Source organism: Pelophylax lessonae, assembly GCF_965119305.1.
Source record: "Pelophylax lessonae genome assembly, chromosome: 1".
Classification (NCBI taxonomy): Eukaryota; Metazoa; Chordata; class Amphibia; order Anura; family Ranidae; genus Pelophylax; species Pelophylax lessonae.
The window spans coordinates 178,936,179-179,008,267 of NC_138768.1; positions in this window are offsets into that span (position 1 = coordinate 178,936,179).

Here is a 72,089-nt window from a genome sequence, read left to right on the forward strand (position 1 = left end):
AATACACTGTGAGGTATGTTTAAGATATGCGGGGGTTTCTTGTACCAATGGCTGCAAAAAGTAATCTACATACCTTCCGATTCTCAAAGTAACCGAGTCGATCCCGCTTACAATGGGTCTTCCTGGTGGTCTAACTAGACTTTTGTGAATTTTCGGAAGGTAGTAGATGGTTGGGATTCTAGGACATAAAGGAATCAAAAATTATTTTTCTTTCTTGTCCAGAATACCCATAGTGTGACCTTTTTGGACTAATTTTTCTAATTTCCTTTTAAACTGTGAGGTGGGATCTTTTTTCAATATCTCATACGTTTTGCTGTCCGATAAAAGATTCTCCATTTCTTGTAGATAATCATTTTTGTGGAGCAACACTATCCCTCCCCCTTTATCAGCTGGTCTCACTATAAGGTTTTTGTTCTCGCACAACGATTTTATACCCTTTTTCAAATCTGTCTGTGGTTTGTGCTCCACATGTTTAAATGTTTATTTAAACACCAGTGAAGAGGTTTTCCTCTCCACAATTTGGACTGTTGGATCCTTATTCCATTTCACTTCACTATTTGTATGAATATTTATATTTCACTCATTGTTGTTTTTGTTAATGGGTCTTTGAATTTGAAGTTATAGCTACATTTTTTTGTGATCAATATTTATTTAATCCTTTGATTGGTTAACCTATATTATCACTCAATAAGCTACTTCACTAATTTATTGAAAAGCGCACTATTGTAAGATTCTGGTACCTCCGGTACCCTTAATCACCACTTTCTCTGTAATGCGTCCCACCTTTCTCTTCAGGTGGTACGCATATACCTTTAAGAACGATGATGTCACTGCTGAGCGCCGCAGGGCGGCTATTTCAACTGCCGGCGGTCTCACTCACATTGTTCGTTCAACCTGCCTTGTGTATCCACATGCTTTCAAGCTTGACTCACGATCGGAACCTCCAGCTACTCCCTTTACCTGGAGCAGACCGGAACCTCGCTACTGATCCCTGTATCTCGCTACCGGATCATTCCTCCTCTACTGGACCTCTCTAACTACTAACATTACTTGTGATAAGTACCCCGCAGGGGAACCCTCCATAACCTTACTTGCACTATCTACCTATGCACATTAAGGACTGTTACTACCTATCCATACTATCCTATCATCTGCACTGTTACATAGATTACTAGCTCTTGAGCCTACTGCCATCTATCATCTGCACTGCTGCTTAGATTGCTAGCTCTCCTGTCTACTACTATCTATCTAGCACTGGGTTAGTCTATCCTGTATTTGTCATCTGCTGTCCTCACCACCTGTTAGCATACTCGATACTAACCTATCTGCATTCCTAATACCATCTTGAACTCTCCTGTACAATCCTATCAAGTGTTTACCATCCTTGTCACTGTTCACACCTGTCCCTTCAGCACATCACCTTCATACTATCATATACATCCTATCACTCCAGGAACATCTCATTGAGTGTGTATATATCTGTATGTTGAAGCTGACAGGCCCACGGTGATGAGTCCTGGAGAGTTGGATCTGGTATTCAACACATCTCTGCATGACTACTGAGTGGAGATTTTGCAGCTGCAAATCCAGCCTATAATAAAAACGCAGGAGCGTTACAGATTGAACGAACCTTAAAAATGGATTCAGCAGAATTACCCACTCAAGTGACACAATTAACACAACAAGTAAAAGCGTTAATACTTGCTCTGACTGACATACAAGAAAAGAATCAGACTCTGACACAGCAGGTAACCCAGCTCTCACGGCTCACTGCTGTTCAGCCTCCTGAACCTAAAATAAACCCTCCTCTAGTGTTTACCGGTGACCGGAAAAAATTTTGGGAATTCAAAAACGCATGTCAATTGCTTTTTTTGTTAAAACCTCGTACATACCCCACTGATCAAATAAAAGTCTGTACCGTTATTTCATACTTGACGGGTGATCCACGGGCCTGGGCAGACTCTCTCTTTGAGAAAAATGATCAGATTCTCAACACCTATTCCTTATTCCTAGCGGAACTCACTAGTTTATACGATGACCCCAATAGGCAGAGTACTGCTGATATGCAGTTGAGGGCCTTAAAACAAGGAAGGAGACCTGTAGAAGACTTTGTATCTGAGTTCAAAAGATGGACCCTTGACTCAGGGTGGAATGACACATCTTTGCGAACTCAATTCAGACTCGGGTTATCGGAAGCTGTTAAAGACGAGCTCGCCCGAGCGGATTTACCTGGCACCTTGGAGGCCTTGATACAACTTAGTATCAACATCGACAGACGACTGCGAGAAAGAAGGGCTGAAAAGATGGGAATGCCATTGTCTAGTCCTTCTCGGATTCCGGCCGTTGACCCTACTCCCATGGATGTAGGAACCATACGCCCACCTTTAACGACTACTGAACGAGCTAGAAGAACATCCAGAAATCTCTGCATGTATTGCGCATCCCCGGATCATTTGATAAGCACCTGTCCCCTTGTCCGCAAAAAAGAGGGTGAGTGTTCACATGTCTTGCTGGGAGGATTAACGACTTCCTTTTCTAACCCCTATCTTTTTGTTCATTTAATATTACAGTGGGACCAAACTAGGATCACCACCAATGCTATGGTCGACACTGGATCTTGTGGAAACTATATTGATACACGCTTTGTTACCTTAAATAAAACACCTATTATTTCAAAATCTAAGCCTGTTTCTGTTAGTTTCATTAACGGTATTCCACTGTCTTCTGGTCCAATCACCAACCAGACACAGGCACTCCTTGCCACTACCAACGAGTCACATGTGGAGACCATCACCTTTGATATACTATCCTCACCCCATTTTCCTATTATTTTGGGACTTCCCTGGTTACACACACACCAACCAATCATAGATTGGAAAAAACGGACTTTGGTTTTCCCTTCTCACTATTGTGAGAATACGTGTAACCCCCCATCTTATGGGAAGATTCTGTCTGTGGTGTCAGATGAAATTGCACCACTATGCTATCAGGATCTGTCCGAAGTGTTCCTTGAGAAAAATGCTCAAGTGTTGCCTCCCCATAGGGATTACGATTGCACTATCGATCTACTCCCTAACAGCAAATTGCCTTTCGGTCATGTTTATCCCCTTTCACAGGATGAACTTTCTCATCTCAAGGAATACTTGGATGAGAATTTGACAAAAGGGTTCATTAGACCCTCTACCTCTTCCACTGCTGCAGGACTTTTCTTTGTCCGCAATAAGGATTCCAGTCTCAGGCCTATTATCGATTATAGGCAATTAAACACGATTACGATAAAGGATCGCTATCCTTTGCCGCTTATCCCTGAACTTATTGAACAAGTGCGTGGGGCTACTTATTTCACCAAATTAGACCTGAAAGGGGCATACAACCTAATTCGAATCCGTGACGGGGATGAGTGGAAAACAGCATTCAGAACCAGATACGGACTATTCGAATACCTTGTGATGCCATTCGGGCTATGTAATGCTCCCGCAGCTTTCCAAAGATTCATAAACGACATCTTTAGAGACTTACTTGATGTCTGTGTTGTAGTATACCTAGACGATATACTTATTTATTCTCGTTCTATGCCTGAACACATAAAACATGTAAGACTTGTGTTGTCCAGACTGCTCTCACACAGTCTATACGTGAAATTAAAAAAATGGCTATTTCATAAAGAAGAAATATTATTTCTAGGATACTTCATATCCAAAACTGGAATTAAGATGGATATGAGTAAGATATCCTGTATTCTGGACTGGCCTATACCAACAACTCGTAAGGCCCTACAGCGATTCCTTGGATTCTCGAACTTCTATAGAAAGTTCATCAAGAACTTTTCCGCTATTGTGAGACCTCTCACACAACTGACAAGTATAAAAAAAAACATTCAAATGGTCAGAAGAAGCAAATCAAGCTTTCTGCTTGTTAAAATCAAGCTTTACTTCTGCTCCCATACTACGCCATCCAGACCCATCCCTCCAATATATTCTAGAGGTAGATGCGTCAAATATGGCAGTAGGAGCAGTTCTCTCCCAATGACCAACAAACACTTCATCACTCCACCCAGTTGCTTTCTTTTCAAAATCACTAAGCAACCCAGAGGTGAATTACCCAGTGGGTGAAAAGGAGTTGCTTGCCATAAAACTGGCACTGGAGAATTGGCGACATCTGCTCGAAGGTATCCAGTTACCAATACTCATATATACAGATCATAAAAACCTTCAATACCTCCAGACTAACAAGACTCTCTCCCACCGGCAGGTACGATGGTCATTATTCTTTTTAAGATTTAATTTCCTAGTGACCTACACGCCTGCAGACAAAAATAAAAAAGCGGATGCGCTATCACGACTAACCGAAGATAACTGCGCCGAAATCCCTTCCATTCCCATAATACCCTATGAACGCATTATTGGTGTTGTCCGTTCCTTGAAGGAAGAGATTTTGCACAGTATAGGAATGGATTTACCTCCACCACAGCTAAGTACTGATGCAGAAGGCTTCCTCTATTACAAAGACAAACTCTACATACCCCCTACTATGCGCACCAAGATCTTATTGATGATGTGCTCATGGCAGGACATATGGGCATGACGAAAACCTTTAATTTGCTCACCAGGCAGTTTTGGTGGCCTGATATGAAGACGTCTGTACAAAAATTTGTTTCTTCATGTGACATCTGTGCAAGGTCCAAAATTGACACTACAAAACCATCTGGACTACTTTGTAGTCTACCAATACCCCAGGTTCCATGGGAAGTTGTGTCCTTAGATTTCATAGTAGAACTACCACCTTCCAAAGGACTTAATACCATCCTAGTGTCAGTGGATCACTTGACAAAAATGGCACATTTCATTGCTATCCGTAGACTACCTTCATCTAAACAAACAGCGGAACTACTGATGAAACATGTGTTCAAGTTGCATGGAATTCCAAAGACTCTATTGTCCGACCGTGGTTCACAATTCATCTCTAAATTTTGGCAAGCACTTTGTCAAATTTTACGCATTGAGCGAAAGTTCACTTCTCCCTACCATCCTCAGACCAACGGACAGACTGAAAGAGTCAACCAGTGCATTGAGCAATATCTACGTTGCTACACATCATACCTACAGGATGATTGGGTGGATCTCCTTCCTCTAGCAGAATTTGCTTACAACAACGCAACCCACAGTACTACGAAGCAAAGTCCGTTCTACTTGAACTATGGGTTTCATCCCACTCTTCTTCCACCACGCATCCTGCCATCGAGTAACCCAGTAGCCTCGGATTACCTTACCCAAATAAAAGACTCTTTGGGTTTACTCAATACCACTATATCACACGCTCACAGTCAACAAAAAAAGTACTACGACCTTCGTAGAAGACCTTCTCCTCAGTATGCTATTGGGGACCTTGTTTGGCTATCGACAAAGAACTTAAGATTAAAAATCCCTAGCAAGAAGCTTGGACCTTTATTTTTGGGACCCTTCCCAATTAAAAAACTTATCGGGAAAGCTGCAGTACAGCTCACCCTACCAGCAGATCTCAAGATCCATCCCATCTTCCATGTGTCGCTACTGAAGCCCCATGTTCCTAACCAAGGAATAAGGCCTACCATCTTGCCTCCACCTCCAATACAAGTTGAAGGCGGAGAAGAGTATGAGATCAAGGAAATTTTGGATTCTCGCATCCATAGAGGAAGACTCCAGTATCTCATGAGATGGAAGAACTATGGACCCCAAGACGACACCTGGCTAGATACCTCTGATATTCATGCACCTAGACTTATACGGAACTTTCACTCGAAACACCCAGAGAAACCTGTCCTATAGGCCTTCCGGAGCCGGCCTTAAGGGGGGGGGGTACTGTAAGATTCTGGTACCTCCGGTACCCTTAATCACCACTTTCTCTGTAATGCGTCCCACCTTTCTCTTCAGGTGGTACGCATATACCTTTAAGAACGATGATGTCACTGCTGAGCGCCGCAGGGCGGCTATTTCAACCGCCGGCGGTCTCACTCACATTGTTCGTTCAACCTGCCTTGTGTATCCACATGCTTTCAAGCTTGACTCACGATCGGAACCTCCAGCTACTCCCTTTACCTGGAGCAGACCGGAACCTCGCTACTGATCCCTGTATCTCGCTACCGGATCATTCCTCCTCTACTGGACCTCTCTAACTACTAACATTACTTGTGATAAGTACCCCGCAGGGGAACCCTCCATAACCTTACTTGCACTATCTACCTATGCACATTAAGGACTGTTACTACCTATCCATACTATCCTATCATCTGCACTGTTACATAGATTGCTAGCTCTTGAGCCTACTACCATCTATCATCTGCACTGCTGCTTAGATTGCTAGCTCTCCTGTCTACTACTATCTATCTAGCACTGGGTTAGTCTATCCTGTATTTGTCATCTGCTGTCCTCACCACCTGTTAGCATACTCGATACTAACCTATCTGCATTCCTAATACCATCTTGAACTCTCCTGTACAACCCTATCAAGTGTTTACCATCCTTGTCACTGTTCACACCTGTCCCTTCAGCACATCACCTTCATACTATCATATACATCCTATCACTCCAGGAACATCTCATTGAGTGTGTATATATCTGTATGTTGAAGCTGACAGGCCCACGGTGATGAGTCCTGGAGAGTTGGATCTGGTATTCAACACATCTCTGCATGACTACTGAGTGGAGATTTTGCAGCTGCAAATCCAGCCTATAATAAAAACGCAGGAGCGTTACAACTATTTATATTTACACATTATTTTCACACATTCTGGGAGAAGCTTTTCACATATCAGCGCACCCTTCTTTCTTATCAAATCCTCCACATGTATTGAGTAACCAGAAGAAGATGGCCGAATATCCAGTAGGGTAGTACTAAGGACTAGAGACAAAAATTTGAACAACCAGTTGGTGAGCATCCATCACTTCCGGGATACCTCCTCTCTTCCGGTCACCGGCGATGAGTTCCAATGAACGTCATTTCCGGCGGCGGTGAGGTGACACGCTTCCGGCCCGCCACTGATCACCATTCAACACCTGCGCCGATTAGCGGCCTGTGTGTTTGGGGCTATTTAGGGCACTATACCACTACCGATCGCAACGGAACGGCTACATTTGACGGCACATCACACCGGAGTAAGTTTTTACCTCTTGGAACTACTTCCTAGAACTTTTCTATTGAATCAAATACACTTATGCCCCATTCCTACATCCTGAAACTTGGTCCTAAATATTTTTGTCTCTAGTGCTTAGTACTACCCTACTGGATATTCGGCCATCTTCTTCTGGTTACTCAATACATGTGAAGGATTGCCTCCCTTTTGGTGGAACTGTCTGACTAGTCCTCCAGTAGTTAACACTCGCTGGGCCCTATCTGTGGTCACTATCTACCCTATATGACCTGTAAGTACTCATAAATATAACAATATGTCTATAAATTAAAGAATTCCTAGATATATCTTTCTAGGGTTGATCTTTTTATAGGTTTGATGCCTGGTGTGGTGGGTATTCCCATCCTAAGAGACTAAAACTAGCTTGTGCCTAGAGATTATGGAGGTTTAGACAGCTTTCCTGGCCTATCTTTACCCATACAGTTCACCACGTAACTACAAGATATACAATAAACTACAAGGATATATTCCTTTCTCAATGTTTCCCTTTTTCTCCTTTTTTTCTCCTAATTATTCAAACCTTCAGGTGTCTTTCTCCTCTTTTCTATTTTTTCAGGTTATGTTTATCTTTTCTTTTCTTACCCAGGCTCTAACACTTCTGAAGGCTTTAACTAATTGTATCTCTTACTGTGGTTACACATATTCTTTTTAGTTTTTGGAATGTATATCCTGGTGTGCCTTTCCATCTGCCGTCCAGCCGTCTCCTTTCAGACCAATATATACTCATAGGTAATCATGATACAACATATTACCTTTAATACCATTTGAGGTTAAAGCACCCTTAGACGATGTGTTCCTGCAGCATACGGCGGCCGGATCTTCCGCCCGATGCTGTGAGCCCCGGCTTCCGTCTCCTTCGACGTAACGCTCGCAGGGGGGTGGAACCGGAGACAAATTCAAATAGTTAAACACACAAACACACTGATACATTACAAAATAAAATAAATTCACATTAGTTTGCCCCAGGGTGCCCTTTCCTGCAGTTTTACTGTACTTATATATATATATATATATATATATATATATATATATGTATATGTATATATATATATGTATATATACATATATTTTTTATATATATATATATATATATATATATATATATACACGTCAGCCAGCATTTCCCCTTTCAATACAGAGATGCCAGCGTTCCCCCTTTCAATACAGAGATCATCGTGCCCCTTTCAATACAGAGATGCCAGCGTTCCTCCTTTCAATACAGAGATGCCAGCGTTCCCTCTTTCAATACAGAGATGCCAGCATTCCCCCTTTCAATACAGAGATGCCAGCATTCCCCCTTTCAATGCAGAGATGCCAGCGTGGACTCTAGAGCCACCTTTACCATTAAAGTAACTCCTTACTTCATGTGGGCATTACACTTTGTGGACTCCCTCTTCACCTGTGCCCTACACACTCACCCACAAAATGGCTGCATCCCACTTCTTCAGCTGTTGGCTGGATCTTTTCCTATCTGCCCTGACACACAGACTCCATAGCATTTTGAGTAGTTAAAAGAGAAGTATTGCCAAAGTGTTTCCATCCATATTTCTCTCCCATGACCCAGTGCTCTCTCATGACCCAGAATCAGTCAACAGTGGGCTGAAGTCCGCTGTCAACTGACGTCACAGAGCTGCTCCAGGGTCTGGAAGGATCCCAACCATTTTGTAAGGATTCATGCAGATGCCTGATTGATAGCTGGCTCCGGCTATCAGTGTGTGGCTGAGAGCCAAGGCCAGCTGCTCCTGCCTTCTCCCCAGTATGGTGCTCCAGTGTGTGGCGGAGGGGGATGGGGGGGAGGCAGAGACGAGAGCCGGTGACTGACAGTCACTGCTTCTTGCTGGAAACTCACTGAGAACTGAATGATTTGTGGTCATGTGATCACTCGGGCTTAGAGCCAGCGGCGGATAGCTGAAGCATTGGACCGATGTTGCAGCATGGGTTGAGTATGCATGTTTGTTCTTTTGTGAGCCCCAAACTTCTCCTTTAATGCTGAGCATGTATTATACTTTGTGACTTGACACATTACCCCCTAAGCACACAGGGAAGCCACCGTATTTCTTATTAGCAAGACCTAGCATAACGTGACCCCAGGCCGGGTTCCTAAGCAAACCCTGTACTATAGCAGGCTGTATGATGCAAGAACCGCTAGGTAGGGGACATGAAATACACACTGTGATTCCCTTCACCCACCACTGTCACCCACTTCCTCTGGGCACTTACCTCACAGCAGCTTATCTTCAGTCCCCGCGTCTCCGACCTCGAGTCCTCAGTCCTCCCGCGGCGCCTCCTCCTCGGCCAATGGCGTGGGGTTTGCCTTTCAGCCAATCAGGAAGTGGGAGGACCCGCTCCCTGATTGGCCAGGAGGAGGATCAGTGTAACAATAGCGAATTTTCATTTGCTATTGTCACACAATGGGCGGGCTCAGGAGGGAGCAATGCTCTGCGCCTCGGCCGCCACAGTGAAATTATTTAAAGTTCCTCGGGCGGCCCGGTACCGTTTGATCCACGGACCGGTACCGGTCCGCGGCCCGGGGGTTGGGGAACACTGCCCTAGAGGACTGCTGAGAATTACGCTTTCCTGGATTCCCCTGGGTTACCCTTAGCAACTGACAGTAGATAAACAGCAAAGAAAGTTCTTGGCTCAGTCAATAATCAATCCAGGGGATGTTGGTTTTGTGGTTTTATTGAGAACTGGGATAGGAGAAGGGATGAGTGGGATATTTCAACTGACAACTATTCACAATGGTGAGGACAACTGTCTTTAGAATGCAGCAAGGCCGCTGCTTCACCCTGCCACTGAAGTGAAGATAGATAAAGTGTTCCTGCTTGAATTACTCTTCAGGGTCCTAACTTGGCACTCCCTTTCTCACTTGCTGTGTGTGCTAACACCCATCCACTGACTCTCCACTGGAGTGGTCCCCTTCCTGGGCAGACCCCCGGCAAGCTTCCCGGTACTCACGGACACTGTTTTTCCGAAGTTTGCTCTGCCTCCACCAGTCAGCTTTCATGGACCTCCTGGCTCAGCTTCACACTCCTGGTTCACTAGGCCGACCGCCTGTGACCACCATCCGTAGCAGGAGGAGAGACAGCCATACCCTCCTTCTGGGACTTGGCTTCCTGCCCAAAGACCCCCTGCCACATGTCCCCTTGGCTTTTATAGTCTATCTTAGGATGCACAATTCTCTGTGCCAACCCTCTGGGATAGCTATAAAAGCCTGTGTGTCACTGGCTGAGTTTTCTCCACTGTCCAACATGCCTCCCTATTGGACACAGTGGGGACACTCCCTCAGACCAGATGAATCACACATGGACACATGCAGGAGGCATAACTAACAATCAGGCTCCCCTGATAAGCAGACAAAGCAAACTATATTTCACCTGCCTATCACCTATCTAGGAGGATGCTACACTTGCAAATAGCAAATACCTTGGGGTGTCTACTTGGGAGGGGGGGGGGGGGGTTGTGCTATCTTGGCATTTCATGGCCTCCGAAACGGTGATAGGTAGTGAGGAGTGAAATCAACAATTTATGCCCTCAGAAAGCCTCAAGGCAGTGATTGGGTTTCGGGGGTTCTTTACCTGGCTAGACTGCCAAAAAGTCTCACACTAGTGGTATCTCCTTACCCAGGAGAAGCAGCAGAATGTAGTTTGGGGTGTCATTTCACATATAGCCATGACATGTGTGAGGAAAAATATAATTTAAGTGACAGCTTTGTTTAAAAAAAAAAAAAATCATTTTTGGCATTTTTCAGATACTTGTGGCAAAATATAAAATATTCCATGGACTCAAAATGCCTCTCAGCAAATAGGTTGGAGTGTCTACTTTCCAAAATGGGGTTATTTGGGGGGGGGGGTGTTTTGCTGTCTTGACATTTCAGGACCTTTGAAACTGTGATAGGCAGTGAGGAAGTAAAATAAGCAATTTATGCCCTTAGAAAACCTGAAGGCAGTGATTGGATTTTGGGGTCCTGTACACAGCTAGGCTCCCAAAAAGTCTCACACACGTGGAGAAGCAGCAGAATGTATTTTGCAGCATGATGTATTCCACATATATCCATGGCATGTGTGAGCAATATATCATTTAGTGACAACTTTGTGTAAAAAAAAAATGATATTCCTGAAACTTGAGGCAAAATATAAAATATTCCATGGACTCAACATGCCTCTCAGCAAATAGCTTGGGGTGTGTACTTTCTAAAAAGGGGTCATTTGGGGAGGGGGGGGGTTTAAACTGTCCTGGCATTTTATGCCCAATATTAGAAGCTTATGCCACATATCACTCACTCTTCTAACCACTTGAAGACCAAGCCTTTTCTGACACTTTTTGTTTACATTAAAAAAAACATTTTTTACTAGAAAATTACTTCAAGCCCCAAAACATTATATATTTTTTTAAAGAAGAGGCCCTACAGAACAAAATGGTGGGTGTTGCAATTTTTTTTTGTCACACGATTTTTGCGCAGAGATTTTCTAAATGCAATTTTTTGGGGAAAATATATTTTTTTTTTATTTCATGCACAAATACTCTATATATTGACCAATTGTTTGTACAATATAAAAGATGATCTTATGCCGAGTATAAAGATACCAGACATGACATGCTTTAATAATCTTTATTTCAAGTTTTAGCAGGTTAAAAAGGATACAAAATATGAAGAAAAAGCCAAGGCAGAGTACAATGATTTGGGCGAAATGCCCAACTATGGTAACATGTTATCATCACGGATAAAGATCTCTAGATGTGATCAATTGCATGTATCTTGTGGTTACCCCGATTAGTAACTTTGAGATTTCTGAGAGCTACAATTACTGAATGTCATATCATTCCTACCTGTAGTTCAAGACATAGAGATGGGAGAATGCGTGGAATGGGGAGGGAAAAGAGTAGGAATATGAAGGGTGAAAAAAGGAGAAAAAAAACCAGGAACAAAAACCATAACAGTCAGCACTATATCCTAGATCAAAATTACTGGTGGCGGAAGAAAATTCTGAGGGTTCAAAACACTCCAAAACTTAATTTGTGACAACGCCGAACCACACTGACACTATGTAGACCGAAAACAAAAACAAATCAATATCCCTCATTCTGGATCCCTCAATAATCAATCCCAGGACACCTATGCATTCCACTGTATATACAAAATATATACAAAATATTACTGACCCGGTTAACAGATCAAATTATTTTGACAATGTATTAATAGGTTTTATCCACCCACCCCACACCTTTTCAAACTTGGTAGGCATTCCTCTATTAGTATACATAGCTTTGTAACAGGGAAGGGCTTCATTAATAAGCACTTTCAGGGCAGGAACGACAGGAGGAGGGGGTTTTTTCCATGAGAGGACAATCAGTTTACTAGCATAATAGAACAACAAGAGGGTGTAAACCAATTTCTTAGGAGCCCGGGGATTCCACCAGCCCCAAGAGACACACAAGAGTTACACACAACGTTGTAACATTTTCTGTACATGTAGTAATTTCTAACCAAAACCGTTGTATGGATGTACACTCCCAGAAAATGTGCATAAAATCTGCTCTGGATGAATTGCACCAGCAGCAGCAGGATGACTGAGTGGGAAAGATTCTAGCCAATCTAGCTGGAGTAAGATATATGTGGTGTAGAAATTTGTAATGACTGAGATGGTCTCTAGCCGACACCAATCTGGAAAAGGTAATCTCCCAAAGATCATCCCAGTCGTCCCCATCCAACTAAGGACAAAATGCCACCCAGGCATCTTTGCAAGGTGCAAGAACCTTACAGTTATCTGTATGCAATTGTTTAGATACTTAGACAGGGCCTTAGCCAAAGACTCATCCCTAAGTAAAGACTCTAAGTCCCCTTCCTGGATAGTGATTCCAGCAGAACCAAACTGGGCAGTGTAAGCATGGCGTAATTGTAAGTAGTGAAACAAATGGGCTATTAGGTAACTGATATTTAATTTTCAGCTCATTAAATTGAAGTGTGCCACTCTATGAAATGTCCCCAACCTTTTTTACCCCAAATTTGATCCATGTAACAGGATCTGGGTATGTGTAAAAATAAGATAACTGGGGATTTTTCCATAATGGTATAAAGGGAGAGATTTCCTGTCTCATCCCGGCTTCCGCCCTATGAGCTACCCCCCATGCTTTGATAGTGAAGCGCATAGAAGGGGTGATAGTGTATGGCGCTCTACTGCCCCGAGGCAACAGATGTGTGATTGCCTCATAGGAACCAACTATGGGTGCCTCTAATATAACTCACGTCATTCTCCAGAAAAGTCAACCATCTATGGCCGAAGACCAATTAACCTGCTAGTGAGAATTGTAAAGAGTTAGATACCGCCAGCCACCCTTGCTTCCCTGGTTGCTGGAGCACCTGGAGTTTAAGGCTGGGAACATACCCTTTCCACAGAAACGTTGAGACTAAGCGAATAATACTTTCAAAACTATATTTCAGTATCCAATGTGAATACTTAAGTATTTAACCCTACCCACCTGCTGCAATAGGCAATTCACTTGGACCCCATAAGTGGGAGGGGGTACTTTTAGTGGCAGAATTTGGGACTCACCCCAGTTACCCTTCAAAAGGGAGAATGAGACGGGACCAGCTTGTCCACGTATAACGCTGTCTTTTCTGTTAGCTATCCCCTCAACTCTGTAGAAGCTCTGAGAGCCACAGCCAGAGGTTCGATTAACAGAACCAAAAGTTCCTGATGGGTACCCCTGTTCACCGGAAAGAACCCCAGAGAGGGATCCATTTAGTTTATTGGCTGCTACTGGGTTATGGTAGAGGATGTGATTCCACTTCCTAAAATTAGGGCCAAAATCAAATACTTTCAACACTGTTGTCATATACCTTCAATCTACCGAGTCAAAAGCTTTCTCTAGATCTAGATCTATAAAACCAGTATACCCCCACTAGAGACTTGTGGGGGTATACTGCCCAGTTTGGTTCTGCTGGAATCACCATCCAGGAAGGGGACTTAGAGTCTTTACTTAGGGATGAGTCTTTGGCTAAGGCCCTGTCTAAGTATCTAAACAATTGCATACAGATAACTGTAAGGTTCTTGCACCTTGCAAAGATGCCTGGGTGGCATTTTGTCCTTAGTTGGATGGGGACGACTGGGATGATCTTTGGGAGATTACCTTTTCCAGATTGGTGTCGGCTAGAGACCATCTCAGTCATTACAAATTTCTACACCACATATATCTTACTCCAGCTAGATTGGCTAGAATCTTTCCCACTCAGTCATCCTGCTGCTGCTGGTGCAATTCATCCAGAGCAGATTTTATGCACATTTTCTGGGAGTGTACATCCATACAACGGTTTTTGTGAAATAAAAATGGCAATGTATTATGTTAGAGAAGTGAGCCAAAAAATTTTTTACATACAGGTTTCACTTATGTAAGACTTTTTATTAGGCAACAATGTAAGATGGAGAGACAAGGCAAGTTTTGTTATGAAAACGGAAAATTGATATCAAATACTTACCGTAATTTTCCTTTCCTGATGGACTCCATGGCAGCATACGTTCGGGTAGGCCCCGCCTCCTCTCCTACCCTATAGGACCCCACTCCCATAAATCTTTGCTCCTTTTCAGCATCCATGTTCTATAACTAGCCTACTCAGGAACTGGGAGGGAACTCCTGCTGCCATGGAGTCCATCAGGAAAGGAAAATTACAGGAAGTATTTGGTATCAATTTTCTGTTTTCCTGACAGACTCCATGGCAGCATACGTTCGGGAAATAACTCGCAATACACTCCCGGGTGGGAAGATGCTGAACAAAATTAAACTTTAATTGGTACCATCAACCGATAGTACTTGAATACCAAACTTTACAGAAGATAAGGCAGCTGGTTCAATACAATAGTGAGACATAAACGTATTGATTGAAGACCAGGACGCTGCCCTGCAGACTACTTCGGGGGCGACATGCCTGGAAGCTGCCCAAGATGTTGAGACACTACGGGTTGAGTGTGCGGTCACCACTTCTGGAGGATCCAAGCCCCTGGATTTGTATGCCCATTGTATGGCTTGAACGATCCATGCAGCAATAGCTCTCGAAGAGGCCCGCATTCCTTTCTTTTTTCCGTGAAGAAGAACAAAAAGAAAGTCTGTTTGACGGAAGCCAGCTGTGGCTGTTAGGTATTGTTGTAAGGAATTACCCACATCAAGCGGATGATGTTGAGAACCTTCATCTGTTCTAAAGACGGGAAGAACAATCTCCTGATTCTCGTGGAATACTGAGGTTACTTTTGGGGTTGAACCCAACATAGGTATAAGAACTACTCGGTCAGGGAAAAAGGTTAGGAATGGTTCTTTTACCCCCAGACTTTGTAGCTCAGAGACTCGTTTTGCTGACGTAATTGCCACCAGGAACACAGTTTTAAGTGTAAGCTCTCTGACTGACAGAGGTCTACCAAGAGATGATTCTAATGAGGAGAAGAACTCCAAAACGAACGAAAGATCCCATTTTGGGAATCTCGGCTTCCTCTGGGGTTTTAACTTCATAGCACCTCTGAAAAATTGACGAATCAATGTATGTCTTGCCCAAGAAACTCCTGTGAAGGCAGAGATTGCTGAGACCTGAACCCGTAATGAACTGACAGATAAGGATAGGTCTAGGCCTGATTGTAGGAACCCCAGAACGTCTTGTATGGTAGGAATCACATCAGGATCACTTCTAGGAGACAAAAAACTGGAGAACTTCGCCCAGATTCTTTCGTACACCCTATTGGTGCTGCTTTGTCTAGCACTCAAAAGGGTAGGAATGGCTTCTGCTGGACATCCTAATGCCTCCAATCTCCCCCTTTCAAGAACCACACCTTGAGGTGTAGTCGAGCTGGGCACGGATGAAAGGTAGGACCTTGTGACAGAAGGTCCGACCTGAGAGGTAGAGTTACAGGTGTAACTGAGCAGAGTTAATAGGGGAAACCATGGCCTGTTGGGCCAATATGGGATCACAGCTAAGATCTCCACTGCCTCCGTCTTGAGTCTCCGTAAGAACTGAAGAATAATTGGAGTCGGAGGGAAGGCGTAGGCTCTGCGAAACTTCCAACGGTCCGTGAGAGCGTCGACCCCAATGGCTCGGGGGTCTCGGAACCTTGTGTAATATTTTGCAAGTTTCTTGTTGTCTGGAGCAGCAAATAGGTCGACCTCCGGAAGAAAATCTAGAGACTGAATCCAGTTGAAAACTTCCATGTTGAGGGACCACTCGTTGTTGTCGAGTGTCACTCGGGAAAGAAAATCTGCCTGTAGGTTCTGAATGCCCGGACATACACAGCTGACAGATTGGCTAGGTACCTGTGAGCCCAGAGCATTATTGGCTTCACTTCCTGCAGTAGAGACCAACTGCGTGTTCCGCCCTGCCTCTTTATGTAGGCCACTGCTGTAGTGTTGTCTAATCTGAGGATTACAGATGCACCTTGAATCAGATGTTGAAAGGCCTGGAGTGCCTTGAAGGCTGCTCTGAGTTCCAGAATGTTGGAGACCATCCCGAGGGTAGAGAAGTCCCACTTGCCCTGTGCTGTTTCGGATAGGCAGTGGGCTCCCCAACCCGTGGAGCTGGCATCCGACGTCACCGTGATCCAGGATATGGGGGCTATGGAGTGACAGTTGAGAAGGTTTTTTCTTATCAACCACCATGGAAGACACCTCTTCATAACTGCCGTCAATGCAATGCGTTGGGATAGATCGTCTGACTGCCATTGCTGGAGAAAGCCTCTCTGGAATGGTCTCAGCTTCCAGAGAGCCCACTTTACCATGGGATCTGTCGCTACTAGAGTCCCGATCACTTTCAGACATTGACGAGCCATGAGATGAGAGGAGGAGAGGGCTAGAGAGATCCTCTCCCTGATCACTGGAATTTTCTCCACTGGAAGAGAAATAGTATTCTTCTCTGTGTTGAACAAAGCTCCCTAAAAGATGAGAGATTGGGTGGGAACCAGATGGTTTTTTTCGAGGTTCAGTATCCAACCGAACTCTTGAAGGACCTCGATGACACGGTCTCTGTGTCTGAGAAGCTGAGACTTGTCCTGAGATAAGAGGAGCAGATCGTCCAGGTAATGATACAATCTGATGCCTTCCACTCTGATCAACGCCACCACTGCCAGCAAGACTTTTGAGAATGTGCGAGGCGACGTGGAGAGTCCAAAGGGAAGACAAACAAACTGGAAGTGACTCTCTCCTATGGCGAAGCGAATAAATCGCTGAAGGTTTCTTGCGATGGGGGGAAAGTACGCGTCTTTCAGGTCGATAGATATCAGCCAGTCTTTCGGTTGTACCGAGAGTTGAATTGTTTGGAGAGACTCCATCTTGAACCTTTCTCTGAGAATATAGCGATTTAGATGTGTTAAGTCTATGACGGGTCTCCAAGAGCCGTTCTTCTTCCGTACCATAAACAGAGGGGAGTAGATTCCTTGACCCCTTTCGATGTCTGGAACGGGAACCGCTGCACCCTGGAGTAGCAGAGACTCTACGTAAGAGAACAGAATCTGTTTCTTTTCTTCTGAGGCAGGGATGGAGGTTGGAACAAACCTGAGCCTCGGGGAGCGACTGAAAATCCAAGAGTGACCGACCGAAACTGTGTCGACCACCCAAGCGTCCCGAACTGAGGCCGCCCAGACATGCCGAAAGTGAAACAGACGGGCCCCTACCTGGCATGCCTGAGTGGGCCCACCCTCAAAATGACTTGGTGGCCTCCCGATCGCCAAACGAATCACTCTTGGATGGCTTCTGAAAGGAGGACTGTCTAGACTTCCAGCCTCTATTATAGCTTTTGCCTGGCTTGTAGCTGTGTGCGTCTCTGGAACGGCCAGCGCTTTGCTTCCTAGGAGGCGCTCTCTTGAAGTTACTTTGGCGCCTGTCCTGAGGGAGGAACCCCGACCTACCGCCAGTGGCCTTAGAGATGGCACTCTCCAATTTGTTGCCAAACAGGGAAGAGCCCTCAAATGGTATCCGACACCATATTTGTTTTGAAGCGGCGTCAGCTACCCAAGGCCGAAGCCAAAGTGCCCGTTTGGCAGTGACAGAAGATAGCATCACACGGGCCAGAAGACGGATCATGTCAATAGAGGCCTCCCCCAGGAAGGCGGATGCCATCTTCAACTCTTGGATAGGAGAGCTCTTGGCGACATCTTCAGAGACACTTTTGAGAGTCTCCTCAATATCTTCAGACCAGATCTCCATAGCTTTGGAAGTAGCAGCTAGGGCTAGGGCTGGCTTGCAGGCCATGCCTGCTGTGAGATAGACTCGTTTCAGGTCAGAGTCAATTCTCCTCTCCAATGGATCCTTAAAGGAGGCTGTATCCTCCAGAGGGAGAGTTACATGCTTTACGAGTCTCATCACTGCAGCATCAACGAGTGGAGGAGATTCAAGATGTTTAACCTCTTCTGGTTTGAAGGGATATAGTTTTGCCATCTTGGAAAACATGGAATTTTTTCTCTCCACTTTGGCCCACTCCTCAGTGATTATTTCCCCTAGTTCTCCTAGGAATGGAAAATTGAGACGTTCTTTATTCAGTTGTTTAAAAAACTTTTTCTGTTTTGGAGGGGGAATTGTTGACTCCTCCCACTCAAGGGCTTCCCTTACCGCCTTCACCAAAGCGGAAACAAGCCCAAAGTTAAAGCCTGTACAGGGATCATCCGAATCAGAGCCACTATCCGATAGAAGGAGGGAAGGGCGACTTGGTTGGGAAGAATCCAGAACATCCTGGCCTTGCGATTCCAAATCTGGAGAACGGGGCTGAGCACAAGTTATATTTTGGTGAGAGACTCCCAAATCTTTTAAAGAGTCCTTCAAAACTCGTTTTACCACTGACTCCAGATGCTGATCTGAGTTTTGTCTTTCCCCTGCGGCTTGAGTATAGCAACGGTCGCAGAGAGACTTTCCGTCTGGGACCCGCTGACCACACCCCCAGCATTTATGTTTACGGGTTGACCCGAGCGACCGTGGCCTTTGGAAGGGGATGACCTTTGTTCACCACGGTGCCTAGAGCTGGAGGGGGATTTGCGCCTCGATCTGGACGAGGAATGCCGGTGCTGCGACTCGGAATGATGATCTTCCTTGCGGGCATTATGCTGCGGATCGCATCTGGAAGAACTAAAAAACACAATTATAAGAAGATAGCACGGGAAACATAAGATCCGTGATACCTCCCACCAAAAGTTACCCCACTAAATACCTGCCATGAGCGGGCTGATCACTTAGGGGCGGTGATGACTCCATACTGGCTGAAGCGATTCGCTGGAGACAGAAGGAGACAGACATAGGTATTTGTGCTTAAGCTGCCAAGGAGGGGGGGGGGGGATAAAAACCAAACACTAACCTGTTAGTATAGGAATCCGGACGCCGGGAAAGCCTGTTGCCAACAGAAATGACATTCCCAGTTTGCAGAGGCAATTTCCCGTTTAAACTTAGCGCCAAAATGACGTCATCGCCAGACGCGGCAACTGCGCATGCGCAAAATGGCCGCTGAGTACGGAACTGCGCATGCGCTAACCAAGCCTCGCTTTCGGACCCGGCCGCGCATGCGCAGAAGAACACAATGCTGGCGATCGTGACACAGGAAGCGCCGAAAGCCGGACAGGAAAGACACCCAACCCCCTCTGCAGCAAAAATGAGGCACAAAATACAGAAAAAACACACTAGCACCAGGGAAAAACAATTCACTAAAAGGTAAAGAGTACTTGCGGTTTTAGTTCAGACACGGTCAGGCGCAGTACACCGGGCTTCGGGCAACACAGGACCACCCACAGCAGCATGGGCTTTTGGTCACCAGATAAATCTTCGGTTGCCCCCTCCATACCCGGCTAATAGCAAGGGCTTATCGGAGGCAGGACCATGTTGAACCAAATCCACAATCCAAAAAACGTCCAACGAAGGATAGGAAACACACAGGTATGTGCAACCTGAGGAGGACAAAAGAGGAACATGGATGCTGAAAAGGAGCAAAGATTTATGGGAGTGGGGTCCTATAGGGTAGGAGAGGAGGCGGGGCCTACCCGAACGTATGCTGCCATGGAGTCTGTCAGGAAATATATTTTAGACTGTAATATTTCTAAGACAGAGGCCAGAAATATTGGACAGACTTCATAATCAACAGTGAAGTAGTTGGAGTAGGATGCATTTTTTAAGAAGCATGCAGATTTTTGTCCACAAACTCCACATCTAAGTGCATATGTCACAGAAAAGAGGGTTCAACACAAAATCTAGCTGTTTGCACTTCTGCAAATGGGTGAGCTAAATTACCTGTTTGGTATGTAGAATGTTTTGGGGTTCTAAGATTTTTTCTAGCAAAAAATACTGATTGTTTCATGTGAACAAAAAGAGCCAGAAAAAGCCTGGAGCTAAAGTGGTAAGAGGAAGAGGCTCAATTTGTATAAACTTGTATCCTCAACTTATTCAAAGGCAACAACCTCCCACAAAGAAGTATCCATGGGGTTATTTGGGGGGGGGGGGGTGTTTTGCTGTCTTGACATTTCAGGACCTTCGAAACTGTGATAGGCAGTGAGGAAGTAAAATAAGCAATTTATGCCCTTAGAAAACCTGAAGGCAGTGATTGGATTTTGGGGTCCTGTACACAGCTAGTGTTCTGTTCTCACTACACGTATGCCCCAGGCAGGGGAGGACTGGGAAGGGGGGCAGGGTGGCAATCGCCCCCCGGGCCACTCTGATGCCGGGTAAAAAGGCTGCACTCAGGGCTGGATTAATGTAGGGGCCAGACACTGTATAGAGCAGCCGGTCGCTGCTACACAATGTTATATTTGCAGAGCTGCAGCGGAGCAGTATGAGTGTGCAGAGTACGCTCCTGCACCCGGCTGGCAGAAAACAAACACAGTCACTTCCCTGTCAGGCAGAGTGATGTCCACCCAACAGGAGCTTCCTAGGCCCCGCCTGGCGTTATGTCATGTATTTTTGTTAAACCTCCTTTGTTGCTATTAACAATAAATTATGTTACCACATTGCATCATGTTTGTCTTGCTTCATTACATCGATATCTGTTATAAAACCAGGTGGGCATGGATGGTGAGCTGATTCGATGGTTCAATGGGCCATGTGACTGGACTTGCCCCCCAGGCCTAAAGTTGCCAGCCCTCCCCTGGCCCCAGGCGTGTGCAGCTCAACATACAGCTAAACCTTTAATCCTGCAATAACCAGTCCTTTTGTAACTTAAGGCTTTATTCCAGAGATAGAATAGTGGTCACATGACAGGTTACAAGTCAGAATGGATATGCGAATAGGATTGTGAATATGAGTCAGTCAGGTGAAACAGCGATGCTTCAAAGGGGGGTTCAGGAATCTTCCCACAGCAACCTCAGATGCTGTCTGCTCCTTCCTGAGGTAAATCTTAAAATGGAGATTCTCTCAGAGAGGGGTGGAACTAATATCCAGCAATAGATAACAGGAAGTACCATAAAGTACTGTACAACAGTCTATGTCACAGTGGCATCTTGTGGAAGAGATTGGTATTACAACTTTAATTATTTCCTTATGCTGGAGGCACGACAGCTAGGCTCCCAAAAAGTGTCACACACGTGGTATTCCTGTACTCAGGAGAAGCAGCAGAATGTATTTTGCAGCATGATGTATTCCACATATATCCATGGCATGTGTGAGCAATATATCATTTAGTGACAACTTTGTGTAAAAAAAAAAATGATATTCCTGAAACTTGAGGCAAAATATAAAATATTCCATGGACTCAACATGCCTCTCAGCAAATAGCTTGGGGTGTGTACTTTCTAAAAAGGGGTCATTTGGGGAGGGGGGGGGGGGTTTGAACTGTCCTGGCATTTTATGCCCAATATTAGAAGCTTATGCCACATATCACTCTCTTCTAACCACTTGAAGACCAAGCCTTTTCTGACACTTTTTGTTTACATTAAAAAAACATTTTTTACTAGAAAATTACTTCAAGCCCCAAAACATTATATATTTTTTAAAGCAGAGGCCCTACAGAACAAAATGGTGGGTGTTGCAATTTTTTTTTTTTTTGTCACACGATATTTGCGCAGAGATTTTCTAAATGCAATTTTTTGGGGAAAAAAAACTTTTTTTTTTTATTTCATGCACAAATACTCTATATATTGACCAATTGTTTGTACAATATAAAAGATGATCTTATGTCGAGTATAAAGATACCAGACATGACATGCTTTAATAATCTTTATTTCAAGTTTTAGCTGGTTAAAAAGGATACAAAATATGAAGAAAAAGCCAAGGCAGAGTACAATGATTTGGGCAAAATGCCCAACTATGGTAACATGTTATCATCACTGATAAAGATCTCTAGATGTGATCAATTGCATGTATCTCATGGTTACCCCAATTAGTAACTTTGAGATTTCTGTGAGCTACAATTACTGAATGTCATATCATTCCTGCCTGTAGTTCAAGACATAGAGATGGGAGAATGCGTGGAATGGGGAGAGAAAAGAGTAGGAATATGAAGGGTGAAAAACGGAGAAAAAAAAACAGGAACAAAAACCATAACAGTCAGCACTATATCCTAGATCAAAATTGCTGGTGGCGGAAGAAAATTCTGAGGGTTCAAAACACTCCAAAACTTCATCCGTGACAACGCCGAACCACACTGACACTACGTAGACCGAAAACAAAAACAAATCAAAATCCCTCATTCTGGATCCCTCAATAATCAATCCCAGGACACCTATGCATTCCACTGTATATACAAAATATATTACTGACCCCGTTAACAGTAAAATAGATCAAATTATTTTGACAATGTATTAATATGTTTTATCCACTCACCCCACACCTTTTCAAACTTGGTAGGTATTCCTCTATTAGTATACATAGCTTTGTAACAGGGAAGGGCTTCATTAATAAGCACTTTCAGGGCAGGAACGACAGGAGGAGGGGTTTTTTTCCATGAGAGGACAATCAGTTTACTAGCATAATAGAACAACAAGAGGGTGTAAACCAATTTCTTAGGAGCCCGGGGATTCCACCAGCCCCAAGAGACACACAAGAGTTACACACAACGTTGTAACATTTTCTGTACATGTAGTAATTTCTAACCAAAACCGTTGTATGGATGTACACTCCCAGAAAATGTGCATAAAATCTGCTCTGGATGAATTGCACCAGCAGCAGCAGGATGACTGAGTGGGAAAGATTCTAGCCAATCTAGCTGGAGTAAGATATATATATATGTGGTGTAGAAATTTGTAATGACTGAGATGGTCTCTAGCCGACACCAATCTGGAAAAGGTAATCTCCCAAAGATCATCCCAGTCGTCCCCATCCAACTAAGGACAAAATGCCACCCAGGCATCTTTGCAAGGTGCAAGAACCTTACAGTTATCTGTATGCAATTGTTTAGATACTTAGACAGGGCCTTAGCCAAAGACTCATCCCTAAGTAAAGACTCTAAGTCCCCTTCCTGGATAGTGATTCCAGCAGAACCAAACTGGGCAGTGTAAGCATGGCGTAATTGTAAGTAGTGAAACAAATGGGCTATTAGGTAACTGATATTTAATTTTCAGCTCATTAAATTGAAGTGTGCCACTCTATGAAATGTCCCCAACCTTTTTTACCCCAAATTTGATCCATGTAACAGGATCTGGGTATGTGTAAAAATAAGATAACTGGGGATTTTTCCATAATGGTGTAAAGGGAGAGATTTCCTGTCTCATCCCGGCTTCCACCCTATGAGCTGTCCCCCATGCTTTGATAGTGAAGCGCATAGAAGGGGTGATAGTGTATGGCGCTCTACTGCCCCGAGGCAACAGATGTGTGATTGCCTCATAGGAACCAACTATGGCTGCCTCTAATATAACTCACGTCATTCTCCAGAAAAGTCAAACATCTATGGCCGAAGACCAATTAACCTGCTAGTGAGAATCGTAAAGAGTTAGATACCGCCAGCCACCCTTGCTTCCCTGGTTGCTGGAGCACCTGGAATTTAAGGCTGGGAACATACCCTTTCCACAGAAACATTGAGACTAAGCGAATAATACTTTCAAAACTATATTTCAGTATCCAATGTGAATACTTAAGTATTTAACCCTATCCACCTATGGCAGAATTTGGGACTCACCCCAGTTAACCTTCAAAAGGGAGAATGAGACGGGACCAGGTTGTCCACGTATAACGCTGTCTTTTCTGTTAGCTATCCCCTCAACTCTGTAGAAGCTCTGAGAGCCACAGCCAGAGGTTCGATTAACAGAACAAAAGGTTCCTGATGGGTACCCCTGTTCACCGGAAAGAACCCCAGAGAGGGATCCATTTAGTTTATTGGCTGCTACTGGGTTATGGTAGAGGATGTGATTCCACTTCCTAAAATTAGGGCCAAAATCCAATACTTTCAACACTGTTGTCATATACCTTCAATCTACTGAGTCAAAAGCTTTCTCTAGATCTAGATCTATAAAACCAGTATACCCCCACTAGAGACTTCTGGACCTAGCTGGGTATGAGTAAAAACCCTTTCGCAAATTAATATCAGTAGTCTTCTTAGGCTTCAAAATAATTTAATCTTTGATCAAGTATTTTTTAGGTAATTTTTGCTGCAACGCCTGATCTTTTTATCTAACAGTAATAGGACAGAAATGAGCGATAGAAGTAGAAAGCACAAGAGAACTAAAAGCTATTGAAAGGCTAAAGCCCTCAACTTCATAACAATTCACAAACAGTGATCAAATATGTTTCATAGCATAGCTAGTGATTGTCTTTTAGTGCAGTACCACATTGTAATATCTAAAAAGTTTAAAAAAATGTCAACACATAGTGTAAAATAACTTCAAAATCACAACCCCACATTCCAGAGATGCAGCTGTTATGCTAAAATCAAAATCACAGTGCCAAATTACAAAAACAGTACACAGACATATAGCTCAATGGTAGGAGAGTATGTAAGCAGCTTGATTAAGCAGCAATGTAGGAGGGGAAGACTAGGCAGTTTTTATAAACAAATTAAAATTAGAGTGTATTATGTCAAAGATAACAGCCAGAAATAGACCACAGACATGCTGCACATCAAAAAAGCATTTTACTAGACTGCAACGTGGAAAGAAGAGACAAAGCAGGTTTTATTGTAGAATAAAAATGAAAATGTATTAGGACAGAGAAAACATCCAGAAATATAGCACAGACAGTCTGCGCATAATTCAAGCATTTTTAAAAGGCCACATTTCTAGAGGGAGAGATAAGGCACTTTTTTGTGAAATAAAAATGGCAATGTATTATGTTGGAGAAGTGAGCCAAAAAAAACTTTTACATACAGGTTTCACTTATGTAAGACTTTTTACTAGGCAACAATGTAAGATGGAGAGACAAGGCAAGTTTTGTTATGAAATATATTTTAGACTGTAATATTTCTAAGACAGAGGCCAGAAATATTGGACAGACTTCATAATCAACAGTGAAGTAGTTGGAGTAGGATGCATTTTTTAAGAAGCATGCAGATTTTTGTCCACAAACTCCCCATCTAAGTGCATATGTCACAGAAAATAGGGTTCAACACAAAATCTAGCTGTTTGCACTTCTGCAAATGGGTGAGCTAAATTACCTGTTTGCCCACTCGCCACAGCGAACGTCCAGCTGTGCAGGAAGTAATCCTTTAATAGCTGTATGCAGCATTGCTGAGGACAACAGTGTCCTCAATGATTTCATATGACCCACATTTAACGTTCAATGTGTGGGTGGGGTGAAACATACTCCTGGAAGCCTGCACCATTTTTCATCACCGGCACCCCAATGCTTTTTTTTTTCTATGTGTTCCTCCTGTGTATGGTGCTGCTTTGCAGGAACTGAGTCAGTGACTTCAGTCATGAAGCGATAAAGTAGGCCCTGAGACACCAGAACAGCCAGGACACCAGACACCTCCTTGTCTGGTGTGCCTGGTCTATTACCCCACAAAGTGGCTGCTCAACAAGGAACCCCAAAGAGATCCGCTGATCTCCATCCTATTACAGCTCTGGTTTCTTCTTCAAATTGTTACAAGAGGGTACTTGCATGGTAAATGAGCTGACAGTGAATTGGTGAAAACAGCCTAGATTCCCAAAGCTTGTCCTTGTCCCATGCTTGAATCATACTCATTGATGGCCCTTTGATATAAATTTAGCTCATGCAGCATTGCCAGTGTCAATGCTCCATACCTTGGTTGGAGGCCAAAGTGGCGAGAGGTCCCCCCTTGCGACTATCATCGGAGCACCCCTGACTGTAGAGACAGGGGTACAAGCAGAAGTGGTGTCCAGACTGTAGCCAGCAGTGGTAGAGACACACCAGGAGGAACTGTAGTAAGTAGTTTGTAGGCCTGCAGTAACGCAGGGTGACACCAATGAGATGGACCTTGGATGCAGTGGTATGGAGACTATACAGGAGTCCTGTCACTGGCAAGATCATCTAGCAATTGTCAGGGATTAGTCCTTTCTTTAAATAGGGTGTTTGGTGTAAGTCCTAATATTGGGAATGCGCCAGCCTACATCCCTGGGTCCACACACAACACTGGTTCCATGTCTGCATGCACACGCACTACTTTTTTTATCCTGACAGTCAGATTCCAGAGAATGGGTCTATAACTTATGAGGCAGTTGTCAGGCAGGATATTTTACCACTGAATTTCAGCAAGTGGAACAATGGAGACGAACAATGGTTGGGTATAACCCCCTAAAGTGGCCACACACTCTTCTGGCCTGCCACAGAAGATCACAGGGATAATGGAAGCCAGGATACCTAGAAACTACTGCACCGTTAGGTTGAGAACGTGTGCCAGGCTAGGCATGTTTGTGAACTTTCCCTTGCTTAAGCATGGACCGCTGGTTGGTGTGAAACATGACCTTTCCTGGCACAAGATGGCATGAGATCAGAGAGTTTTCCATCCATCCTGTAAAGGGATGAAAGAATCTCTGCCCAAGTGTGGCTCATGTCCCCCAGACATACCAGATGCAAGATACCAGATCTGGTTTTTGACTAGGCCATTTGCTTTCTGGTGGTTATGACAATTCCCCAGATGAGGCCAATAAATAGGAGGGGGTAGAGATGCTGTCAACACCACCAAGCTGTAGGACATGGGATGATACCACCAGCTCTAGCAGTAGGCACGGTCCTGCATCCTCCCCAGCAAATGTATCCAGTGCACAGTAAAAAAGAGATGTATTGCTCTTGTCCAGGCTTGCTGGACCACATGTCTTTCACTGACCGTGCAGTTCAGCGACACAGAGACATTACCTTTCACATGTTGTCCCTTCCCTCTATGCTTCTATCATTTTTTTCCAAGACATCTGAAAAAATTAATTCCTGGATATCCTACTGTAAGACACCTCCTAACCCTTGTGCAGAAAATTGAAATTGCAGGAAGTTAAACTGCATTGTTGGAGTAAGTCAAGTTCTATTGACCGAAAGTAGACTATTAGTCCCAGTTCGGGGTTCTTATACTAAAAAGGTGAGCCTTCTCTTGGTAAAAAAGGTTATCATGTCGACATGAGATCAGTCCATATAAAATCTTTTAGCCTGTGTGTTGCTTCCTATGTTGTTCTACACATTTATTTTTCTTTCCTCCTTAATGATCATCCTACTTTATTAAGCTTACTGTTTCAATGATGATTGTTCTCTTTAATGTATTAGAATTTTATGAGTTATTCAACTGATAACTTACATTATGTTTCCATTCTCAATTCAGATAAGGGAACTAGAATTTCATCAGTTGTGGATTTACATTATGCATATGTGTTCTTTAACTCCTTTCTAATGATATATACTCCATGAGTTTAAAGTATAGAGAACTCTATAAGATAGTTAGTGACCAATACAACAAGCAGTTACATAGTTACATAGTTTGTGAGGTTGAAAAAAGACATCAGTCGATCCAGTTCAACCTATGATGTGTGTGTGTGTGTGTGTGTTTGCTGTTAACTGTACATTGTATACCCCTGTATGTTGTGGTCTTTAAGGTGCCCATCTAATAGTTTTTTGAAACTATCGATGCTCCCTTCTCATACTACTGCTTGTGGAAGAGAATTCCACATCCTAACTGCTCTGACAGTAAAGAACCCCTTATGTATTTTAAGGTTAAACCGTTTTTCCTCTAGTTTTAGTGAGTGGCCACGTGTCTTATTGTATTCCCTTTCTCTGAAAAGTTTGTTCCTTATGCTAGGGTCATCACCAGAACAGTATTTGTACATTGATATCATATCCCCCCTCAAGCGTCTCTTCTCCAGAGAGAATAAGTTCAGTGCTTGTAGTCTTTCCTCATAGCTGATGTCCTCTATTCCCCTAAGTATTTTTGTTGCCCTTCTCTGGACTCTCTCCAGTTCCAGCACATTCTTCCTGAGGACCGGTGCCCAGAACTGGACAGCATACTCCAGATGTGGCCGGACCAGAGTCTTGTAGAGTGGGAGAATAAAATCTCTTTATTTCTGGAGTGAATCCCCTTTTTTATACATGCCAGTATTTTGTTGGCTTTGCTTGCAGCGGCTTGGCATTGCATGCCACTGCCAAGCCTGTTGTCCACTAGTACCCCCAGGTCCTTTTCCATCTTAAATTCACCCAGAGGTTAATTGCTGACATGTACAGTTTCATATAACTTTGAATGTATTATAGATTTCAAGGGTTAACATGGATACTTCTTTGTGGGAGGTTGTTGCCTTTGAATAAGTTGAGGATACAAGTTGATACAAATTGAGCCTCTTCCTCTTACCACTTTAGCTCCAGGCCTTTTCTGGCTCTTTTTGTTCACATGAAACAATCAGTATTTTTTGCTAGAAAAAATCTTAGAACCCCAAAACATTCTATATTTTTAAATTAGAGGCCCTAGAGAATAAATTGGTGGGTGTTGCTTTTTTTTTATGTCACCCAGTATTTGCGCAGCATTTTTTCAAACACAATTTGTTTAGGAAAAATAAACTTTTTTGAATTTTAATGCCAAAAAACACAATACATAACCCAATTTTCAGTAAAATACAAGAGATGATGTTATGTCAAGTAAATAAATATCATACATGTCATGCTTTAAATTTGCGCACATCTGTGCAATGGTGACAAACTATGTAAATTTTCATATCCATAGGCAACGCTTTAAAAGCCTTCACAGGTTACCACTTTAGATTTACACAGGAGATCTGGTGCTAGAATTACTGCCCATGATCTTAAGTTCACCGTAAATTCCCACGCATGTGGGACGATCAATTGGCATGCGACAGGTACTTCTTATGGAGAGATCTGTCTATAAGACCCCAGATTTCTCCTCCGCCCTTAAAAGCATTCGATCACACCAAAATCGGTAGGCTCAAATGCTTTTATTTTTAAAAATGGCAGCGTTTACATCTGGGTAAATCGGAAGGGATTTAAAGAAGTTGTAAAGTCTCAAGGTTTTTTTACCTTAATGCATTAAGATGAAAAACCTTTGGTGCTGCAGCTGTCCCCCAGACACCCCCCCCCCCTTATTCTTACCTGAACATGATCGTTCGAGCGACAAGCACAAGCCCAGCAACTCCAGCCACTGTCTTGGCTCCCACTGCTGTTAATCACATCCAGTGACACCTGAGCGGAGGACTGTGTCAATGGATGCAGCAGCGGAACTCGTGAGTGTGCCCGCACAGGTGCCGCCATGGAAAGGGGCTTTCCGTGGGGGCACCCGATGAAGAGGAAGAGCCAGGAGCACCAATAGGGCCTCCCAGAAGAGGAGAATCAGGGCTGCTCTGTGCAAAACCCTTGCACAGAGCAGGTAAGTATAACATGTTTTTTATTTTGCAAAAAACAAACAAAAAAAAAACCTTTACAATCACTTTAAGATCATCACTTCCAGTTCCCTATATTATAGAAACTAACAGAGTGCTTTTGGTCTTCGTTCATCCCTATGATCAGCCGGTGGAAGCGCCGGATGATCGATTGGTTGTTTCTGATGAAACCGCTGAAAGGCGCTTGGGGGGGGGGGGGAGTCCCCTTCTGCTGCTTGTGAAAGCAATCCAGGGGCTAGTTAGCTGCTAGTATTGCTTTTATAAGAGAGTGGCCATTGGCTCTAAAAAACAGTACTGGGATGATGCCTGCAGCTGCAGTCATCATTCCGGTATAACCACTTAAAGTCCAGAGACATAACGTATGTCACTGGTTGACAAGTGGTTGATCAGCAATTCTATGTGCTTTGGCTAACTTTGCCTTACAGAACGATGTAGTGTAAGGATCTGTTACAGTACCTCTGGGATCCACATATATGTATTGCAAGGAGCATGGCCTGTTCTGTCCATCTGCAGTGGGTGCAGTTTGGTTATGGCTGGTAATGCATGAAAGCATAAACATGTGGTGCACATGTGTTAGGGTGCATTTGCACACATCCTTGACATTGGATGTGCTCACAGGACTAGATGGTAATAAAGCACCTTCCTCTCTGGTGGCAGGTGCTGTGTATTCTTGTCAGCTTGCTGTTGTGCCTGTTGCTGACCAAGACTGCCTCACCCTGCTCATGCCTCCTGGCCTGTGGTCAACTCTGTTCCTGATACTGGAGAAGGTGGATGAGGTGGAGAAGTGCGCATGACATCATGGTCTCCACCTCATCCAATCAGAGAACACTTTGCATTCATTTACAAAATGCAAAGCACTCTCTGAATGGTCACTACCGGTGGTGCTTTCTCACCAAGAACCCCCGACAGACGGCGGACTCAAAATGAAGCCCTGACATGAGCCTTTGAGCTTTTGCAGGGGATTCTCAGCAGACAACATAGCGGGCACTCTCCAAAGGGATTACAACACATGATGCCGCAGTTTAGGAGAACTCATCTTCATTAAGGAACAAGCCAGGGGACTACCATTACAAAGCGACTGCAAGGTAATGAAAATGGAGGGCGGGTCATAAAATGTACCCGCCCTCCATGTATGGGGCCGTGGCAAGACAACGGTTAAAGATGTTAAAATGGGAAAAAAAAATGTCGTTAGTAAAGTACTTACCTTGATTGGTCCATTCCGAAGTAAACCGTCCAGTTGGCACAAGTAGCTGCCTATATAAAGAAGAAAAAAACGTTATACACAGTCAGTCAACGGGGAGCAGAAGAAGAAGTCACATCTTTACTTACCTTATTAAGGAGTCCTTGCTGCGGAGGTTGATGGAGCGGGCCGGCGGTGACGATGGAGAAGCTCTTGGATGCTAAAGTGCCTCTCTCTTCCACCCAAGATTCCGGTACCGGCGATTCAGCCTCCATCTTCTTGTCTTCATGGGTCAGATGATGTAATTCCTCTTCCGGGTGATTCTTCCGCTGACGACACTTCCTCTTTGCAAGGTCAACGAATGTCTGCTGCTGTTTCACTTGACCCCGGTGACGACATCCGGTGTCGTCATATCCGACCAGCTTTTGATGCCGGAAACATGACCGGAGGAAGACAACGGAGGGTCTGCAAGAGGCCCCGAAGATTTGAGTCAGTACCCCCCTTGGCAACGAGCGTCACTGCAAAAAAGAGAGGTACACATCGTAATCTTGTAGCTGTTGCCAATGTCAATAATGCTATGACTTTTACACAGGGGGACATTTGCATGACTGACATACCGTCTTCTGTGATACCGGTTGTTTCAAGGCTCCTGCTTTTCCTATGTCTGCACCAACTACTCAGCTAGTACCTACAACAGTTCCTTCATCATCTCATCAGGCCTCAACTGCCACTTCTGTTCCCTCTCATGACGCAGTTGTTCGAGGTCGAAATAAGGTTGTCTGGATCGTTGTGTTTTGGGCTCGAAGAAGAGCGAAAAGAGAACTTACGGCCTAAATTTAGGATTTCCACCTTCGTTTATCAGAATATTTTGGTATGGTTTTCGAGGTATGACATGGGGTGATTTTTCAAGTGTTTTTTATATTTTGAGTGACACATGGCCAACTTCTGATATTGTTATTTTCCACCTAGGTGGTAACGATGTTGGCCATCGTAAAACTTTGTATATTATTTTGCATATGAAATCCAATTTTAAAAAGTTTAGTTCGATTCTACCACATTGCGTATTTATTTTTTCAGAAATCGTACCGCTTTTACTTTGGTTTTCGGATGATATTAAGCATCTTGAAAAAAATTGTAAATGTATTAACAGGACGATTTAAAAATGTATGCCTTCTTTGAATGGCTTGTCTTTTAGACATAGTGATTTGGAAAGCAGATTATAGGTCTGATCTTATCTACTTGTCTGATATAGCTAACAACATTTTTAACTTGGATTTGCAGACCTGTATAGAATTGGCAGTGGGCTCGGTGGTGGCGCCATATGAGCATGGCTTGTGGGTTTTTTGTATATTGGTCGTAGTTTGAGCTTTATGACTGAACTACAGATGCATTTTAATATTTCATCGTTTTGATTATGGTATTTTACATATTTTATGTTAATTTTAATAAAAGGCAATGGCCTATTATACCCACAGGTCTCTAGTCCAAGCTTCTTTATTGTAATTAAATTTAACTGTTTAATGTTTATAAGGAATTTGTTCTGCCTACGGTACGATGAAAATGGAGGGCGGGTCATGAAATGTACCCGCCCTCCATGTATGGGGTCGTGGCAAGACAACGGTTAAAGCTGTTAAAATGGGGAAAAAAATGTTGTTAATAAAGTACTTACCTTGATTGGTCCAATCCGAAGTAAACCGTCCAATTGGCACAGGTAGCTGCCTATATAAAGAAGAAAAGGCTGTTATACACAGTCAGTTAGCAGAGAGCAGAGGAAAAAGTCAAATCCCACCCTCCGCCCCTTTTTGTTGCGGCTTTTGTTTTTTACATTTGTCCTTCTCTTGGTAGAAGGGGTTTGTTGTATATTGGTCGTAGTTTGAGCTTTATATGCTGAACTACAGGTGTATTTTAATATTTCATTGTTTTGGTTATGGTATATTCCATATTTTATGTTCATTTTAATAAAAGGCCGCAGCCTATTATACCCACAGGTCTCTAGTCCAAGCTTCTTTATTTTAATTACATTTACTTGTTTAATGTTTATTCAGAATTTGTTCTGCCTACGGTACCATAGAGCTCCGTGCAACAAGATTAACTAATTGTTTCAATCTCTGGTCACTGCTACATAGGACTTTAGCACAATCAAGCTCTGTTTAAATTACCACCAGCCTCTATATGTTTCCCCTGTTTACACAGAAAAAGCAACAACTCCTGCATGAATATATCTGCAGCAGACACGGTAACCCTTATTATTATACATAGTTACAAAGAGATTAGTTTGCAAGATACATATGTATCCAACCCCTCATACAGTGTGTAGCCTGCTTTTCTTTGACCGCTATGAAGATCACTGAATACTTGGCCACCATTTATCCCATGCATCTCGTTTAAAGCGGAGTTCCACCCTGAAAAATTTTTTTTCACCGTCCGCTTGCTCTAAATTACCTGAAAAACAATTGGATAATTTAATTTTTTTTTTATTCCCTTACCTTGTTTTTAAAGAAAATATACTTATCTTACTTCCTCTTCCTCCCTCTGCAGCCATGGCCCATGCCATCACTTCCTGCTTGCGTTGACTCCTGGGAGCTGAACATCATCACTCCCAGGAGTCAATGCGCCTGCACTGGCCCCGCTCGTCAGTTCCGGTGCAAGCGCGTCATTCCCTGCTAAACAGCTTCTGGGCATGCCCAGAAGCTGTGCAGGGATGACGTGCCTGCGCCAGAACTGACGAGCGGGGCCGGTGCAGGGCATTCTGGGACCGAAGAGGACACAGAAGAGGACGCCGAAGAGGACGCCCTGGCTTCAGCTGCCCACACCTGAGATGGCAGCGCTGGACAAGAAATTTTCAAGGTAAGTATTTTTTCTAAAAGGTAAGTGCAACCTGGGATAGTTCAGAGGCTATCCATTCTAAAATGCACTAGCCCTGACTGTCCCGGGGGGGTATTTTTATCTAAATCTTTTTTTCAGGCTGGAACTCCGCTTTAATTCACAGTTGCCTGTTGTTACTTGATAGCAATCATCATTCAGCTATATCTACACATGGCACCCTGCAGGCTCTATCTTCATTGCACCATAGACTGCCAGCATTTAAAATTGTGAAATTTTACCAATGGATTATTCTTTTACCAATGATAAATATCAGCAATGTGAAAATAGAATCACAGGATATACCCTAGAAATCCTTAGTAAATTATAAACCTATCGCATAACATAAATGACCTGTTAAAACATTAAAACATTAAAAGTCCATATGATATGCACATAGAATCCATATAATAGGCACACAAAAAAGGTCCAAGGAGAGTTCTTAGTAATGTGTGTAAACTTATGGGTCACCAATCTGCACCATCACCGTGTCCAGGGACAGCTGAAAAACGCACTCACCAAATACTGTGGCTTAATCACTCTCATAATTAAGCTGGAAAGCAAGATTCTCAGAAACACACTGGACAGCTCCCATAAACAGTAGTTGATCGTATATTTCAAATATGCGGAGAGAAAACACAGCCCAACGAGTGCAATACCATGGTGCCCCTATACCTCTTGAGGATTGACCACAAGTTCTCAATGGGATTAGGGTCTGGGGAGTTTTCTGGCCATGGACCTAAAATTTCTATGTTTTGTTCCCCAGGTCACTAAGTTATCACTTTTGCCCTATGGCAAGGTGCTCCATCGTGCCAGAAAAGGCATTGTTCGTCAGCAAACTGTTCTTAGATGGTTGGGAGAAGTTGCTCTTGGAGGATATTTTTGTACCATTCTTTATTTATGGCTGTGTTCTTAGACATAATTGTGAGCAACCCCACACATGAATGGTCTCTGGATGCTTTACTGTTGGCACGACACAGAACTAATGGTAGCGCTTACTTTTTCTTCTCCGGACAAGGTCGTTTCCGAATGCCCCAAACAAAAGTGTATTCATCAGAGAAAGTTACTTTACCCCAGTCCTCAGCAGTCCAATCCCTGTACCTTTTGCAGAATATCAGTCTGCCCCTTATGTGTTTTCTGGAGAGAAGTGGCTTCTTTGCTGAACTTCTTGACACTAGGCCATCCCCCCAAAAGTCTTCACCTCATTGTGTGTGCAGATGCACTCACACCTGCCTGCTGCCATTCCTGGCCAAGCTCTGCACTAGTGGTGCCCCTATCCTGCAGCTGAATCAACTGAAGGAGGTCCTGGTGCTTGCTGGACTTTCTTGGCCGCCCTTAAGCCTTCTTCACAAATGCAGTAGAAATGTTTTTTATGGGATTAAGTTCATTTTCATGACAAAGAGGGACTTTGCATATAATTGCAATTCATCTGATTACTCTTCATAACATTCTGGAGTATATGCAAATTGTCATCATAAAAACTGAGGCTGCAGACATTGTGAAAGTAATATTTGTGTCATTCTCAAAACTTTTGACCACGGCTGTACATAGTTACATTGGTCCAATATAACTACTGTATGTTCCATCTCGTTCAAGCAGCTAGATGCTGCAAAAACTGTCACTACAGGGATGCCCTGTCCTCTTCATATCAGGCATGCGGGGGTCTTCATGAGGAACTTTTTTCTAATAAGAATAACATAGATACCCCTAATCCTTTAACCTCCTGCATAGCAGATATTCAGAGAGAGGAGCATCCCTGCAGAGGAGATTTCTACAGGATCTAGCTACCTATCTAGCTTGATATAGCTACAATGTGGGACTTATTTCATTATTGATAAGTTGGTACAATAAAGTTGTAGGGATAAAAATAATTTTTTAGCTAAATTTCAGCTTTAAAAGCTTAGCCACTTTCAACTAAGGATTTGTGGTTCCTTTATAACTGAATAGCACTGACAATGTCTGCATCTATATATTTATTTCTGTATGGTATGCATTTCAGTGGGTTGCACAGATGTAAACATAGCCTTAAAGGAGAAATTCACCTTTTGGGACAATTTTTTTTTAGGGTGGAACATGTAATATGTTCCCAATGCTGCAGTCACTGCCCCACTTCCCGAGCCCCCACCCCCCCCCACCCCGTGGCAGCAATACGGGAAGAAGTTTCCCATACTAGCTGCCACTTTTTAAAATCAGCGTGACCTAGGCATATAGCAGCTTTAACTTCCATTCTATGGACACTGATGAGGATAGCTATGAGCACAGAAAAGCTGCCTCATTTGCATTGTCTGTACTGGCATGGGCCATTCAATTGCATGATTACAAGTGCATCTTTCCTTGTGAAGTGAGAGCCAGGAGCACACATTTAACCAGTTGTACTACCCCCCCCTGGTTTTCTACAGGAGTATGAGACTGTAGCTGGGCCCCTTGACCTTTACCAGGCCCTTAACACCTTCCTAGTTTCCAGTGTGGATGATTCAGCTCTGACCAGAATGCAGCATTAAGATATATTTATTTGAAGGCCAACCCCACCCATGAAACTGTCAGGAAAGTTAGTAAGAAAAATTTCTATTAAACGGTGTAGTGCTAATTTTACACTCTAATATCCCCTATATATATATATATATATATATATATATATATATATATATATATATATATATATATATAGTCACGTGACCCTGTGATGAAACACATAGGGATGAAGCTTGCTGGATGACATCATCACATTCAGGGAGAGTAAGTGAATAAAAAACTTAAGGATAAAGCACTATTTTGTCTTTTCATTTAAATGTGGCTGAGTGGAGGAGGAGAGGAGGGAGAATGCTGAAGAAGTTATCTTAAAGGTGAAGTGCCTGCAAAATTCAGGAAGAAGGCTGTTTGTGGCTTGGTGCGGAAAGAGGTTTTATATCAACAGAGGACCACCAGAGGAACCTGCCGTGTATTGTATGTCCATTTAAAGGGACATGAGCCTATCTTGCCCCTTTATAACCTGTATGGTCAATGATCCCAGGTGAGAGCACAACAGGGGAAAGTGTGAGCATGACTGGTGGCAAGAGAGACATATTATTGAAGATTTCACGAATGGAAACTAAAAGAATACAAAACTGTTGAATTTCATTTAGATACTTTACTTCACTTTTTCCAGTGGCGGCCCGTCCATTAGGGGCGCAGGGGCACCACCCCCCCCCCATTCATGCATCCGGCCCCCTAATTTACATGCAGGGTGCCAGATGCATGGATTCCAATGGGGGATTTTTTTTTTTTTGAAGCACATGATTAGAGCCAGAGGCTCTAATAGGCTTCAAAAAAAGGGTGGGCTCGGGGCACAGAGTACTGCGCCCTGAGCCCACTCAGTTGTGTGACAATAGCGAATGAATATTCGCTATTGCCACACTGATTCTCCTCCTGGCCAATCAGGAAGTGGGTCCTGAGACCTATTTCCCGATAGGCCGAAAGGAGAAGGCATCCTATTGGCCAAGAAGGGGGGAGGAGAAGGCCGCCGAGAGGGAACATGGAGACTGAGGGGGAAGCCACCACTGCCTTTCAGTCCCGCGGAGCAAGGTAAGTAAACTGGCACGGGGGGGGGAAGGTGGTGCGTGCTGGAGTGCTTGGGGGGGTCTGTTTGCCACCCCCCCCCCACCGACTGATGGAGCACCAGCCGCCACACACACACACACACATATATATAGTGTGACTTAATAAAAGCAGCTCATAAGGGATATGGTAATAAACAAAGTTAGTAAAGATAGTATGAACCGGTTGCTGTTTCCATTTTTGTTTTTTTTTGTAGGCAAAACTGTAAATAGCAGTAATTTATTTGCAGCCAGTAAGCTCACACAGATGTCTTCACTGTGGTCAATCAGGTGATTGCCAGACCATACTTCTTGATCTTTAAGGATAGTTTACAGACGGGTATGGTGCCAGCTGATTGGAAAAAAGCCAACGTGGTACCAATATTTAACCACTTGCCGACCGCCGCACGACTATCTACGGCGGCGGTCAGCCCCTCACAGGCAAAGTGACGTAGGTCTACGTCGCTCGCCTGTGAGGGTTTAGGGAGCGAGCGCGCGCCGCCGGAGGCGCGCTCCCGCTCCCGCGTGGTCACGGACCCCCCCGCGCGTGTGACCGGCGGACCCGATCGCCGCCGGCCACTCTGCGATCGGCGGGGGAGAGGGAGATAGTCAGGCAGCTTGTGTAAACAAGCTGCCTGTCATTCTCCTCTCTGTATGAGAGATGATCACATGGATCTACTATGTAGATCCATTGATCACTCTGCATACAGTTGAAGCCACAGCCAATCACAGTTAGAATCACGCCCCTAGGGACACACACAGCCCCTCCCTCTCAAATAAAGTTAACCCCTTCACTACCAGTGCATTTTTACAGTAACAGTGCATATATATAGCACTGATTACTGTAGAAATGTCACTGGTAACCCCAAAAGTGTCAAAAATGTCAGTCAAGGGTCCGATCTGTCCGCCGCAATGTCGCAGTACCGCAAAAAAAATCGCAGATCGCCGCCATTACGCGTTAAAAAAAAAACAACAAAAATGACAAAAATCTTTCCCTTTGTTAGTAAACGCAATAACTTTTGCGCAAACCAATCAAAATACGCTATCGTGCAGCAAGTAATAAACTAATATTTTGAAACTATTTTATCTTTATTTTTTTTAATTTTTTTTATTTGGATATTTGCAATAGCAACCTACCTCATTTAAAGTCCCATTATCCTTACGCCCTCCCTGTTGTATACAATATTAGGGATGGAGGTGGTTGCTGTGATGCTTCAGATCAATTATTTCTTTATACATATGTATTAGGGTGGAAGACACCCGACCCCTTCCCTTTTTCTGATCTGTAGCATTACCTTTGGTTAACACACCTATTTTTTCCCTGATGCATATAAATTTATATTTACTTATTTATTTTTTTTATATATATTTTCAACAAACTTTATTACATATTATATTTATATATTTTTTTTTAAGCCGTCGGCCCTTGTGGGATCGAGATTACACTTTGGCTGCTTGTTTCCGGGGCTGCGATGCTTGATCTGCTGCCCTGTCCTCTGCTCTATAATCCTGGGCTGAGGGCGGGGCTGCCATGCTGAGCATCGGCGTCATGATTAGCCCAGCCTGTGATCCATGGGTGGATCACTGGGTTAGGGCTGCTATTCCATCTCTGGTTGCTGGGGGTGTAATATGTGGTGCGTGGCTTCCGGCCTTTGCCGGATACCATGTTCACTCCTTTACCACCCCTCTCTGTGACAGTTACATGGCGCTGGCGGTGATCCGCCCTGGCTCATGGGGGTATAAAGCTGTGGAGTTGTTGGACACCTGTCTTTCATGGTTTGAATGCACTAGGACTATCCCTGCAGCACGGTTGTCTCTTGAATTACTTTGTTTTTGGTGAGATCACTATCCTGTCATCTATTGCACTTCCACTTTTTCCATGCTCTGCACTTTGTTTTTGTCTTTTTTTCTCTTTTTTTTTTTTTCTCTGGCTACTTGCTGAATCTTAGCTATGCTGCACCTGGCACAAACGTTTTTCTCTACTAATGTCCTTCCACCCCTTTTTTTTTATCACATACAACACTAATATCTGAAAAAGACAAGTAATCTGGACACATTTTTATATATTTACATTTTATTTTCTTGATTAGATAACTTGGTCACTGATGTGATGAAATCACTGGTTCTTCTATTCCTTCTGCGGGATTTTTTCTCCTTCTCCCCCCCCCCCCCACTTTATGGACCAAGTGTCGTTTACCCACCTCAGCCCCAGATCAGGCGTATATCCACAGTGTACTCAGCAACGGGAGATTATACGATTTTTCTCTGCGACCTTTTTTTGTTGTTTTTAATATGTAAGTATCAGAGTTATAGATTTTTTGAAAACTTTTGAGGGAACTTATCGGTGTGTTAACTTTATCCATATATGATCTCTTTAGCCTAAACTAGCTTTTATTTACAGAAAATTTGTACTAAGCTCCTGAAGAGTGGATGATAACTCCACGAAACGCGTAGAGCCTAAAAATATGAAATATGAAGATTTATCAGGACGTGGATTACGCAATATGTATGAAAGAGCCTATGAGCCACTGGATGTATTCTTGCTATGTATTTGATATATATATGCCGTTGTATGATATTTGTATCTGCTATTATATATCTATTTATTATGTATATATGCCTAGCAAGACATTTCCGTTACTACCTTTTGTATGTCCATACCTGAATTGTCTGTATCTGTACTGTGAATATGCGAGATTCTATTTAATCTATTTATTGATTATTGCTGCATGATCTATTCTTTTATCGTGCAGCAAGTAATAAACTAATATTTTGAAACTATTTTATCTTTATTTTTTTTAATTTTTTTTATTTGGATATTTGCAATAGCAACCTACCTCATTTAAAGTCCCATTATCCTTACGCCCCCCCCCCCCCCCCTGTTGTATACAAGGATGTGCTGGAACTGGAGAAAGTCCAGAGAAGGGCAACAAAAATAATTAGGGGAATGAAGGACATCAGCTATGAGGAAAGACTACAAGCACTGAACCTATTCTCTCTGGAGAAGAGACGATTGAGGGGGGATATGATATCAATGTACAAATACTGTACTGGCAACCCTAGCATATGGAAAAACCTATTCAGAGAAAAGGAATACAATAAGGCCACTCACTAAAACTAGAGGAAAGGCGGTTTAACCTTAAATACGCAGGGGGTTCTTCACTGTAAGAGCAGTAAGGATGTGGAATTCTCTTCCGCAAGCAGTCGTATCAGCAGGGAGCATTGATAGTTTCAAAAAACTATTTGATAGGCACCTTAAAGACCACAACATACAGGGGTATACAATGTGTGGTTAACAGCAAACACACACACACACATCATAGGTTGAACTGGATGGACTGATGTCCTTTTTCAACCTCACTAACTATGTAACTATAATTTCCTTTGCTCTTTAATCAGGTTTTGCTGCTTAAAATTGTGTCATTTCTATTTTGTGTCATAGAACAATTTGCTTGAAATCGTTTTTTTTTTTTTTTTTTTTAGATGTGGAAGAAAACCGACTGATACTTTTTTTTTTATCATTTGGGGACTCTAATTGGGACCCTGCAATGGCCATGGCCATTACCTCCATTCTCCATACTGGATTACTTGATTTTATCTTAATATTTTATATCATTGCAGGATTTACCAAGAGTTAAAAGGAGCATGTGCCTCAGTCTACCAAACTCCATCTATAATTGCAATACCACTTTTGGTATTTAATATATTGGATATTTTACACATCAAAGACTTGCTGTGTTTATCTCCCTAATTTAAACTGAACCTCCATGTTTGATTTGAAAAATAAAAACAATTGAGTAATGTCAATGTTCCTTTTTTATTTGCACTAGGAATATAATTTTCAGGACAAGCTACTTCTAGGTACAAGTACTGATGCACAAAGATTTAGCAAAATGTTACAAAGAGAAACATTATTTTTGTTACGAGTGCACTAATATGGCAACAGTTACCTCAAGCAAGATGAAAGATTAGAAAAATACAGTTTTACGCAGGTTAGTGATGTACACGATGGAACTTGCAGAAATTTCCTTAAGAGAGAGGAACTTCATGCTATAATCTTGATCATGATCAATCTCATTGTTGTAATAAGAGGGAAAAAAAAAAACAGGAAATGAATGTTGTGTAAACTAATGGATACAAGGACGCAACAATTTGATTTTTTTTGACAGATGTTGTAATTCTAAATAGGCATACATTGATACTAAACACACACTGTTTAATTCACATTGTCTTTTCTATTTCTGTTTCTGAATGATAGCGCTGTAATTATTTTAATAAAAAAAAAAACATTTAAGTACATTTTTCCTAATTGCTCTACAGCTGGCACACAACCCAGCCTGTCTACAGTGAAACAAAAGCAGGAGGAACTTCTAGTCCTCTGCTGCTGGTCATATCTTCAAAATAAAATAAAAATCAGCCTTTGGAATACAAAGAAAAAATAAATAATTTATTTAAATAAACTGTTCTAAATTGTCATACAACTACACTGTAAATTTTAAATCAAATCTTTATTATTTTTTGGCAATGACATGGTGTGGGCGAATTTCTGCCAGTCACAAGCTGTGTCAAGCCCCTCAAGCGTATGTCTTAGAACAACAGGGAGGTGAAGCCTCCATTAACCTACATGTATTATCCTGCCTCTATTGGGGTTGATTTACTAAAGGCACATAGCACAGTGCTGCATTTTTGCTGCATTTTGGCCTAGGCCAACAAGGCCCAGGCCTAGGGCGGCACTTTGCAGGGGGGCAGCAAGAAACCCACCCCCCTCCACCTGAGACTCTATTGACCACTGGTTGCTAGAGCCACCTCTCTCACCCCCCCCTCTCTCTCACTCACCCCCTCTCTCTTTCTCTCACTCACCCCCTCTCTCTTTCTCCATCTCTCACCCCTCCTCTCTCTCTCCCTCTCTCTCACCCCCCTCTCTTTCTCTATCATCCCCCTCTCTCTCGCTCTCCCTCTCATCCCTCTTCTCTCTCATCCCTGCTCTCTCCCCTCTCTCTCACCCCCCCTCTTTCTTTCATCCTCCCTCTCTCTCTCTCTCTCATCCCTGCTCTCTCCCCTCTCTCTCTCTCATCCCTGCTCTCTCCCCTCTCTCTCTCTCATCCCTGCTCTCTCCCCTCTCTCTCTCTCTCATCCTCCCTCTCTCTATCTCATCCCTGCTCTCCCCCCTCTCTCTCACCCCCTCTCTCTCTCTCTCATCCCCCCCTCTCTCTCTCTCATCCCCCTCTCTCTCTCTCATCCCCCTCTCTCATCCCCCTCTCTCTCTCTCTCATCCCCCTCTCTCTCTCTCTCATCCCCCCCTCTCTCTCTCTCTCTCATCCTCCCTCTCTCTATCTCATCCCTGCTCTCCCCCCTCTCTCTCTCACCCCCCCTCTCTCTCTCTCATCCCCCTCTCTCTCTCTCTCATCCCCCTCTCTCTCATCCCCCCCTCTCTCTCTCTCTCTCATCCCCCTCTCTCTCTCTCTCTCTCATCCCCCCTCTCTATCTCTCTCATCCCCCCTCTCTATCTCTCTCATCCCCCCTCTCTATCTCTCTCATCCCCCCTCTCTTTCATCCCCCCTCTCTCTCCCTCCCTCCCTCCCTCACCCACCCCCCTCTCTCTCTCCCCCCATCTCTCTCTCCCTCACCCACCCCCTGTCTTTCCCCCCCCCTCTCACCCCCCCCCCTCGTGAGATCTCAGGGGCTCAAGGACTTGTAGTCCTTCAACTTTGGAAGGAGTCACATCCATTAAAAAATGAGTGGGGCAAATTTGCATGGGGGGTGCCCAATTTTAGTCTTGCCTAGGGCAGCACAAAACCCAAATACACCACTGGCACATAGTCTGTGCACTGCAAGTGCAATTACTCTAGATCTGAGGGGGCATGCAAGAAAAAAAAAAAAAAAAAGATTTTTTGCTTGCACATGATTGGATGAGAGAAATCAGCAGAGCTTCAGAGCTTCCCCTCAGATCTAGTGCAGCTACACTTGCAGTATATTTGCCCTAAGTAAATCAATTTAATTGTGTTTAGCTGGTTTGTGGGCATGGAGGAGAAGGAGGGGGTGGGCTATCATTTACCACTGTATACCCCCACATGGGTGACTCTATAGACACATGGGCTACTCAGATGTAATAGGAAGTAAATGCTCAGCACAGAAACACACTGAAAACTGAGCATGTGCAAGGTTGCAACCACAGCTGCAAAGTCCCTAGTAGGGATGAGCTTCGAGTTCAAGTCGAAGGTAAGTTCGACTCGAACATCTCTTGTTCGATTGTTCGTCGAATGATGAAAAAATTTGCTTCTTCACAGAAAATTGGAGTTTCCCATAATGCACTGCAAGCGCACCATGGGTGCAGCTAGTTGTGATTGGCTAAAGCATGCACCCTGACCTCATGCTTTGGCCAATCAAATGATCTCTGCCATGATTGAACTAAAGGCAGGCTGCCTTTAGCCAATCATGGCTCAGGGGCCAAGTACACGCCCCACCCTACATAAAGGCTCGCGCAGCTGCAGCGTGTAGTGTCATTGCGCGGGCGATGAGACAGGACAGGCACGAGTTTGAGCCAGGGGAGAGTAGTTTTTTTGGAGTATGTAAGACAGTGCAGAGATATTTCTAGCAGTGTAGGGAGGGCCAAGTACATGTGTGAGGTAGGGAGAGATTTCTTTCTTTACATCATATCAGACAGCGCAGCGCCAGTGAGTGAGTAGCAGTGTAGGGAGGGCCAGGTACATGTGTGAGGTAGGGAGAGATTTCTTTCTTCACATCAGATACCAGTCAGAGTTCATTGGTCACTTGTGGAACATTCTATAATCATCCCAGACATATAGGATTATAGATCACTTCAGATATCAGTCAGGGTATTCATTGGTCAGTTGTGGAACATTCTATAATCATCACAGACCTATAGAATTATAGATCACTTCAGATATCAGTCAGAATATTCATTGGTCAGTTGTGGAACATTCTATAATTATCACAGAATTATAGGATTATAGGTCCCTTCAGATATCAGTCAGAGTATTCATTGGTCAGTTGTGGAACATTCTATAATTATCACAGACCTATAGGATTATAGATCCCTTTACATATCAGTCAGAGTATTCATTGGTCAGTTGTGGAACATTCTATAATCATCACAGACCTATAGGATTATAGATCACTTTACATATCAGTCAGAATATTCATTGGTCAGTTGTGGAACATTCTATAATCATCATAGACCTATAGGATTATAGATCACTTCATATATCATTCAGAGTATTCATTGGTCAGTTGTGGAACATTCTATAATTATCATAGACCTATAGGATTATAGATCACTTCAGATATCAGTCAGAGTATTCATTGGTCAGTTATGGAACATTCTATAAGCATCACAGATCATCCATCTATAGGATTATAAATTACATCAGATATCAGTGAGAGTATTATTAATTGGTCACTTGCGTACATCTGTAACTACCACAGCTCATCTATAGGGCTATCAAATACATTATATCAGGTCATTGAGTATCTATTGGTCAGTTGCGTATACCCTATGTTGATCTGTATCAACATAATGTCCGAAAGGCTGACAAGGAGTGGCCGACGCTCACAGGCCACATAAAGAGGGCAAGCAGCCTCTGTGTCCATTGTGAAAAGTGGTGGTCACAGTTGACATAGTGCATCCTCTGCAGGCGGGGCACGCCGTCCTTTATTTCCGGTGCTGCCCGTGCTATTTAGCCACAACATGTGGAAGAATTGGTGGAGTGGATCCATAAGCCATCCTCATCTTCCTCTTCCTCTGACACCCACGATCACAGTAGTTTGCTTTCCACCGCAGCTGCCAAGGCGGCCTGTTCCACAGGCTCCTTCTCCACAGCTACTCCTTCAGTCGCCTCACCATCATGCACATAGGAGTCACCTGAACTATTTGATCATAGTGTCAGTGATACAGTGACATGCTCCTGGAGGATGCACAGCAATTTGAAAGCTGTGATGTTGGTTTCCAGGTTGATGAAGGGAATAATGTGAGCCTAGAGAGAGGGGGTGACAATGACGGACAAGAAACCAGCAGTCATGCTGCCACAGCTAAAGCATATTTCCAAGTTTGCTCCAATGACGAGGAGGGAGGGGACGATGAGGTCACTGACTGTACGTGGGTGCCTGATAGGATAGAGGATAAGGAGGAGGAGGAGAAGGAGGAGGAGGAGAGGGAGGACACACAACTCCAATGAGGCAGGATGTGCTCCAGGGGCTGCCATAGCAGTAGCCAACCTATTGGGTCACAGCACAGGGCTCCACAGGTGCAGGGTGCTGCAGAATCCCTGCAGACTCCAAAAAGTTCATTAGTGTGGGCTTTTTTCAGCATCTGTGCAGTAGACCGCAGCATTGCTGTTTGCAACATCTGTCTAAAGCGGATAAAGAGCGACCAGAACACCAGCCGCTTGGGCACCACATGCTTGACAAGGCATATGACGACCTGCCATGCAGTCCATTGGCAACAGCACCTGAAAGAGGCACCAGATCAAAACAAGCATACATCACCTTGCTCCTCATCTGCGATCCCTAACCCTACTATACCTCATGCCTTCTCAAATACCAGCATTGAGAGGGATGATGGTATAGCAATGAGTGGCACAGAGACTTGCACCAAATCTGCTAGTAGTACACCACCGCTTGATTTGAGTAGCAGGCAAATTTCACTACCCCAGTATTTGAACCGTAGAAAGAAATACTGTCCCAGCCATCCACATGCTCAGCGTCTTAATGCTAGCTTAGCCAAATTGCTAGCATTACAGTTGCTGCCTTTTCATCTGGTAGACTCGGCTCCCTTTCGCGAATTTGTGGAATGTGCTGCACCACAGTGGCAGGTCCCAAAAAGGCATTTCCTTTTGCGTAAGGCCATTCCGGCTCTCTACTGTCATGTGAAAGGTAGTGTTTTGGCCTTGTTGGACAAAGCGGTCAGCAGGAAGGTGCACATTAATGCTGTCTTTTGGTCCAGCAGGCATGGACAGGGAAGTTACATTTCTTTCACGGCACACTGGTTAACTCTGCTGACAGCCGGGAAGGATGCAGGACAGGGTTCGGTGTTGCAGCTTGTTTTGCCACCACACCTCCAAAAAGCTGGTGCTGGTTCTGCCACATCTGGCTACTCCACCACCTCCTCCTCCATGTCCTCTTCTGCTCAATTCTCCTCTGCAGCAGCAGTGCTCCCTAAGCGTTCAAGGGGCTACGCAAGAAGTCAGGCTGAAAGATGCCATGCTGTGCTTCAGTTGGTCTGTTTAGGAGATAGGAGTCACACCGGTGCAGAGATTCTGTCAGCTCTGCAGGGGCAGGCTCAGAGATGGTTGATGCCACGACAGCTTGAGACAGGAATGGTTGTATGCAATAATGGCACCAACCTTCTCTCCGCCCTCCGACAGGGACACTTGACACATGTTCCATGCTTGGCACATGTTATGAATCTGGTGGTGCAGCGTTTCTTGAGCAGATACCCGGGCTTCCAAGATCTCCTGAGGCAGGCCAGGAAAGTCTGTGGCCATTTCTGCCATTCGTTCAATGCCAGGGCTCGCTTATCTGACATTCAACGGGAATTCAACCTGCCCACCAACCGTCTCATATGTGACATGCCCACCAGGTGGAACTCAACATTGGCAATGCTGCAGCTGCTGCACATGCAGCAGAGGGCAATCAATGAGTATCTGTGTGAGTATGGCACAAGGACAGGGTCAGGGGAGCTTGGCTTTTTTTCGACCAGCCAGTGGCTTTTGATTAAAGATGCATGCATCATCCTATCACCATTTGAGGAGGCCACTAGGATTGTGAGCAGGGATGATGCATGCATCAGTGACACTATCCCGCTAGTCTACCTGCTGGAGCACACGCTGCGTGGAATCATGGACAGGGCACTTGAGGCAGAACAGTGGGAGCAAGAGGAGAACTTCCTTTCCTCACAAGGCTCCCTTTATGCAGATATCATTCCTGCAGGGCCACAAAACACACAGGAGGAAGAGGAGGATGAGGATTTCGGCAGCATGGATATAGAGGAAGAGGATAGCATACAGTAGTCTTCAAGGGGTGGTTTTGATTCCCCAGAAACCACAGGAGTTGTACGTGGTTGGGGAGAGGTTGCTCCTGCTGGCAATGTCATCCTTAGTGACCCAGAGGACTCAGAAGCTAATGACTCCTCCAACTTACGTTGCATGGGCTCCCTGATTCTGCAAAGCCTGCGAAAGGACCTGAGGATTCGTGCTATCAAGGAGAGGGATAATTACTGGTTGGCAACCCTTCTTGAACCACGTTACAAGGGTAAAGTTGCAGAACTCATCCTGCCTTCGCAGAGGGAGCAGAGGATGAAACATCTTGAGGAGGCCTTGAAAAATAATTTGTGTACCGCCTTTCCAGACACTGGGAGGTCAACATTCTCTGGACATGTTTCTGAGGCATCGTTCAGCCAAAGGAGGAGTGTTCGAGAAGGCGACCGGCTGACCGATGCCTTTAAATAGTTCTTTTGTCCTCAGCAGCACCCAGGGCTGTTAGGTTTAAGCAACCATCGGCAGCGTCTCCGTCATATGGTGCATAATTATCTAGGTGCAAGAGTAACTGGTTGAATTTGCTAGGGGTCTGCCATCCCTTGAGGCCTGCATATGCTGCCTATCCTATTCCTCTACCTTTATTCTGCTAGCTTCCAACAATGTTTTTGGTTTAGGTCACTGCCAACCATCAAAAGGCCTAATTTTTCTTCACTTGTATGACAGGTGCATACAATGTAAATGTCGTATGTCATTTTTAACAGCAGTCCCTGTCCCTGTGCCCTGCTAACTATGAGGAGTTACGGTGTTCAGGCATCACCAACACCAAAGGCCCAATTTTTGGAACCTGTGTAGTTGTAATGTTCCGGTACCTTTGGTACCCTAAATTACACTTTCCACAAGTGTATGCGCCCCACCATTTACTTTTGGAAAGGTGCGCATACACCTTTAAGACTGGAGCTGTCATCACTCAGCGCCGGACTAGATGGCTATTTAAGGCGTCGGCTCTCACTCACATGTGTTCGTTCAAACACCCTTATCTGGATGCTAACCTTGCTTGAAGCTTCCATGCTTGCAAGCTTACTTCGCTGACGGAACCTCGCTGCGCTGATCCCTGTATCCCGCTACTGGATCATCCGCCTCTCCTGAACCACCCTTCGGCTGTATCGCTAATAGTGCTAAGTACCCCGCAGGGGAATTCTCTATAAACTTATACTAAGCTTACACTATCTAGCTCTGCATAGTAGAGACTGTTTATCACATCTGCATAAACTAGATTGCTAGCTTTTGAGACTACTGCTACTTTTCTGCACTGGGTTGATCTCTTTTGTATGTCCACCTGCTATTCTATCATCTGCTATCATACAACATTGCTAAACCTTCCTGCATCCATCTGCTACTGTCTCACCTTCAAGTGTCTATCACCTACCACCTCCACTCAACCTATCCCTCAACCTTCATCATTGTGTTACCACATGCATAAAGTCACTCTAAGAACCAGCTTGCTAATTGTGTGTATTTACTGGCTGAAATAAGACCTTCCACACATGATGAGTCATTGAGGTTGGGAATGGTATCTCAGCATATCTCTTACATGACTACTGACGTGGAACTATTTCTGCAGCTGAAAATCCACACCATATAAAAACACAGGAGCGTTACAGATTGAACGAACCTAAAAATGGATTCAGCAGAAATAGTTCCAGAAATAACCACTCAGGTGACACAATTAAAACAGCAAGTATCTGCGTTAATACACGCACTTGCTGAATTAAAAGAAGACAATCAGGCTCTGTCGCAGCAGGTAATTAGACTGACACAACTTACCTCTGCTCAGTCCCCTGAACCCAAGATAAATCCCCCTTTGGTATTTACAGGCGATCGCAAAAAATTTAGCGAATTTAAAAACGCATGTGAGTTACTTTTTTTGCTAAAACCTCGTACCTACCTTACTGATCACATTAAGGTTTGTACTATTATTTCTTACCTATCAAGCGATCCTCGAGCCTGGGCAGATTCTCTTTTTGAGAAAAACGACCAGCTTCTCAACTCCTATGCCTTGTTCCTGGCAGAGCTCACTAGCCTATATGATGACCCCAATAGGCAGAGTACTGCTGATCTTCAGTTAAGATCCTTGAAACAAGGAAGGAGGCCTGTGGAAGACTTTGTCGCAGAGATCAAGAGATGGACCCTTGATTCAGAATGGAATGATGCATCTCTGAAAATCCAATTTAGGCTTGGCCTATCAGAAGCCATTAAGGACGAGCTCGCCCGAGCGGATCTGCCAAAAACCCTGGATGCATTAATACAACTCAGTATTACCATAGATAGAAGACTACGAGAAAGAAAGGCTGAAAAGATGGGAATGCCATTGTCCGTTTCCTCTCGGAGTCTGGCCGTTCCTATGGAGGTAGGAACCATACCCCCACCGCTATCAACTATGGAAAAAGCCAAAAGACGAAATGAAAATCTCTGCTTGTACTGTGCATCCCCGGATCACAAGATAAACGTCTGTCCCCTAGTCAACAAAAAGAAGGGTGAGTGTTCACATGTCTCTCTAGGAGGATTGACAACTTCATTCACTAACCCCTACATTTCTGTTTTTTTGACATTACAGTGGGACCAGAACAGGATTACTACTAAGGCCATGATTGACACAGGATCTTGTGGAAATTATATGGATATATGTTTTGCTGCTTTAAATAAAATTCCTATTATTTCTAAACTCAAACCTGTCTCAGTAAGTCTTATTACCGGTGTTCCGTTATCCTCTGGTCCGATCACCGATCAGACACAAGCACTTCTAGTCACTATTAACGAGTCTCATAGGGAGACTTCTACCTTCGATTTAATACCATCACCCCACTTTCCCATTGTGTTGGGACTTCCCTGGTTGCACACACACCAACCAACCATAGATTGGAAGAAACGGTCCTTGACCTTCTCTTCTTGTTATTGCGAGGAAACGTGTAACCTCCCGTTTTCCGGGAAGATTCTGTCTGTGGTGACAGATGAGATTGCACCACTATGTTATCAGGATCTTTCTGAGGTTTTTCTTGAGAAAAATGCTCAAGCATTACCTCCTCATCGAGACTATGATTGTAGCATTGATCTACTCCCAAATAGCAAATTGCCGTTCGGTCATGTTTATCCTCTTTCACAGGATGAACTTGCCCATCTCAAAACCTATTTGGATGAGAACTTGGAAAAAGGTTTTATTAGACCTTCCACTTCTTCCACAGCAGCAGGACTCTTTTTTGTTCGCAATAAAGATTCAAGTCTCAGACCTATCATCGACTACAGGAAATTGAATGCTATCACAATAAAAGATCGCTATCCTCTACCGCTTATCCCTGAGCTCATTGAGCAGGTGCGTGGAGCTACCTATTTTTCAAAATTAGACCTGAAAGGAGCATACAATCTCATTCGAATCCGTGATGGACACGAGTGGAAGACTGCGTTCAGAACTAGATACGGATTGTTCGAATATCTTGTGATGCCATTCGGCCTATGCAATGCCCCTGCAGTTTTCCAACGATTTATAAACGATATTTTTAAAGACTTACTAGATGTCTGTGTTGTGGTATATCTGGACGATATACTTATATATTCACGGACCCTGTCTGAACACATAAGACATGTAAGACTTGTATTATCGAGATTGCTTGCACATAATCTTTATGTGAAGCTGAAGAAATGCTTGTTCCATAAAGATGAGGTACTCTTTCTAGGCTACACCATATCCAAAACAGGAATTGAGATGGACATGAGTAAAATATCCTGCATTCAGGATTGGCCTACACCAACTACACGCAAGGCGCTACAGCGATTCCTGGGATTTTCAAATTTCTACAGGAAGTTCATAAAAAACTTTTCTGCTATTGTGAGACCCCTCACACAGCTCACTAGCATAAAAATACCATTTAAATGGTCAGAAGAAGCAAATAAGGCTTTCCACTTGTTAAAGACAAGGTTTACTTCCGCTCCCATATTACGTCATCCAGACCCATCCCTCCAATACATTCTGGAGGTAGATGCGTCAAACATGGCAGTAGGAGCAATACTCTCCCAACGACCTACCCCCACTTCACCACTTCATCCAGTCGCCTTTTTTTCTAAATCCCTGAGCAGTCCCGAGATAAATTACCCCGTGGGTGAGAAGGAACTGCTTGCTATAAAATTGGCTCTGGAGAATTGGCGACATTTACTCGAAGGCACCCAATTACCAATAATTATATACACGGACCATAAAAACCTCCAATATCTTCAGACTAGCAAAACTCTCTCGCATCGACAGGTACGATGGTCACTATTCTTTCTAAGGTTTAACTTCCTAGTGACCTACACACCTGCAGATAAGAACAAAAAGGCGGATGCACTATCACGACTAACTGAAGAAAACTACTTTGAAATTCCTTCCGTTCCTATAATACCTCACAAACGCATTATTGGAGTTGTCCGTTCCTTGAAGGAAGAGGTTCTGCATGGTATAAGGTTGGATTCACCCCCACCACAACTAACTACCGATGCAGAAGGCTTCCTCTACTACAACGACAAACTTTACATACCACCTACCCTACGCACCAAGATCTTGGAATTATCGCATGATGTGCCTATGGCAGGACATATGGGTATGACAAAGACTTTCAATTTGATTTCTCGGCAATTCTGGTGGCCTGACATGAAAACATCTATACAAAAATTCGTCTCTTCATGCAATGTCTGTGCCAGGTCCAAAATTGACACTACGAGACCATCCGGTCTACTATGCAGTCTACCAATACCCCAAACTCCATGGGAGGTTCTGTCATTGGACTTCATCGTAGAATTGCCTCCTTCCAAAGGATTTAATACCATCTTGGTGTCAGTGGACCATCTGACAAAGATGGCACATTTCATTGCTATTCGCAGACTCCCTTCGTCCAAACAAACGGCAGAACTCCTGATGAAACATGTCTTCAGATTACATGGTATCCCAAAAACTCTTTTGTCTGACCGTGGATCCCAATTTATTTCTAAATTCTGGCAAGAACTATGTCACATACTACGGATTGAGCGGAAGCTCACTTCTCCTTACCATCCGCAGACCAACGGACAGACTGAAAGAGTCAACCAATGCATCGAGCAGTATTTACGTTGTTACACTTCTTACCAACAGGATGATTGGTTGGATCTTCTCCCCCTGGCAGAATTTGCCTACAACAACGCAACTCACAGTACAACCAAGCAGAGTCCGTTCTACTTGAACTATGGGTTCCATCCCTCTATTCTCCCTCCACGCATCCTTCCTTCAAATAACCCAGTAGCCTCAGACTATCTTTCCCAAATAAAGGATTCTCTGGGTTTACTAAATACTACCATTGCACACGCTCACAGTCAACAAAAGAAGTACTATGATCTTTGTAGAAGACCTTCTCCACAGTATACTATCGGGGACCTCGTTTGGCTCTTAACAAAAAACTTGAGACTGAAGATCCCTAGCAAAAAGCTTGGACCTCTGTTCTTGGGACCTTTCCCAATCAAGAAACTTATTGGAAAAGCTGCAGTGCAGCTTACATTGCCAATGGACCTAAAAATCCATCCCATTTTCCATGTGTCGCTACTAAAACCCCATGTTCCGGACCAAGGAATAAGGCCTAATATTCCACCTCCCCCTCCTGTACAAGTTGAAGGTGGAGAAGAATACGAGATAAAAGAGATTCTGGATTCTCGTATCTACAGAAGAAGACTTCAGTACTTGGTTAGATGGAAGAACTATGGGCCCCAAGACGACATCTGGCTAAACACCTCTGACATACATGCCCCTAGATTAATCCGCTATTTTCATGCGAGATACCCAGACAAACCAGCTCCAGAGGCCTTCAGGAGCAGGCCTTAAGGGGGGGGGGGGTATTGTAATGTTCCGGTACCTTTGGTACCCTAAATTACACTTTCCACAAGTGTATGTGCCCCACCATTTACTTTTGGAAAGGTGCGCATACACCTTTAAGACTGGAGCTGTCATCACTCAGCGCCGGACTAGATGGCTATTTAAGGCATCGGCTCTCACTCACATGTGTTCGTTCAAACACCCTTATCTGGATGCTAACCTTGCTTGAAGCTTCCATGCTTGCAAGCTTACTTCGCTGACGGAACCTCGCTGCGCTGATCCCTGTATCCCGCTACTGGATCATCCGCCTCTCCTGAACCACCCTTCGGCTGTATCGCTAATAGTGCTAAGTACCCCACAGGGGAATTCTCTATAAACTTATACTAAGCTTACACTATCTAGCTCTGCATAGTAGAGACTGTTTATCACATCTGCATAAACTAGATTGCTAGCTCTTGAGACTACTGCTACTTTTCTGCACTGGGTTGATCTCTTTTGTATGTCCACCTGCTATTCTATCATCTGCTATCACACAACATTGCTAAACCTTCCTGCATCCATCTGCTACTGTCTCACCTTCAAGTGTCTATCACCTACCACCTCCACTCAACCTATCCCTCAACCTTCATCATTGTGTTACCACATGCATAAAGTCACTCTAAGAACCAGCTTGCTAATTGTGTGTATTTACTGGCTGAAATAAGACCTTCCACACATGATGAGTCATTGAGGTTGGGAATGGTATCTCAGCATATCTCTTACATGACTACTGACGTGGAACTATTTCTGCAGCTGAAAATCCACACCATATTAAAACGCAGGAGCGTTACAGTAGTACATGCAATTTCAAATTTGCATGGAATTCTTACCAGCAGGTCCCGTTCCTGCACCCAGCAAGAGTAACTGCGAGGGCTTGGTTACGGTGTTCAGGCACCACCTACAGTAAAGGCCCAATTTTTGGCACTTGTATAGCACATGCAATTTCAAATTTGTATGGAATTCTTACCAGCAGGTCCCGTTCCTGCACCCGGCAAGAGTAACTGCTAGGCCTTGGTTATGGTGTTCAGGCACCACCTACCGCAAAGGCCCGATTTTTGGCACTTTGTTAGCACATGCAATTTCTAATCTGTATGGAATTCTTACCAGCAGGTCCCGTTCCTGCACCCAGCAAGAGTAACTGCGAGGCCTTGGTTATGGTGTTCAGGCACCACCAATGGCAAAGGCCCAATTTTTGGCACTTGTATAGCACATGCAATTTCAAATTTGTATTGAATTCTTACTAGAGTTGAGCGAACACCTGGATGTCCAGGTTCGGCGGGTCCACCTGAACTTGAAAAAAAAGTCCCGGACTTAACCCGAACTTTACCCCGATCCCGAACCCCATTGAAGTCAATGGAGACCCAAACTTTTGAGCACTAAAATAAACATGGAAAGGGCTAGAGGGCTGCAAATGGCAGCAAAATCATCTTAAGAGCATGGCAAGTGCTCTGCAAACAAATGTGGATAGGGAAATAACTTAAAATAACATAAAAAACATAAAAATAAAAAATAATCATCTTGAATGATGTAGGAGGAGGACGAGGCCCATATGGAGTAGGAGGTTGAGGTGGTGGTGGATATGGCGGTGTAGGTAGAAGCGGCGGCGGTGGAGGAGCAGGACGAGGCCCATATGGAGTAGGAGGTTGAGGTGGCGGTGGATGTGGCGGTGTAGGTGGAAGCGGCGGTGGAGGAGGACGAGGTAGCCAACACTGGATTTTGTTTTTAATTTTATTTCTTTTTAAATTAGGGTACACCCCAAAAGAGTGACAAAGATCAAAAATACAACAATGGCTGGGTAAGGCCGGTATACATGTCTATTCTGCACAAGGTACGGACAAGTCCTGTGGGATCCATGCCTGGTTCATTTTAATGAACGTGAGCTTGTCCACAATGGCTCTGCACAGGCGGCTGCGCTTGTCTGTGATAACGCCCCCAGCCCTGCTAAATACACGTTCAGATAATACACTGGCTGCAGGGCAGGCCAGCACCTCCAAGGCTAAAGGGCAAGCTCAGGCCATGTGCCCAATTTGGAGACCCAGAAGTTGAAGGGGGCAGACCCGTCATTCAGTACGTGTATAGTACATAAGGAACGGCAAGGAACTGTATATGGTATATGGAAAGGAACGGTGATGGCGGCGTAGGGGCTTTTTTCCCTCTTCTGGGTTGAGTCTGGCCTTGGAAAAGGTATGTGTCCTTGGTTGTGGGCCGGGCTCTCCCAAAGCTGTCTAAGTTCTGAGGCCGTCTGGTAGGGACGGGGCTGCACTGATCTTGCCAGGGACCGGGATTCTGAAAAGCCTGTGGTGTATGTGCCCCTGGAGTGGCAGTCCAGGGGTGCCATAATTCACAGTGGATGGCAACACTATGAGTATGGCACCAAGGACACTGCACTTCCTACACACGTTTTTCACACCTGTCTCTAGGGACGGGCCTTTTGGTCAGGAGTCAGGACCAGAGGAATTTTTTATTCCTGGCCGAAGAGCCTGCCATAGTATTGCAACATGGCACTAACCTTGCACTTCTCCACTATCCCTTTCCCCACTATTATGTGTTGTGTGTCTCACGTTTTGTCTTTTTTATTGTGGCGGTACACTTTATTTTGCACAGTGTGATTAGTAGGGTGTAGGTCCTTGGGCCTGTCCCTGAAAGTCTTGGGGGGGGGTGGATATGGCCTTCTGGCTTGGTTCGCCCTCTCTCATGGGGTCTCTCTTCGGGAGAGCCCCACCTAGTACTTGGGGTGGTTTGTTTCAGCAGACCTCCTAAAGAACGGGGCTGCCTGGTTTCGGCCAGGTTAGCCAGTGTAAGTACCCAGTCCCTATCAGTAGCCTTGCGCCCCGGGGGATCAGGGTCAAGGACCATGTGTACACCCTGTGCACTTTTTGTGTTTCACTTTTTTGGTGTGCACTTTTTTATTCACCCCCCAGGTGATAGTCTGAGTGTGTTCACACACCACAGGATTAAAAAAAAAAAAACAGCTGGTGGTCCTGGTTGTTGTGGCGTGCCGACAAATCTTTTCCACATTTCATACATGCTAACCCTGCCTTATTAGGTGCTGGTAGTGCCCTGGCTGCGTTGGCAACCTCCTCCTCTGCCTTTGACTTGTGCTTCCACTGTGCCCCCGCTGTCAGGTGGGAATGCCACCAGCATTGCTTCTCAACCTTTTGGCTAAGATCAAGTGTAGTATCTGTTGTTATCAGTTATCTGGGTGCCACCCTGCTGTGAACATGGTTCCTCCTCCTCCATCTCCTCCTCCTCCTCATCCTCCACCTCATCATCCTCCAGAACTGTGCCCTTGCTGGACAATTGTGTACCTGGCGTTTGTGGGTGCAGGAACCCGCCCTCTGAGCCACTTGTGAATGACTGCTCAGAAAGCCTTGGAAATGATCACTGCTCCGGATGCAGAGGCGGTAGAGGATGAGGAAGCGGAGTAGGCGGAGTTAGCAACAGGAGGCAAACTGAAGCGCCCTGCAATCCTCGGTGGTGGAAGATGCGCCAAACAAATTTAAAGGGTGTATCTCACAGTAAAATAATCAGCAAACACTGCAAAATTATTAATTTTCCCCTAAATGGGTGTTTATTGAATAGCAGAATAGAACAACAGTATCCAAAGGGTGTATCTCACCCGTACAGATACAGACTAAACTGCAATTTAATATCTTTCTGTCCCCTAAATGGTTGTTTATTGAATATCAGAATAGAACAACAGTATCCAAAGGGTGTATCTCACAGTAACATATGCAGACTAGGCCGCAATTTAATATTTTTTCCCTATATGGGCGTTTAATGATTAGCAGAATAGAACAAAAGTATACAAAGGGTGTATCTCACACATACAGATACACACTAAGCCGCAATTTAATATCTTTCTTTCCCCTACATGGGTGTTTATTGAATAGCAGAATAGAACAACAGTATCTAAAAGGGTGTATCTCACACGTACAGATACAGACTAAGCCGCAATTTAATATCTTTCTTTCCCCTACATGGGTGTTTATTGAATAGCAGAATAGAACAAGAGTATCTAAAAGGGTGTATCTCACACGTACAGATGCAGACTAGGCCGCAATTTAATATTTTTTCCCTAAATGGGTGTTTATTGAATAGCGGAATAGAACAACAGTATAGAAAGGGTGTATCTCACAGTAAAATATTCAGACTAGGCCGCAATTTATTTTTTTTCCCCTAAATCGGTTTTTATTGCAAAGCGGAATACAACAGTATGCAATGGGTGTATCTCACTGTAACATATGCAGACCAGGCCGCAATTACATTTTTATCCCCTAAATGGGTTTTTATTACAATGCGCAATACAACAGTATGCAATGGGTGTATCTCACTGTAACATATGCAGACTAGGCCGCAATTAAATTTTTATCCCCTAAATGGGTTTTTATTGCAAAGCGGAATACAACAGTATGCAATGGGTGTATCTCACTGTACCATATGCAGACTAGGCTGCAATTTATTTTTTCCCCTAAATGGGTTTTTATTGCAAAGCGGAATACAACAACAGTATGCAATGGGTGTATCGCACTGTAACGTATGAATGAAAATCTGAAAAATAATTGTCCCCTTAATTGGGTCTTGTTGAATAGCAGATTTGAAATGCAGTGTCTAAACACTGTAAGTCACAGCAAAATATGAAGGAAAAAAGTTTTTTTCTTTTTTAAAAGCAGATTAAGCCGACACATATGCACTCAGCTTGCATGAAATGGCCGCTACACACCGCACGCCTAACAGGTTGGATACTGTTGTTGTTCTATTCCGCTATTGAATAAAAAAAAAAAACCCATTTGAATGAAAAACTGAAAAATAATTTTTTTTCCCTAAATACTGAAAAATAATTATTTTCCCCTAACATTGGTGCTTTTTGAAGAGCAGGTTAGAAAAGCAGTGTCTGTCTAAACAATGTATGTCAAAGTAAAATATGAAGGAAAAAAGTTTTTTTCTTTTTTAAATGCAGATTAAGCAGACACATATGCACTCAGCTTGCATGAAATGGCCGCTACACACCGCACGCCTAACAGGTTGGATACTGTTGTTCTATTCCGCTATTGAATAAAAAAAAACCCATTTGAATGAAAAACTGAAAAATTATTTTTTTCCCTAAATACTGAAAAATAATTATTTTCCCCTTACATTGGTGCTTTTTGAAGAGTAGGTTAGAAAAGCAGTGTCTGTCTAAACACTGTATGTCAAAGTAAAATATGAAGGAAAAAATTATTTTTCTTTTTTAAATGCAGATTAAGCAGACACATATGCACTGAGCTTGCATTAAATGTGCAGCACCACACACCGCCCACCTAACAGACTGAAATTTTTTTTTTTCTCCTTTCTCCTCCTCACTGGGCTCAGGTCAGGGTATAAAAATCGTGCACTGCACCCCCACACAATACAATCAATGTAGATCGCTGTATGATTAAAGAAGATTCTTCCTATTCTTTCCCTTGGTCTAAATGACTCCATATTTTCCATTGTTTTAGAATAAGTTGGATTACATCAAACTCCTGATGCAAGAAAACTTAAAATATTATACTTACCTGACGGTAATTTTCCTTTCCTGATGCATAAGCATGACAGCATACATGTATGGGTATAGGCTCCGCCCCTCACCCAATCAGGACTGGTTATACTATATAAACGAGTCACGTCCCGTAAGACAGCATTCTCGTAACTATACTCAAATGCGAAACCCCCAAGGGAGGGACCTGTATGCTGTCATGCTTATGCATCAGGAAAGGAAAATTACTGTCAGATAAGTATAACATTTTCCATCTTCCAATCCTGACACAAGCATGACAGCATACACGTATGGGATGTAGCACGCCAACAAAAACCCATAAGGGAGGGCCATGCTGAAGTGTTTTAATCAACATATCTTTAGACTCATTTAGAACTGAAGTCAACTCCCCTGCTTCCAATGTTGCTTGATTAATTTTGTAATAGGCTACAAATGGTTTGTAGTATATGAACCTAGTTGATATCCTATAAAAATAATTCTGGACCTATGAATTCTGCCCATGAGCACTCCACCCGTCTGGTAAAGTGGGCTCTGCACTATATTGATGGATTAAGCTTTGCCCTATAAGCCCCCTGGGCTACATTGACCTGAGGTGATACCATCATCCTAGTGGACAGTGAAAGTCTTCTTCTGATACCGCCAGACCTGAAGAGGGACTGTCTGATCTTCTAGAGAAGGGCCACTTCCATGTATTTCTTCCACATCAAGTCCACTACCCAAGGCTTTGGTGACTTAGACATTTCAGTTTGGACATGCTGGAGAAGAAGAAGGAGGAGTGGGACAACCTTCCCAACACTAGTTGCACTGCAAGTTCTAAGGGGAAAAAACGACCCGTACAGGCATTTCGGAATAGGTTTACGAAGATGTGCAGCGGTCACTGGATCTCAGGAAGTGAGGACCTGACCAAGACTTAACTATCACTTAATCCCTTATCTCGGCTTACTTGCAGACATTGTGATCATTACAGTCGAGAGCAGAGGATTCCATCCTTAAATTCTGTAAGGTTTCCCATGTTCTGGTATACCTGAAGTTTTTAGCAGGTGCCCTGGCTTCCACAGGGTTTCAAATACTAAAGGTGAGACCCCTAGATAAGCCTTCCATACCTGTTCTCCCAGCTGCTAGATCTAACTTGGCTGAATTTGAATACACTTGGCCCCACTGTGTAAGGTCTGAAATCTCAGCAAGGAGAATAGGAGGTTCTTAAGCCAAAGACTGTACTTGAGGACACCGCGGCCTGCAAGGCCACCAGGACATTATTGCCCTCATCACAACTGGACGAACGGATCCTGAGCTTGGAGACCATGGGCTTCCGCAGAACTTTTTTTTGGGGGGGCATCGTTTTAAGGTCACCCATGCTCCACCCCTTTTCAACAATGTTATGAAGGGGAGGGGCTTAGTCATTATACTTATTTTGAGTATTTATTTTTAAGGAGCAGACAGCATTTATTTTTAAAGCATTTGTTAACCTAAAAAAAAAATTGATCCTGTTCCCTTAAAGCATGTTATACAGCACAATGCTTTGCTGTGTAATTTGGCCCCTTCTATCAACTAAAATATCTGGCTTATCTTGCCTGGCTATGTCCTCCCCTCTGTAAACTGACCACGGTATACCATGGCTGCTGAGCCCTGACACTGTGGTCTGTTTACGCACCTCCGTCATCCACAGCCCTCCTGTCCTCCTCTGTCCTCTCTCCCCCCTCTCTCCCTGCCTGTCTGCTCCTGTGTCAGTGCCCCCCCCCTGCTGCTGTAGTTTCATTTAAAGTTTCTTATCCTGTCTACAGTCTGTTTATTAATCCTGTGTGCCCCTGTGTATGTGTTTTATAAAAATAAGCCATTCTTTACAAGTTTTTGGAGCACCACTCGCCATTCGCCGCTCACGTGACTCGCCACCTCTCTCCTCCTCTCCCCCTCCCCTGCCGACTGACATCAGTGAGGAATCCTGGGCCCTGCCCGCTGCAGGCAGCTGTCAGATGAGGAGAGGAGAGAGCTGACAGGTCACATGAGCGGCACTCAGTCCTCTGAAAACTGGTAATGAAAGGCTTATTTTTTTTAACCACTTTACCACCGCCCACAGTAATATTACTGCCGCAGAGTGGCTCGTTATCGTCTGACGACGTAGTACTACGTCGTCAGACACTCCCCCTTCTGGGCGGCGCTTGCGCGCCGCCGGAGGCTCGCTCCCGCTGTTTTCGGTCACAGCGGGAGACGGGCCAGGGGAGGAGCAGCGGCGATCGCCGCCGCTCTTTCCCGATCGTTGGGGATCTAGTGTGGCGATCCGCCCGCCTGTGTAAACACAAGCGGGCGGATCTCCCAAGTGACAGGGAGTGACAGATCGGAGTGTTCAGCATAGCTGGACATCCAATCTGTCCCTGACTCACTCAGTCACCTCCCCCCCCCCCCCACACGTCAGTAAGCACCAGGCATACATTAACCCCTCCCTCTCCAATAAAATTAACCCCTTCCCTGCCAGTGTCATTTTTACAGTAACAGTGCATATTTATAGCACTGATTACTGCAGTAATGTCACTGGTACCCCCAAAAGTGTCAAAAATGTCAGTCAAGGGTCCAATCTGTCCGCCGCAATGTCACAGTACCGCAAAAAAAATCGCAGATCGCCGCCATTACGCGTTAAAAAAAAAAAACACCAAAAATGACAGAAATCTTTCCCTTTGTTAGTAAACACAATAACTTTTGTGAAAACCAATCAAAATACGCTTATTGTGATTTTTTTTACCAAACATGGGTAGCAGAAAACAAATTGGCCAAAAATTTAAAAAAAATTGGTTTTTACATCTTTTTTGGGGGGAATTTCATATAAAAAAATGTTAAAAATATTGTTATTTTTTCAAAATAAACGCTCTTTTTTTGTTTATAGCGCAAAAAGTAAAAATCGCATAGGTGATCAAATACCACCAAAAGAAAGCTCTGTTTGTGGGAAAAAAAGGACGTAAATTTTGTTTGGGTATGGTGTCGCACGACCGCGCAATTGTCAGTTAAAGTTAAACAGCGCCGAATCGCAAAAAGTGGCCTGGAGGTAAGACAGCAAAATCCTCCGGTGGTAAAGTGGTTAAAACACATACACACACACAGACACACAGGCACACAGGATTATTAAACAGACCAGACAGGATGGTATGAAGTGGCTTAACAACCACTTGAAAGGGGAAGTTGCGATTCTAAGGGGGGGCATTTGCTCCCCCTTGCCCCTTCCTGTGGACGCCCATGTTGGAGACCACTGGGTCTGGTGGCTATATAGGCTAACCTGCCAACCCAACTGGATGTTAGTAGATCCACTGCTTTAACATCTGGGAAGCTCCTTCTTGCAGGAATAACTTCTATTCGTGACCATAGAGGTTACTGTCAGGTTGAGATTTATTGAATTCCTTGTTGGTCTAGGGACACACTCTTGACATTCAAGACTTAGTATCTTACAGTGTCTGACAGGAAGTTCTGGGAGGCCAGAACACAAAGAACGATGAGAGGAGACAGGTTCTACTGTAGGCTAACCTGAATGTGAGATACCTTTGACACAAGTTTAATAATACTGTATTCCTTCTTGCCATGAAGATAGGAGATTACCATTACCGTCTCTTTGGAGCATAACTGAGGCCCCCTAGGCTGTGTTGCCCAAACAACTTCAAGGCTTGGGAATCACTGCACCCCTGATGTTGGCCACTTCATCCTCCATTGGCATATGTCATTGACCTTAAGCTAGGAGGTCACTGAGGCGAATACCAAAAAAGTGAATAGATTGTGATAATTGGTATGCCAGGAAACTGATGAAAGCTGAAAAGATTAACTATCTTTAGCTGCCACCAACGGGACTTGTCTCATATGTGGAGTCATCTTCTCTGGAGTAGGAATTGAATCCTCCATTACCTTAGAAGGCCAGAATATAATGGTCTCAATCTTCCAGGGAGTTTAACCTACTGCATGGATTACTGCAGACTACTTCTCAACCATTTGAGATCATGGGATAAGAACAGATGGGATAGAGCTATGACTTGCCCCAAGTGAGAACCTAATACTTTCTCCTTTTGTGAGGGCAACTCTACAGTATTATAGTGAAAAAACTATCAGTGCAAGACTAAGTGAAATTCAAATGTGTATAAAATGTGCTAGAATAAATCAATATATAAATCCGGCTGCATACACAAATTTTGTCCACACCTCACAAAAACATAAAAATCAAAAAACGTGCTGCGCCAGAAGCCAGCATGAGCATATCAGGGGATAAGTGATAGTCTGTTTACCCCCTGATATGCTCATGCTGACCCGTTTGGGTCTGGTATCAAGGTGAGAGGCCAATCTTACTGGTGGAGGGAGTTCACACACTGGTGGTTCCTGCTTGATTCACGAGGGATTGAGGCTGTCCGGTCATCACCTGGATATACTAATCATTACTTTGGAGCACTTTATATGAACATTTATGTTTCATCAGAGCACATATGATGGACACCATATTTTGTTGATAACACTTGTTGATTCATGTAATCACTAATTATTTTTGTGCACTTCTGGCGCAACTCTACAGTATTCTCCTGAGTGTCCAAAATGTCATTATTATGATGAGATGAGTTGGCCTTCCCCAGTGGATGATTCGTCCGAATTTGATCTTAGTCTGAATCAGAATTTGGCAGGACCTGGAGGCTGCAGGCTGTTGTCCAGCTATGGAACCTGCTGCCCTTGCTTCCGCAAGATGGCCACTACTGGAAGCAATATCCTGGAAAAATTTATTGAGTACAGTATGCGGAAAAGCCAAAGTTTGTTAAATGAACCTGAAATGAAACTCTCAGAAGCATTGGTGTACTGAAAAGCATATGTACACATCAGCTAGATTCAGAGAAAAACTACAGCTGCTTTATCTGAAGCTTTGAGTGATTGTTATCAATAACGCCATATGAAGTTTTGGATTTTAATTCTTCATTCCATTTCCTGCCTAAATGTGCTTTTCAACTAAGAACACTGGATCGATGGCTCACTGTTGATTTGGCAACATTTGCTTAAAATTTTAAAGAACCATAGTGGGAATTAGAGGAGTTGGAGGAGTGGAAAGAAAATTCAAATGACTTCCTTACTGCCCAGGCCCCACCGATTCTGAGCCTCCTTTGCCCAAATTTGTGATAATTCCTTCAATAACACCTACTGGGCAAATTTGAGTGAAAGGAACTTTGCTGCTCCTAGGGAGGAGCAAACATGGGTTTAGACAACCATAGAAAGATGATTATGGATCTTTCAATCTCTTCTATAGCTCTTCTCAGGCCCTGTCACCAACTCTTTGTTCTGGGCCTAGGTGACTAGCCTAAGGGATTAGTCCCAAATCTAGACATCATTGATTCCATCTTGAATAGCAGTCGATTCACTTTAGAAAAAGGCATATGCAGTCAGTGGGTTAAGCCATAGGGCTTGACTAACCACACAGAGGTACAGCATGCTGCATCACTGGTCACTTTAATTTCACTCAGGGATCACACACTACAAAGACTTATTACTGGTCCAGTTTGCTTTCAACTCTTCTGCAGAGAACCATAGAGCCTTGGCTACTGATGAAAACTCTCACGCAGGCCACACAACACTATCTAATGGTGGAATAAATCTCATTTCCAAATCCATATTGCTGTTCTTATGCCTCTGTAAAGGATATTGCATCATCCGCTGGCAAACTTGCACTTACAGTCAGGTCCATAAATATTGGGACATTGACACAATTCTAATCTTTTTGGCTCTATACACCACCACAATGGATTTGAAATGAAACAAACAAGATGTGCTTTAACTGCAGACTTTCAGCTTTTTACATAGTTACATAGTTACATAGTTAGTGAGGTTGAAAAAAGACATAAGTCCATCCAGTTCAACCTATGATGTGTGTGTGTGTTTGCTTTTAACCGTACATTGTATACCCCTGTATATTGTGGTCTTTAAGGTGTCCATCCAGTAGTTTTTTGAAACTATCAATGCTCCCCGCTAATATGACTGCTTGTGGAAGAGAATTCCACATCCTTACCGCTCTTACAGTGAAGAACCCCTTACGCACTTTAAGGTTAAACCGCCTTTCCTCAAGTTTTAGTGAGTGGCCACGTGTCTTATTGTATCTCCTTTCTCTGAATAGTTTGTTCCTTATGCTGGGGTCGCCAGTACAGTATTTGTACATTGATATCATATCCCCCCTCAATCGTCTCTTCTCCAGAGAGAATAAGTTCAGTGCTTGTAGTCTTTCCTCATAGCTGATGTCCTCCATTCCCCTAATTATTTTTGTTGCCCTTCTCTGGACTTTCTCCAGTTCCAGCACATCCTTCCTGAGGACCGGTGCCCAAAACTGGACAGCATACTCCAGATGTGGCCGGACCAGAGTCTTGTAGAGTGGAAGAATAATCTCTTTATTTGTGGAGTGAATCCCCTTTTTTATACAACCCAGTATTCTGTTGGCTTTGCTTGCGGCGGCTTGGCATTGCATGCCACTGCCAAGCCTGTTGTCTACCAGTACCCCCAGGTCCCTTTCCATCCTAGACTTACCCAGAGGTTCCCCCCCTAGTGAGTAGCTTGCTTTAATTTGAGGGTATTTACATCCAAATCGGGTGAAAGGTGTAGGAATTACAACAGTTTGTATATGTGCCTCCCACTTTTTAAGGGACCAAAAGTAATGGGACAATTGGCTGCTCAGCTGTTCCATGGCCAGGTATGTGTTATTCCCTCATTATCCCATTTACAAGGAGCAGATTAAAGGTCAAGAGTTAATTTCAAGTGCACTATTTGAATCTGTTGCTGTCAACTCTCAATATGAGATCCAAAGAGCTTTCACTATCAGTGAAGCAAGCCATCATTAGGCTGAAAAAAAAAACAAACCCATCAGAGAGATAGCAAAAACATTAGGTGTGGCCAAATCAACTGTTTGGAACATCCTTAAAAAGAAAGAATGCACCGGTGAGCTCAGCAACACCAAAAGACCACGGAAAACAACTGTGGTGGATGACCGAAGAATTCTTTCCCTGGTGAAGAAAACACCAGTTGGCTAGATCAAGAATACTCTCCAGGAGGGAGGTGTATGTGTGTCAAAGTCAACAATCAAGAGAAGACTTCACCAGAGTGAATACAGAGGGTCCACCACAAGATGTAAACCATTGGTGAGCCAGTGTTTGGTGATGTCTATGCGTTCCAGACTTCAGGCTGTAATTGACTGCAAAGGATTTGCAACCAAGTATTAAAAAGTGAAAGTTTGATTTATGATTGTTAATCTGTCCCAAAACTTTTGATCTATTAAAAAGAGGGGAGGCACATATACAAACTGTTGTAATTCCTGCACCGTTCACCTGATTTGGATGTAAATACCCTCAAATTAAAGCTGAAAGTCTGCAGTTAAAGCACATCTTGTGTGTTTCATTTCAAATCGATTGTGGTGGTGTCAGGTACCTTGGTTGAGGCCGAAGTGCTGAGAGGGTGAAAGATTGTATTAACATGCCTTATTACATTTCATATATATTTTAACTTATGCCCATTCTATGATGAAATATGGGCCCCTGCATTTACATAGTAACGAGCTAGACTGGCACCCATTCATCCACCTTGGACAGCAGCCAGCTGTATTTTGCATTTAGACGACATGTTAAACCACCTCTCCATTCAATCATTTGAACACTTGACAGTTGGATATTTAGCATTTAGATTACAAGACATTTTGCATAAGAGATTACTGACACCACCCATAAACAATTGACAATGGCTTACATTAACACATGACAACTGAATGCAGACGGGGCGACTCTGCCACAGGACACAGATTCAGATACAAAGACACCTCATATTGACACAAATGCATAGGGAAACCAAAGCCATTCATGTACAGTTTCTGTAAGACATGTTCTATTGTCAAATTGACCAGTAAATTGTAAACCAGTTAAAGCAGTTTTTTCCCGCTTAAACGTGCCTTAAATAAGAGCTACACTTGCAATAAAATCAGTTGTGACTGCGCTAAGTTTGAGTGCTATGTGTCGTCATAACTCCCGGCCGGACGAGAGGGAATTCACTATCTAGGGGGGTTGGCAACTGAAGGGCTGTATATCATCGTGATTGCCTCCTGACGAGAATTGAGCTAACAGAGGGCTTCCCTTGCAGCTCGGTGCGGATCACCCCTGGAGGTGAGACAGGAGATGACACGTCCCAAGGAGCACTGGATGCTGGTGAAATCCGGATGGATGGATGGTATGGTATGAACACCCAGGACCGCTTCCAGGAGATCTAAAGGTGCTCAGTGGAAAAAGACACAAGGTTAATGCCAGGCCGAGGGTCATACACAGTTAATCAGTCTGGAAGTAATGAGCCAAGTGGAAGGTAGCAAAGGGGCAAGACAAGAGAGAGTCCGTGAGATCCAAGCCAAGGTCGGTACACAGGAGATCCAGCAGGGGTGTCAGAGCAAAGAGTGGTCAGGCAAGCCAAGGTCGATCAAGGGAGAAGATGCAGACAGGTCAAAGAAGCAAGCCGGGTCAAAACAGGAACACAGGTAAATGGACAGGTCACGGGTACAGGAGCTGATGATAAACCAGCACTGGAGCACACCGGAAGAGCGTCTTATATAGGGCCAGGGCTGGGGAGATAGGCGTGGTGACACACCTTCTCTGCATCCGGCGATCTATTGTTGCTGAATGGTGATTCCTTTCCTGACAGTGCCCCCCCCCCCGAGGGGCAGCCTCTGGATGCCCAACGACCATGTTTTTCTGGAAATTTGTTGTGAAATTCTCTCAAAAGTTTAGGGGCGTGGATGTTACTCAATGGTTCCCATGAATTTTCCTCCGGAGGATATCCTTTCCATTTAATCAAGTATTGAGTACGGTTGCCTCTTTGTCGACAATCCAAGATATTCTCAACCTCAAATTCAGGCTCCCCTTATACTGAAACTGGAGGAGGTGGTACCTCTTCTCTTCCCGGGAAGGGGCTTGGTACCGCTGGCTTAAGTAGCGAGGCATGAAATACTGGGTGCATTTTGAAAGAGCCGGGCAAGGCCAATTCAAAGGCCACAGGATTCACCACTCTCTTGAACTCAAAAGGACCAATGAATCTTGGCCCCAATTTCTTGGACGGGCAGGATAATTTCAAATTAATTGAAGAGAGCCAAACTCGATCTCCAACTTTGTACACTGGGTTCTCCCTCCGTTTGAGGTCAAAGAATTTCTTATAGTCCTGTTGTGCTTTATGAATATAGTCTCAAAGCAACTGGAAATTAGTTTTAATGGCTGCTAGCCAATCATGGACTGCGGGAACCGTTTTTTCCTGATCCAAGTTAGGCAAAAAAGAAGGATGAAAGCCATAATTAGCCCAAAACGGGGTTTGGTTGGTTGCGGAGTGTATGGAATTATTGTAGGCGAATTCTGCACATGGAAACAGGGAGGTCCAGTCGTCCTCAGAGCTGGTGCAAAAACATCGGAGGTACTGTTCCAGGGTTTGATTGGTTCTCTCTGTTTGCCCATTACTTTGTGGATGGTAAGCAGATGACAGGGACACTTCAACCGACAAGGACTTGCAGAGCTCCTTCCAAAATCTAGAGGTGAATTGAACACCTCGGTCTGACACTATATTATTTGGATGTCCATGTAGCCTGACCACCTCTTTGATAAATGTGTTGGCTGTTTCCAGGGCGGAGGGAGTGCCCCTCATGGGCAAGAAGTGAGCCATTTTTGAGAGTCGGTCCACGACTACCAAGATGGTGGAAAACCCTTCTGAGGGTGGTAGCTCAACTATAAAGTCCATAGACAGACCTTTCCAGGGCTGCTCTGGAATCAGCAATGGTCTTAACAGGCCCCATGATTTGGCTTTAGCCCCTTTGTTACGTTGGCACGTGATGCATGAATTTACATAGCTTCTGCAGTCCTGATGTAGCTTAGGCCACCAGAAGCGGCGTTGGATAAGTTCGTAGGTCTTTTTTACCCCAAAATGTCCAGCGAGTTTGTGGTCGTGAAAGGTTTTGAGGACCAACAATCTCACTTGTGTAGGAACAAAAATTTTTTCCTGGTGCCAGAGGAATCCTTCCCGTTTATTTAGAGAACCGGCTTCGAGTTCAGTACATTGAGTAGAGGCTTGCTGAATTGTGGACTGTAGGTCAGTGTGAATCAGAAAAAAGTTTTGAGCTGATAGGATGGTATTGGGCTCCGTCGTGCTGGGAGTATCCGGAAACATTCGGGACAGGGCGTCCGCCTTTCCATTCTTAGATCCTGGTCTGTAGGTAATATGGAAATTAAAGCGTGAAAAGAATAGAGCCCACCGGGCTTGCCGAGGTCTTAGGCGTCTAGCAGTCCTGAGATACTCTAGATTCTTGTGATCCGTGAATATCATGATAGGGTGTGCAGCGCCTTCAAGCAGGTACCTCCATTCTTCTAGAGCACATTTAATAGCCAGAAGTTCCCAATCCCCCACATCGTAGTTCTTCTCTGGGGGTGACATTTTCCGAGAGAAGAAAGCTACTGGGTGTAGCAGGGTCTCCGGGCCTTGTGGCTGGGACAGAATAGCCCCTGTGGCTACTTCCGAAGCATCCACTTCGAGAATATAAGGTAAGACCGGGTCCGGGTGTTGAAGAATAGGTGCGGTCACAAACAGGCTTTTTAATTTATCAAAAGCTGACTGAGCCTCCGGTGACCAGCGGAAGCGAATCTGCTGGCGCGTTAGTTGGGTGATGGGTGCGATAATTGTTGAGAATCCCTTTATAAATCTTCTGTAGAAGTTAGCGAAGCCCACAAATCGCTGAACTCCCTTCTTATCAGTGGGGGCTGGCCACTCCAAAATGGCTTTTACTTTTTGTGGATCCATAGAGACACCCTCAGTTGAAATGATAAGCCCTAGGAACTAGATGGACTTCCTCTCAAATTCACATTTTTCCAGTTTCACATAGAGCCCATGTTTCCTTAAGGTGGTTAATACTTTTTTGACATGAATCCGGTGGAGTTCCAGGGTGGAGGAGAAGACCAAGATGTCATCTAGGTACACAATTAAGAAGTTGTCCAGGAACTCTCGAAAAATGTCATTGACCAGATGTTGAAATGTGGCCGGGGCAATACACAGCCCGAAGGGCATGACCAGATATTCGAAGTGGCCGAAACGGGTTCTAAACGCCGTTATCCACTCATCCCCTTCTCGGATGAAAATAAGGTTGTACGCTCCTCGGAGGTCTAATTTGGTAAAGACCCAGGCAGACTGGAAGCGCTGGAACAATTCTGGAATCAAGGGAAGAGGATAACGATTTTTGATGGTAACTTTGTTGAGTTCCCAGTAATCAACACAGGGTCTTAACGTGCCATCTTTTTTCTCAACAAAGAAGATTCCAGCACCAGCTGGGGAGGACAAGGGCGGATGAACCCCTTTTCCAGGTTCTCGTTGACATAAGTCCGAAGAGTTTCTAATTCCTTCTCAGATAAGGGAAATATTCTTCCAAAAGGGATCTCGGCTCCTGGAAGAAGCTCAATGGGGCAGTCGTAGGGCCTGTGAGGGGGTAGAGCATCAGCCTTTTTTTTGTCGAATACATCCCTAAAGTCCTGATAGGCTGCAGGAATGTCTTCAGGAAGGTCTAGGGCCGGCTGAACGGCCAGACACGTGGCGGGAGCGTTGGGTCCAGGGGGAAAGCAATGGTCCAGACAATATTTGGATGAGAAGGAAATCCTCTTCTTCACCCAGTCAATTTGTGGGTTATGAGCCTGGAGCCATGGAAGGCCCAGGATAACCGGGAATAAGGGAGAGGATAAGACATCAAAGCGGAGGAGCTCTTGATGGCTCGAGTTCGTGGTAGTGAGTACCGGATAGGTTTCTCTGGTCACAGGTCCGGAACTAGGCAGGGACCCGTCGGCCAGAAAGACTTGAAGCCGTTGCTCCTTAATTTGTAAGGGGACCCCCAGTTTCCTTGCTAGTGTACAATCCAGAAAACAACTGCAAGCTCCGGAGTCAACAATTGCCGTGAGCTGGATCTTCTCTTCTGCTACCTGTAAGGAGATAGGAAGGAAAAGGTGAGCAGGGGATGGCTCAGAGATCTGACAGTTCAAGACAGACCGTGAATAGCACTTACTGGGCCTCACGGGGCAGTTGTGGAGGAAGTTGCCGGAGGCTCCACAGTATAGACAGAGGTTAGCCTGGCGGCGACGTTGTCTCTCTTCGGGTGATAGGGAGGAATGAATTAGTCCAATCTGCATGGGTTCACCGTCCGCAGAGGCATTCATAGCTGGTGCAGGGGGAGGAGAGGCGGCAAACGGGACCTTTGGTATCACCCAAGAAGCTCGGGCCCCCTGGAGGCGTTCTGAGCGTCGTTCCCGCAGACCCCTGTCCATTTGGATGGCTAGAGAGATCAAGTCTTCCAGGGATGCAGGTGTCTCTATCCAAGCAAGCTCGTCTTTTAGAGCTTCAGAGAGGCCATGACGGTACTGGTATTTCAATGCCGCCTCATTCCAGTCCGTGGCGGCTGCCCATCTACGGAAGTCTACAGTGTAGTCCTCGGCCGGGCGTTTATTCTGCTGTAAGGCATGTAAAGCAGACTCTGCTGTGACCGTGCGCTGAGGATTTCATATAGCTGGGCTATGGCCTCAAAAAAGGAGCTTACTGAGTTCAAGGTAGGACTCTTCTGTTCAAGGAGGTTGTGTGCCCAAGTCTGGGGTTCTTCAGTGAGTAAGGAGATTATAAACCCCACTTTAATGGATTCAGAGGAGAAGGTCCTGGGCTGAAGAGCCAAATATAATAAACAGGCATTTTTGAAAGCCCTAAATTTCCTTCGCTCCCCACGTGGCTCTGGTGGCGGAGCTGAAGCTGAATGGGCGGAGCCAGCTTGATCCGGTTGAGAAGGAGCCTGCAAAGAGCTAGTGGCAGGCTGATTAGGGTCATTCGGAGGAGATGAGCCGGCTAGGTTTACTACCCGACCTTCCAGCTGGAAGTAACCATCTTGCAGTCTTTGTACGGCTTGGGTTAGGGCTGAAACCTGTTGGAATAAAGCCTCGAGCGGGGAAGCACCTCTGTCGGCCTCTGACATGGCTGGTTTATGCTGTTGGGTACCTTGGTTGAGGCCGAAGTGCTGAGAGGGCTTCCCTTGCAGCTTGGTGCGGATCACCCCTGGAGGTGAGACAGGAGATGACACATCCCAAGGAGCACTGGATGCTGGTGAAATCCGGATGGATGGATGGTATGGACACCCAGGACCGCTTCCAGGAGATCTAAAGGTGCTCAGTGGAAAAAGACACAAGGT